We start from the raw sequence: 72,089 nt of genomic DNA on the forward strand, positions 1-72,089 counted from the left end.
CACAATTACACATAAAACTTGACACAATATAAGAACAGATAGTTCTACGGGCACATACAAATTTTTTACCTGAGGCGCGAGCTGATCGTATATTGCAATCCCGAAAACTATCCCCAAGACCCGACCCTGAGCGGTAAAACCTAGTCACAACGCAATAAGGGATAACCATTAAGACCTAAACCAATTTAAAAGCTTCAGAATATCATACTAGCCTTCGGAATCCCGAATTCTACGGAACCAGGTAGTAGAACCCTTCCCTAGCCTTTAGATTTGAGTTCCTAAGCTCAAAACCCTCAATTGGACAATATTCTCTATTCGATCTGCAACCCTGCCCCTTAGGGCTGTGACACGCTACAAGTCAGAAAGCCCCGAGGCTCTCTTCTTGGGGACACAAGCACAAGAGAGCACCGCAGCGCTAGGAAGCATCAAGAACCCCCAAGGCCCTCTGGGCTCATGCGGGCCGCAACTCGGGCTTGCGAACCCATGTTTTCCCAGCATTTTCAAATTCCTAAACTCCTAAAAATCAATCCCAAACATGCTCTAAGGCCATAATTAAGTCCAAAAATATCTTTACTACACCTAGAGCAGTACATACCCCGAAAACCTGACGAAAATCTCACCACAACTTAAGGTTAATCACTTGAGTTCAAAACCCAAAACACTCAAAGTAAACAAGAGAAATTCAAAAAGAAAACTTGTTCTAAACCTTACCTCAGTGTGATTTTGACCCTAAGCTAGATTCCCAACACTTCATGCTTCAAATCCTCAGCTCCCAGCCCAAAATTCTTAGCTTTCCCTTCAAATTTTCCTAAAACTGTCTAAGCAACCAATAGAGGGAGAGAGTGTCGAGTAGAGAGAGAGAGAGAGAGAGAAATGTTGAGTGTTGGTTCTAGAGTTGTCTGAAGGTTTCCTACATGTTCTAAGTGTAACGCCCTGGATAACCAAGACCGCTACACTGTGTACTTATAAAGGTGCAAGACTTGCTAATCAAATCATTAATTTAAAAACGTGTCACTAAACAATTATGAGCTAGGGTTAAAAAGGTTTTGGTCTCACAAGTTTCATTTTATATAATTTAATTGTTATATACATGGGATCCCAAAAGGAACAGAGTTACAACCAAGCATGCTCCTCAAGCACGATCCATTCCCGAGCCTATGCTTTTATCACCTAGTCACAACCAAGGTATAGGGTTTCATTAATATTCAAATTAGGGTTTTCGGTTACAAAACTAACTTCCGAGAATTCGAATTCCACCAAGCACGGTGGTGAAATCGATCCCGAGCATTCTAGAACACATTCCCATGCCTAAAATCCCCAAATGTTCAAGTGTGCACCCAAGGGCTGCGACCCGTGAAGCTTAGCCGCGGCCCAGCCCTCAAAACAGAACCAAGGGCTTGCTTGGAAGGAGACACGTGCCGTGGCCCTTGCATTGGTTGCCACGACGCTCACCCTTGTCCGAGCCTCCTTGGCTCATCCTCATCCTAGGGCCGCAGCGATCTAGAATAGAACCGCGACCCTTCCCTTCGAGCCCAGAAATTTTACCATTTCAATCCTTAAAACCTTACCCAAAATCACCCCAAAGCTTCCTAATTCAAAAACAAACATTCCCAAAACTTTTAGGATGACTTTAGCAAAATAATTCAACAGAAAACTCAGCCTAAAACTCATAGAAATCCATGTTTCAATCTCTGAAACTCAAGAACCTTAAAACACCGAACTAGCCATGCAAAACTCGAATTTACACCTCTAATCATGAATTAGAGCTTACCTCTTTAGTTGAACTCCTTCTCTAAGCAAACTCCCAGCTAAGTCTCAAGTTTATCATCTCAAATTCAACCTTAAACATTAACAATACAATCATCTCAGTACCCAGCTAAGAACTCAAAGCTTCTAACTTCAAAACACAGTTTAATTCTTACCTTAGCCTTGATTAAGCATTCCCTGAATAATGTCTGAGCTAAGCTTCAAAATCCCCCACTGAATTCCCAGCAATTCCCAGCTCAAAGTCCAGCAAAATTCCCAGTTTTCCCCCTTGTGGTTTGCCTAATTTCCTTGAGAGAGAAAAGAGCTGAGGAGGAAAAGAGAAAGGTCGGTCTATTTTTAGTTCTACTGTTTTCCTTAAGTTTATCTTATCCCGTTAAGTTAAACCCGAGGCTCGGGTGTCGGAACCGTCCCTGAGGGCAAAACGGTACATTTCCCCAATATTCCTGCCTAGAATTCCTAACCTCAAATATATCTATTTTCATATCTCGATAGTCTAAATAGCTACTCGATTCATAAAACACCCCTGACTTATTCAAAGTCAACTGCTAAGCCCTGTTGTGACTTTTCCCCGCTATCTAGCCCTAGGATCGCCTCGAGTCGTGCTCTGGAGACCTCCCCACATAATAATGTGGTTCTCAAAATACCATATATATATCACATTAATACCAATATAGTCATACAAGCATTACTAATCATATAATTATGCATTTAAATCTATAAAATCATTCAAATCACATTAAACTCGATAATGCCCTCCTGGCACACTAATCAATGCCCTTAAGCCTCATTAGCGAATTTGGGGTCGTTACACTAAGTCTGTCTAAGGTTATGGAAAAAGACTAAAACATCCCTAGCCTCAATCTTAGTTCTTTAATGCCTCCAAGGGAAAAATCATCATTTGCCATGTAACGTCTCGAATTTGATAATTAAGGCTGAGTGTCTTGACTACAATGTCTGGAGGGCCTGATTTGGATTATATGCGTGATGATATATTATAAATGAATTATGTGGTAATGTGATTATACATGCATGATTGTGTGTTTTAATTATGCATGCGGGCCCATTTCTATGAATAGGGGCGTGTTTGTAGTTTTGGCCCGTTGAGGGCATAAATGTAAATATGTCTGTGCTATGAGCAAGACCCCAGTGTTACGGGGATATACTTGAGATGTGTGGTTTGAGACGATTCTAGGCAGTAGATTTGCGGAATAGTTACAACGGGGTCTGATACCTGGTTCGGGGTGAGCCTAAGCGTATTTTGAGAACTTGGCATGTGCCTGGGGTTTACTGGGTAACGGGAAATTATGAGTAATGATTTGGGTATATCGGGATTAAATGAGGATTTGTAGGAACACTCGAGGAACTAGCAGGACATGGAAAATGATGATTTTTCCCTTGGGGTTGTTAAAAGATAGGGTTATGTCTAAAGAGCATTTTGGACTTTTCACTTAGGGGATAAACTTGGATGACCTTAGACACTAGATCCCACCAGAAGTAGAACTCTCTCTCTCTCTCTCTCTCTCCCTACACATTTCTCTCATTTCTTTTGGTGTGCATAGAAGCTAGTGGGGGTTCTTGGGGAATTGATGCAAAAACTGAAGGTTTGGAAGCTTAGAGACTGAGGAATCAAGCTAGGATCAGTTGAGGATTTATTCAGGGTCATCATTTGTAGAAGGGGTAAGTGAGTTTGATATTGATGTTCTTGAGTTTCAAACTCAAGGTTTGATTTTTGGGCTGTGATGGAGTTTTGGTTTAGTTATTAGTGTGGTTGTGTTGTCTATGGTATTTGGGAATGCTTGAGAGATTTAATTCTTGCTTTAGTTTATGTGTAGGGTGGATTTTTGTTGAATTGAGTTGAAGAAAACGCAATGAAAATGGTGGAGCTTTTGGGTTTTGGGGTTCGCGTCACGACGCTCTTCTTCAGGCACCACGACCCGTGTGTTCGAAGAGGCTGGGAAGCCTCTGTTTTGCCTAGGCACACCGCAGCGCAAGGTATAGTGCACCGCGGCTTGTGTCCCTCAGCAGAGAGGCATTTCTCTTCTGACTTGGGTGCGCTGCAGCCCTTAAGGGGTTGGGCCGCGACTCAAATGTGAGATGTTGGCCATTTGAGGGTTTTAAGTGCGGGAAGGATTTTTCTACCCGGTTTGGTAGAATCCAAGGTCCTAGAGGCTAGTATGTTATTCCAGAGGCTTTTAATTGATTTATATCATGATGGATATTCATTAATACGTTGTGACTAGGTCTTACCGCTCATGCTTGGGATTAGGAGTTGTGCTTGGGATTGCTTTGGGTTGTCAGCTCGGGACACCAGGTAAGAGAATTATTCGCGCTGACCGTTCGCTTTCTCAGTAGCAAAAGCGCTTCTCTTTTCCCCTTAAGTAGAAGGAAAAGAAAGAGATTTTTGGTTTTATTGCTCCCGCTTCCTCACTTTGTACTTGTCGAGCAGGGCATGGCCCTATTCTTTGTATTATAGGGCGCGACCCTAATGCTTATGTTAAATATGTGTTTAAATATATGTGAATATTATGCTAGGTGATGCATGTTTTTGAGTGACCGGCGAAGGCCGTGAATGGCAAGAAGCCGAGTACGGCAAGGGGCTGGGATTGGCGTTAAGCATGCTGAATGCAGGCTGCCAAGGCGAGACCCTCAAGGGTGCTATACACACTCGTTCAGCTGGGAGTGTGGACTTGGTGCTTAGTAATGCACCCTGATTGGCGAAGGCCGTTGTTGTAGTATTCAACTGCTGTGTTATTATACTGTTGTATTATCATGTTGCTATGCTATCTTACTATATTGGGTTATTGTTTTGTCATTATGATACTGCTATATTAATGTATTACTATACTAGTAGGCTGTTATGCCATAGTGCTTTTGAGCTGTTTTTCTGCTGTGTCAGTGTGCATTCTAGTAGGATCTCGTAGTTCTCTGTTGTTTTGATTAAGTATGTTTTGTTAAGGTATATTATTATTTTATGTTGTGCTTGAAGTTATCTTGGTGGGCCTCGACTCACGAGTGCTCTGTGGTGCAGGTAAGAGCAAGGAAAATGGGTCGAACAACCATGAGTTGGAGGGCAGGGAGCAGTGTGTACATGTTTGGCCTACCTGGCCCCCACGACTAGGGTTATCTTAAGGAACACGTGGTGAACGTTCGGTTTTGTCGCTTAGGGCGATTGTACTGTACCTTCAGATTGTAAATGTATTTCAAAACAGTGTTTTGGGGGTCCCAATGTAGCATTTTTACGAGTTTCAATGAAAATCAACCTTTTGTACTTAATATTTATTAAATGAGTCTTTATTTTTATTTAACCACACTTTTTAACCTATAATCTTGATTAGCGAGTTAATGGCACATTTATAATCACATGGTAATAACTCTAAGGAAGTAGGGCGTTACATGCCACCTATACAAGAAAAATGGGCTACGACTTCAGTTTTTAAGGTGGAACTACTTCGGTTTTCGCATCAATTCGCAATAGAAGTAGTTCAGGGCGAAGTAAAAGGTGGTGAAAAATCGAAGTGGAAAATGGACTTTCTACTTCGATTTTTATGTATAAATCGAAGAAGAAAGCAGGGTTTCTACTTCCGTTTATACAAAAAAAAGCGAAGTAGAAAGGTTTGAACATTTAAGTGCGTGACCTATATAAACCTTTCTACTTCGCTTTTACTTTCTACTTCAGTTTATACATAAAAACTGAAGTAGAAAGTCTCCTTATTTTTTTTAACCAAATTTAATAAAATTGGATATTAATTATGATTTTTTTAATGGCCTAATTTTAAATTTATATATATTTGCAATTGAAATTAATTATATATTTTTTAATGAAATTAAGTTAACTTTCATTCATTAGAAATGTCATCCATAAGGATGGACACAAGTTAAAAAGAGACATCAAAACAAAAAACTCTAGCATTTATACAATGTTATAAGTATTTAGTTACAATAGACATTTATACATTGATAAAGTAAGATAGCCTAAGCATTAATACATTGACATAAAACTAAACTTAGAACTAAACGAACTTATAAACAAAATAGGCTTACTACTAACTTTGGCAAGATATCATCCCGATCCTTAGCGACGATTTGGCTACTACTAACTTTCTCTTTTAGTTCATTATGCAAAACAAATCAATGATTGATTAATTTAGTAACTTATAACAACACTTACTTTTCTTTACTTTAAAACACTTACAAATTTTCTACTCCTAGTTCTTTTTCTAAGACATCCAACATAATAGAAGTTTAATTATTAAATTTTCCTAAGTCTAAAAAATGTCGGCAGCATAACAATTCCTTTTAACATATCCCAAAATTTCAAAACCTGTAAATAACACATAGAATATCCCAACATGATGTGCAAATCTAAAAAGGAAAACAATTCATAAAATCCAAAAAAAAAAAAGGCATAGTTTCCTTGGTTTTTATAGCATATCCCAATTTCATAATTACCTATAAATTCAATACAAACAAACACAAAAATTAACACAAATAATTCTATTCTTATATCACCGCCAACATGCAAATTTCCCATAACCTACTTTACTAAATTCAATATGCATGATTTAACTCTAATTTTATAAATAAATGTTGCAATAGTAATATATAAAATTTAAAGATTACTCACCTCCAATATTACTCTTGAAGTCACCCGAAATCAACACCAAATTGGCCACTAAATCAACAATCCTAATAAAAAGCTTAAACAAAAATAAATAAAAATTAGTTATGTAATTAATCAAACTAATTACATAATCATCAAACAACATATCAAGCTAGCTAGTTATAGAAAATAAGATCTAATGTCACTAATAATCCAAACATTCTAATTTCTAACTTTGGCAACAACACTACCTATTGAAGCTATATTTAAAGATTGAAATAAGAAGTCATATGCCTTCAAATTAAACACCTCTTTCTTAAAATAATCATATCCCTCAACACCAGCTCACCACTAAATCAACAAGACTATAAAAAAGATTAAAAAAAAAAATAGTTACATAATTATCAAACAACATGTCAAACAAGTTAAAGAAAAAAAAAAAAGTCACTAATAATCTAAGCATTTCATGTTCTCTAAGTTCTAACATTAGCAACAACACTACCTAATTAAAATCAAAATAATATAAAAAAATAATACAAACAACTCATTCAACACATTATATATAAAAAGCTACAACAAAAAATATATTATATATAAAAATAAAAAGTTTGATAATACTATAGAAAATTAAAAACGAAATCATACAACCAAAGATTGAATGATCCATACCTATTTTGAAGCTCAAGAACATATTTGAACCCTAAAAATCCACTCAAAATCATGTAGGAAACCCCATTTTCGAAGTCCAAATAGACCCATTGCCAAAGCCTTTCTTTTTTCCTAAAAAATGAAAATATATCAATTGTTAGCCATTAATTAAGTTTTTTAGCAAGAAAACTAGTCAAGAATGGTGGGAAAACAAAATAAAAAAGGCTAGAAAACCAAACCCTAGTCAGTGGCACGGCCAATAACAACATTTTTGGCTTCTGGGTTTCTTCTCCAGAGAGAGAAGCGGAAAATGATGTCGAAGTGAAAGAGAATAGGGTTATAAAACCCTTTTACTTCAGTTTATATGTAAAAAGAAAAGTTGAAAGTCCACTTTTCACTTCGCTTTTTATATATAAACTAAAGTAAAAGGGTTTCACAATAATTAAGGGCCTTGTTTGGTATGTACACTTTTCTACTTTGGTTCTTTCATCAAAGTTAAAGTGGAAACCCCACCTCTCCCCCCCATGGTGTGCCAACCAAACACGACCCTTAATTATTCCCATTTTACTTCGTTTTTCTTTTATAAAAGCGAAGTAGTAGTCAATTTTTTTCAAGAACCATTCCTATAAGCGAAGTAAAAAGGTATTTAGAAGATTTTACTTCGATTTTTTAATTATTGTTTGTGTAAAAAAATGAAGTAGAAGCCTATATTTCAAGTAGTGCACATTCCCACTTAATCCTCAAGTAGTCCTATAAATTCTTGATTAATCCCGACATACCCAAATAATCGTTACATAGCTATCTGTTACCCGGTAACCCCGAACACGTGCTACATTCCCAAAATACCCCTAGGCTTACCCCGAGTTGAGTATTCGACCTCGTTGTGACTATTCCACTAATCTGCTCCATAGGACCATCTCAGACCACACATCTCAAATATATCCCCATAACACTGGGGTCTCACTCCTAACACATACATAATTACATTTATGCCGTCAACGGGCCAAAATTAGAAACGTGCCCCAATTTACAGAAATGGGCCCACATGCATATTTAATACACATAAACATGCATGTCTAGTCACATTACCACACAAATAATTTATATCACATAATCACACGCATAATCCATTAATCACTCATATAATCCCAATTAGGCCCTCCAGGCACTGTATTCAAGGCACTCAACCTTAATAACAAATTCGGGACGTTACATCCTCTATCCGGGGATCCAATTCATCATCTTCCTGGATCACCCTCCGTGCTGGCTGTGGTGGTGGGATTAGATCAACGTTTTCCTCTTCGAGAGGTTCTTCGCAGACCATGAAGATTTGTCGGGCAAAGACATGATAACATTTGTGGGCGCGCTTCTGATCTCCCCGTACTGTCCCCACTTTGTCGTTATCACACCGGAACATCACGCATAGATGGAAGATGGAGGTGATGGCACCAAAGTTGACTACAGCAGGGCATCCAAAAATTACATTATTCGCAGTGGGGCAATCCACCACTACGAAGGTTCAATATTTGAACGAGCTCTGAATATCATTCCCCAACGTGACAGGGAGTTGAACCTTTCCCATTGGGAGCAATGAATCCCCATTGAAGCCGTAGATCTGCGTTGGACATGAGGCTAGGTCTGCCTCTGTTATGCTAATCGCCGTGAAGGCTGGCTTAGATAGGACATTGACAGAACTCCTATTTTCTACCAATACTCGGAATACTATTTTTTTGGTGATTTGGGCGTCAATGACCAATGGGTTCATGATGCGGAAAATGGACATTCCAGGCATCTTCCTCCGTGAACGTTTTGGGCAGATTAATCAGCTTTGGTTGCTGGCCGGAGTCTGGACCAACGCACACACCTCAGGTTCCTCCCATGTCATTCCTGGATGGTCGAGCTCACTAAGGTACCTCTTCTGGTCATTCCGGGATGGTCCTCCCAGCTGCGGGCTTCCTGATACGGTGGCTACGTGACCATCTACTCAATGAGGCGTGGTTTCACGGGGATACGACATCCCGGGCCTGAAAGCCATAGGTCCTCCAGGTGATTACACTATTGGGGCCCCCTGTGGGGCCTGTGCTCCCGATCCTAGAGCGTACCCACGTTGAGGAGTTCGGTACGGTACCTGTGATCCCTGGGCCAAAGGTTTGCTAGGAAGCATGGGCAGTTGGCATCCTGACCCATTGGTGGAGGTACCCTGACTTGATCAAATTCTCGATCTCATCTTTTAGTTGTTGACATTCTTCAGTTGTGTGGCCTACGTCCTTGTGATAGGCACACCTTTTGCTCGCGTCCCTCGGGTTCTTTTCCCCTTTAAAATTGAGGCTTGGTTTTCGGTAATGGACTATGTTGCCCGTTGCAAGGTAGATGTTCTCGCAGGTATCCAACAAGTTTGTATACTCTGTGTATTGGGGCTCGTACCCCCTCTTTCCCTTCTCCGTGGGCTCAGACAGGTTCTAAATTTTGCAAGATCTTTTTCCCCAGGAAAGGTTTATGCTCGCCTTAGCCATTTCAGTCTTGGATGGTTGGGCACCTCCGGGAGCAGCACTATATTCGGTTGGTGCCACTCCGTATCCAGGGAAAGGGGCTAAAGGACCTGGAGTATATCCCGATAAAGTGGGCCCATAAAGATTTGCGCCGGATAAAGATTTAGGCGTCGGGTAAAGATTTGCATGGTATTGTGCTCCGTACCCGGAAAGGGTTTGTGCTGTTGGTTGGGGTACCGACTGCCATCCAAAGGCTTGGATACGTGCCTCTTCCCAATTGATGAAGCCTTGTGCGCTCCTTATAAATTCTTCAAGAGTGGCTGCCTTGCTGCGTTGCATGTCATCCCAGAGAGGGGATCAAGCTCTGATTCTGAACTGGAGGGCTACTAGGCGCTTCCCATCATCAACCTTAGTCTTTGAAGCTTCTTTAGTGAAGCGTTGGATGTAGGCCCTAAGGGTTTCAGTGGGGTGTTGCTTAATGTTGGCCAGCGCACTCACCTCCATGTCTAGTTTCTGGGCGGCCACAAATTGTTTACGAAAATTTGACTGTAATCCGGACCAAGACTGGATTGACCCTGTCTTGAGCCTTTTTCACCACACTTCGGTGTGTCTGGCCAAAGTGATCAAGAAGCACAGGTACTTGCCATTGTCGTAGACATGAGCTACACTCATTAGGTGATTGCAGCGGGATAGATGGTGTTTAGGGTCAGTGCTTCCGGTATAGGCAGGTATGTCCGTAATCTTGAACCCGTTGGGTAACACGAATTCCAGGATGTGCTTGGCGCATGGTTTCTTTTCTTCGTCTTCAGAATCAGAACCTCTGCCTTCTTGTTTCTAGACCAAGCGATCCATGACCTTTTTGAGAGCAGGCAGCTGTTCCATGAACTACCTGGCCATGCCATCATCAAGGGGAACTCTTTTGTTCCTCCTATCATTGAGGTTATTCCTCAAGTTGCCTCCTCGAGGGAAAATATTTTCTTTTCAGGACTTCTCCTTCCGAGCATTGATGCTGTCACGCAAATCCACACGGGAAGTGTCGTCTCCCGAGCTGGCCACTTATGGATCCTCTTCGCATCTACGTCCTTCGTGATCCTTGTTCACCAAGGTGCTGGGATAAAAGCACCTTCCCTGGTTGTTCTATCTGGGGATGTTCTTGGGCTTAGTAACCTGCGGGCCTTTCCCCTACACATTGTTAAGATGATTTCGCCCTAGGACATGATTCATCCATTCTTCACTGGTTTTTGGAGCTGGAGGAGATTTCTTGTGGGGGTTTGCTTTTTTGATGGGATCAACCACTTTGGCTTTCCATTTTTCTTGAGGTGGATTCGATGGGCTGGCTCCGGGATGAAGGGATCATCCTAGAGGAGGAATAGGGGTTGTAGCGTTGTTGGGTACGCTAGTCCTTGTGGGTTGGACAGGTGGCTGTGTTCCTGGGGGAGGAACGACTGTAAGTCTCTAAGCAGCGATAAAAGCTTGAAGAGCCAAGAGGGACTCTTGCATCTCACGGGTGGTCTCTTGCTGTTCTGCCATCCTTGCTTCTTGGTCAAGAACCTGTTGCCTCAGACGAACCACTTTTGGACCCTCCTGTTCAGGTTCCACATCATTCTCGCTAGGGTCAACAGGATTCTTGGCCTCATGGTCTTCATACCCCTCCCCATCTTCTTCATAATAGTCTTCATCGTATTCACCCCCTTCTTCGACGTTCTAGGAGTCATCAGGTAAAGGCCCATGATAAGGCACATCCTCTGGTAGATCTTGAGGAAGTTGTTGGTTTTGAAATGGTTCTCGACTGTCTTATTGTTTCTGGTGAGCAAGATCGAACAAGGTATGTCTGGCGTTCACCCTCTTCGTAGATGACATAGATTGATTCAAGCATTCTTCAAGTTCTCAATTAAAGCACCAAAATGTTTACCGAGATTTTTGGAAACTATAAATTTATTGAAAAATAAGAGCATGAAAGAAAGACTAGGAAATGAATAAGATCACAAATTTTACGTGGTTGGGGCGTTAATGAGTCTTAGTCCACGTGTCACTAGTATTAGGCTTTAGAGAGTTTAACAGTGGACGTTTTCTACAAGTCAACAACGTTTTGCTTATAAGAGAAAATTTAAATCCTTGCTACAGTGCATGAATGACCCTATTTATAGGCAGTCATGTGACTTGGGCCAGTCTAATCTGGGCCCAATAAGGATATAATTATAAATATTCACTAACGGAGCCATAATACTAGAATGTAACAAGATTAAAGGTTGTTAATCTAGGCTCGTTGGGCCGATCTAGGTGTGGTAGAGCCTTACAGCTCGGCCTCCGCCTGCGTCAGGGTGAACACTCGAGCTGGAATCAAGCTGTCCACCTTTCCTGCATCTCCCTTCTGCACTGTCGGGAAATCTTTCCTAAGGTGTCCCACCACCCCGCACACATAATTGGCCTTAGCCCGACACTCACCCGGATGGAGTCTCCTGCACCTCGTGCACTCCGGATAGGTCCTCCATGAATCACCGCCTCCCTGACTGCCACCCTGGGTACCCCGACCTCTCCTATCAGGACCAAGAGTGATTGAAACCTTAGGGGTCTTCCTCTTCAAATCGCTAGGGCCTCCGTCCCTTCCTGAACCAGATTATGGAGGCACCGCCCTGCGGCCCTCCCTCCTCACTGCACTCTTTCTCCATATCTTGTTCTCCGCTTCCTCAGCGGTAAGAGCCTTCTCCACAGCCTGGGCATAAGATGTCCCTCCAGAAACTGTGGTAATTCTCACATCTTGGGCTATCATAGCATTTAGCCCTCTAATGAATCTGTCCTGCCTAGCTGCATCTGTAGGCACAAGATCTGGTGCAAATTTTGCAAGTTTGTCAAACGTCAAGGCATATTCTGTAACTGTCATACTGCCCTAAACCTTCCCCACAAACTCATTTACTTTCGCTGCCCTAATGGCAACATTATAATACTTCTGACTGAACAAGTCCTTAAACCCTTCTCAAGTCAATGAAGTAACATCTCTGGTCTGTGATGCCACTTCCCACCAGATTCGGGCATCCTCCCTCAGCATATAAGTGGCACAGGCCACTCTGTCATGTCCTTCTACCCTCATGAAATCAAGAATGGTAGTGATCATAGTCATCCACTGTTCAACCTTCAGTGGATCAGGTCCTCCCTCAAAGATCGGGGGCTGTTGCTTCCTGAACCGCTCATACAACGGTTCCCATTTGTTCCCAACCTCAACTGGCTACACTACAGGTATCACTGCTGGTGGCACAACATGGGCAACACTCCCACATGGAGCCTGCTGCCGCAAAATTCGGATCTGTTCATCTTGGCTCTGTAGCCGAGCCTGCATGTCTGCCATTAACTGTTGCTAGTTCTCAGGGACTGGTGGAGGGGTCTGGCCCTGATCATCATCTCTAGCCCCATACCTGCCGGCTAGTCGTGTAGATTTTCTTGGATGCTTACCTATCCAAGTCAATCTATAATCAACGACTCAGCAATCAGGCTATAATGACAGGGTAATAATCCTTTCATGATCCATCACTGGAACTCCAATCATTTACAGGCAATCAAGATATAACAATTTATCTAGATATTCATCCACATGCACAACAGTGCTGATAAGCACGCCTCAATAACATCATGCAATAATCACGGGCCAGGCCCTATCAGTTTCTCATGCTCCCTATTCATCAAACAGATATCAACAGTCATATATCATTCAAATCATTTAAACACATAATCTTGTATACACAATTACCAAACCCTGAGCCGAGCATGTCTATCGCGGAGAATGTACATGTCCAGCCAATCTTCAGGAACCCATAAACCTAGGACGCTCTGATACCAAGTTGTAATGCCCTGGATAGCCAAGACCGTTACACTATGTGTTTATAAAAGTGCTAGACTTGCTAATCAAGTCGTTTAATTATGAACCTGTTACTGAAACCATAAAGGAACTAGGGTTAAAATGTTTTGGTCTCAAAAGTCACGATTCCCATAAAGAAACATTTCCTGTTTACACGAGATCCCAAAAATGTTAAGATTAAAACCATTTACAAAAGATTCAAGAACTAAATACAGTATTAGCCATATTAAGGCAAAACTGACAATTAAGCAATCTCAGTCCTGATCCACTCCTCGACCATGGCGACCGAACAGCTGGCTATGTACATTCAACCCCGCAGCTCTCCTTCTCAGGATTGGTGCAACTTGCCTTTGCCTTTACCTGCACCATGTAGCACCCGTGAACCAAGGCCCAGCAAGAAAACACAACAATAGAGCATAAGCAATCAACAGACAATCCAATTTCTCATATTGCATAACATATTCTCAACCATATAAACATTTAGAATAATCAAGTATTCAGCATACTAAACACATCAACTCATATCATACATTAATTCACAAATGATAACTAGGGTTAGTGCCCTCAGGCTCACCCTCTGTTATCCCACTGACTCCGGTCCACTTAAACCGAGCTCAGTGAATATTAAGCTGTCCTCGGCTACCAGTGGCCAAGCCGTGCCCTGTGCACAAATATTGTGTACGGCACCCTTAGGCTGCTATCACATGTCCCATGGAATAATACCATCATTGCCATTATACAGATATCGGGAGCACTTAGTCCCATCACAAACTTATAACCGGGTGCAGTTTTCTTACCTTTAGATTCGCTAGCTTTGTTCACTTGATTCCTTGAGCACGATCCCTCTCGAGCCTTAGCGCTCACCTAATCACAACCATAGATCAAAGTCATCACCAAACCTCAAATCCAAAACCTAGCCTCAGAACCAATTCCTAGCCCCCGGGAAGTCCTAGTTCCACCAAACAAGGTGGTGGAATCAAACCCCGAACCCTTGGTCAAAAACCCTTGAAAATAACCCTAAAACCCCTTTCTGGAAATAGGGCAGCGCTACAGCGCTCTAAGGAGGGCGCTACAGCACTACAAGCAGAGCCAAAATCCCCCAGAAAGCATGGCCTAGCGCTACAGCGCCCAAAGGCTAGCGCTAGTCACAGACAGGCAACACCTCATTTTCCCTTCCTGCGATTTCCTCAAGCCAAACTTAACCAAAACTTCTCCAAATCTTCACCAAACTCAAAAACAAGCTTATTAATACACTCCACTCATCCCAAGCATCTCAAATACTCAAAACCCAAGCACATGCATCCCTAATCTCAAAATTCACCATAGCTGACACTAAATTCAGAAACTCAGCAGAAACTAGTCGAAACATCAAAGTTTAAAGCCCAGAATTTATACCTATGATGGAAATTAAATTTCAAGTTAGCCTCTAGACCTCCTTATCTTGTTCTTCCTCAATTCCTTGGCTTGAGTTCCCCTAAAATTCCCATCAACTTAGGTTAGATTCCATAAATCAAACTAGCCAAACCAGAAACTGAAAACTCCAAAGGCTTACCTCAAGTATTGGTGTGTTCCTGCTAACCCCTTGCCAACCCTTCAAGCTTAGCTTAGTATTCTTGTTACTCAGCTTAACCTAGCTCCCTTCTGAGTTTTTCTCCCAGAAGAATGAAGAGAAATGGTGAGAGAACCACAAACCGACCCTAAGAAAACTACTCTGTTTTCCATCCTTTTCTTTTTCTTTCTTCCTTCTTTTCTTTCTTTATCCATCCTTCTACCTTTTTCTACAATTCCCACTAAGTATAAAGCCTCAGCATACCTATCCCTTGCAAGACAAATGACCATAATGCCCTCCCTTTTAATTTTAAACCTTTAAGTGCATCTATGGCGTTTTGGTCATTTCACCCCAATTCCCACTAATTCCTTGAGTGTCTCTAATATTTTCCGCTTACCTCCCGATACCTAATTAATCACCAAATATATTCCTCACTATCAAAATTAACCTTAATATATTCTCTAAATTCCCACTTGTACCCCCAGGCTCGCCCCGAGCCGGGTATAAATCCCCGCCGTGACTTTTTTGCTATTCTGCTCACTAGGATCGTCTCGAATCACAGCTCACAGATATATCCAGATAATAATGTGGTCTCAACAATTATCACATATATATACAGTTATGCCCGCGACGGGCCAAAATTACAATTATGCCCTTCTAACCTAATCAGGGCCTACATGCATACTAATACACATAGTCATGCATCTCAAATATTCAAATAGTCATATAACATGCTTTAAATCATTAAATCACATATATTCCAATTATGCCCTCCTGGCACACTAATCTACGCCCTTAAGCCTCATTAGTAAATTTGGGTCGTTACACGTACGTACCCCATTCTATAAGTTTGTCAGGGAGACCAGATGCCGGATTTCTTGGGGACACGTCAGTTGTAGAAAAGACTGGGATTGTTCTACCCGGATCTGTGGTCCAAGTTCATTTACCGATATCCAGGTTCATTTACCAAGACTCGAGTTCACTTACCAAGGCGGACATCTTGATGGTGAATTTGAGCATTCGCAATGGACCCGGAGACCTCACATGGATCCTACTCGATGGGATTCGTCTCTCAGAATAGATCGTCCGCCACCATAATTTAAATCCCGATGGATAGAGGTTAGGTGTGCCCGGGAAGGTGGTTCGGGCTTGCATCTCCATTCCGGCCCCTTTACTATGCTCGTGCTACTCGCCAGGTATTGGACACGGCAAGATTTGGGTCGACAGGGTTTGGTTGCTCATTGTTCATTGGGCCCTAGTTAGGCCTAGACCTCTCATGGGAGCCCATGGAAACCATTTGGCCATGCTATCTGTGCAAGGTAGAAAATATGGAAAATAGTAGTGATTTTTTTTTGTTTGTAAAAATCTCACATTGTTTATAAACCATTATGGGTGTTATACTTGTAGGGTATAAATAATGTATTAATTCATTCACTTTGATTTGTCCAATAATTAGTATTTTTTTTATTACATGGGTGATTGATTAATACATTCTTGCCTAATTACTTACAATATGCAGAGTTCATCAAATCTATATCAATATTAATATTTTTTTTCATATATGGGTGATTTATTTATATTTATATATTTAACTTTTGTATTTTATATCATTTAAATATGTAAATATTATATTATGAATTGAAAAAAATGGTATAATATATATAGTGTAACGAGAAGACATATATATATTGTGTCACTTTTTTTTATAATGTCATGTTCATAATTTTTGAAGAGGCATATAAAAGATTATATGTTGTTGTGATATTGATTTCGTTTGAAGAAAAAAAATATTGATGCTCTAACACGTTAATAATTCATGATAATAAAGAAAATTAAGATTATATAATATTAATTTTTTTTATCATGTAATGATTTATTTTTGTGCTGATTATATAAGATAAAAAAGAAAAAAAATGAAATTATAATATTATAAATAGTTTCTCTTATTTTGCCGATAACAATTAGAAAAAATATTAGTACATTGAAAAATAATTTAAATAATTGATTTATGGGATAATTTTAAGTGTTAAAGTAATACATGTGTGTGTTTATATATATAAATATATATATAATTTTAAGTGAATTATACATACATAACATTGAAGAAAATCTATGTAATGTGACATTTCCAAAACTTAATATATAAGTGTAAGTTTTGAAGAGGTGATGTGACATTTCCAAATCTTTTAGAGTTGTATTGTCTATTTTATTTAAATATTTTAAAAAATATGAGTTTTATTTTATGTATTTATTTGTATATGTTGAGAAATGATTTTTTTGTAAAAATCTCACATGGTTTGTAAACCATTGTGAACATTGTACTTGTAGTTTATAAATAAGGTATTTTTTTTATTCACTTTAATTTGTATAAATATTAGTATTTTTTTCTTATATGGATGACTGATTAACTTATCAATATTGCTGAATTAGTTATAATTTTTTAGTTCATCAAATTCATATTAATAATTAATATATTACACAGATTTATGATACTTTTTGTAGCATACATTTTAAAATATTTAAATGTGTTTATTCTATATTATAGATTGAAAAAAATGATATAATATATAGTATAAAAAAAGGGAAATATAAAAAAAAATGCACTAAAAGTTTTAAAAAATATGAAAAATACGGAATTTTCGGTTAAAATCACGGAGGGGCAAAAGTGTAAATACAAAATGGAAAAATCGTAAATAAAAGTGGTAAAATACCCAGCGTTTACAAACCTGTTAATATCTTTTACAAAATTGTAAACATCCGTTACATGTTTTTAAATAATATTTACAAAAATCAGTTTTAGAATTGTATTTTTTTCTGTACATAAAACTTACGACCAAATTCGTAACTATTTTTTTTTTATATTTGTCACAATAGTTTACAAATTTAGTATGAAAGGAATTTTATGTGAGCTGAGGAAATAAAACTTACGGGGGCGGTTGAAGTATCCGTGCTCGCAGTTACAGAACCCATTCGACATGAAGAATTGGTCTTTGAAGTCATTAGGGTGACTGGGAAGCTCGATGAATGCAGGTGAGTTCGGGTAGCGAGTCAAGTAATAGAACCCGTCCCCTCAACCCCTCTGGTCCGGGCTGGCTTTGAGGCAGAAGAAGTAGAGGATGTCTGCCGGAGAGGGGACCTCCCACTCATACTTCAGAAAAAGGTATTTCAACCCCGCCAACAGTGGGTACGAGTTGGGGGGGGGGGGGGGGGGGGAGCTGGAACAGCGCCAACCTCACATAATGAGGAAGTCCGCAAAATACTGATCGAGGGGAAGAAAGGCCCCAACCTTCAGATGTTCATCACTCCAGGCCGCGAAATCATCCTGGAGCGGTGAACAGCTCCACTCCTCCTCGTAGGGAGGTCGAGCGATTAAGGCACCTTTCCTAGCCTCGATGTTGTGGGACAAAAGGATTTTGTTGACCCTTCCTAGGGTCGTTATCTTGGAGATGATCCTCTTGGCCTTGAAAAAGGCGTCAAGGGCAACTGTGACCTCCGCCTCCACCACGTGACCAAACTCAGGAAGGGGGGAGTCGGGGACGACCTCCTTCCCCTTGCGAGGCAGCTGGGATGATGAGCCAGCCACGTTCTTTTTAGATGCTCCTTTCTTTGGTGCCATCAGATCACCTATCGAATAAAAACGATGGGGTTTTAATGGGCGACGTAGAATTTTTTAATAGGAGAAATAACAAAAGCGAGATGTCCTAACACTTGAGGTGATGCAATATCAGCTCGCGTGATGCCACGCGTTGCCTGTACCACATGCCTAGGTTTTCTAACAGACCCCTGATATTCAGGGATCCGTGTGTCAGCGAGTCAGGTCACTACTTGCCTTGGGAAGAGGGTTTTAAAGAAAAACCGCCCAAGAAACGTGACCCTTAAGCTACCCAGCTTTATACCCTAAAAACCTCTCACCTTCCATACCTCAAATGGGTATTTCCTAAATTTACCCAGAAACTTATCCCATAAATTTACCTAGAAATTACCCAGTTATGAACATCACAATCCTAGACATGTTTTAGGGTATACTCAATACGCTTAAAATCTAAACCTGTGCACCAAAGTGATTCCGGAACAACCTACTGTTTATGACTACGAAATGTAGATTTGCATGACAAAGAAAAAAGGAAATCAAAACACAAGAAAAATAGAAAACTTACAGTATGTTTTCCAAGCAAAGGTTGCAAATTAGTTGTAGTTAATAAAATTAATTAATATTTAATTATTATATAATTTTTGAAATTATATTAAATAATTAAATTAATTTCGAAATTTAATTAAATAATTAATTAATTATTATTTTCAAAATTATAATAAATTAAATATTTATTTTTGAAAATTTTGGATTTAATTAATTAGTAGAATTAATTAAATATCTTTATTTGAGTGGGAGAAAATAATCTGATAAGTTCAAATTGGATTTGAATTTAAAAGATTAATATTTATTCAAATAATTAATTATATTTGATAATTAATTAAAGAGATAATTAATTTGAATTCAAATTTGAATTAGTTATCAGGTTGTTAGATCTTATCTGACAAAGTAATTTGAATAAATAATTAAATAAAATTTGAAAAACCAAAATCCCTAGAAATTAGGAAGCTACACGTTCACACACAGTCCATGGACTGTGTGTGGCGTGTAGGGCCAGCATTTTCAGGGATGTAATTTTCATTTTTATTTATTTAATTAATTAATTAATGGATAATTCAAAATTTGATTTTTGGATTTTTTCATTAATAGAATAATTAATTAATTAAAAAGTAAATAGTAAAATGGTTACAGATTTATAAGTTAAAACTTAAATCAATATTTCTCTTTTGACTTATAAACAACTACTTGTTTGGTCAAGAATACACTAGTCCGCTCGAAAGACTAATGTACCTTGTGAGTGTAACCCATTATTTTAGATCAATGACTTAACTCAAGAGTGTGCCTTAGGGTCAGTCAAACTTGAAATACATCATTAAATCCTATTCTTGAAAAAGAAGTTTGCCTTGAGAATAACACAGCCGGAAGCCTTCCTTAGGGGGACACAAGCAATGGTGTTGCGAGGCCCTCTCCATTTTACCTCGGTGCTAACTAATAATGGAGACCATGGGACTTATTGTCATAACTCCCTCTCCCATTCACTATTTTAGAACATGTGTTTTCTCAAAACATCCTATGCTTTTTAATTGGTTGTAAAAATAAAGTGATCTATTTTTACCAAATGATATTCTAATAATTACTAATCAAATTAAGCAAAATTAAAAATATAGAACTATGCCCTAATTAGTTCAATTTTATTTTTCCATAATTACTAAGAATATCATTTATAATTTAATAAAACAATTTTATTAAATACTAGAAATTAAAAAACTTTTAAAATTTGTTTCCGCTCTTGAACTAGTTAAAAACTAGATTTTTTATTATATGGACCAGCATATAATCACATAGGACAATCCTAAGGCATGTTTCTACTCTTATGAGATGCATGCACAATTTTAAATACTATGTGGGTTATATGTATGGCATGTCAAAAAATGCATGATAAAGTATTAAACAATTTAATCACACTCAAATATTTAAATAAATAATAGCTAAATAAATAAATAAATGCGGGCCGGGTGTCTTGGGTATTTCTAGAAAAATTACAACACTTGCAAAAATATACACACAAATGTAAGAAACTAAATAAGACCTAAATAGATCTCTATCTATTACTTAGGGCCTTCACAAGTAGTCTTGATCCACTAAGCCACTTATCCATTTATTTTGAATTAAAATAACTTTTAATTATCTTAAACAAATTTTAAGAATAATTAACTTAGGTTTAATGCCCGATAAGTTATTAGGCCCAGATTTGAATTTGGGCTCATACAATTAATTCAAAATAAAACAATTTTTTAATTATGGGTTAACTTAATTAAGCCCATAATTTAAATGGACAATTTTTGGATGCAAGCCCTAGGGTTTAGAAACCCTAGGGGCGGCTGCATATGGTGGCTCGGCATGGGGCATGCGACTGGGGTGCACAGGCTGCTAGGGTGTGGCAGACGCAGGGGCGCACGCTGGGCAGGGGTGCGGGCTGGGGAGCAGCTGGGCGAGGCGCTGGGCAGGTGCGCAGGGCCGCCGGGCGCCCGGGCTGGTAGCTCGCAGGGGCTGGGCACGCAGCAGTCTGACTGGGTGAGGCTCAGGCTTCGGAGATCGGAACCCGGGGCTCGGGCCTTATAGAATTTTTTTAAATAATTTTAACACAGAAAATTAAAATTACAAAAATTCTTATGCCCCAAAATGGCTTACATTTTTCATCTAGAATTTTAACAACAATTCCTAAACCCAAAACACCATATAATTAACGACCCTTAAGAATAAACTATCATCATACATACATCCATCCATTCACATATATTACAATAACATAAGAATGCATATTATGCCCACACAGTAATGAATGTATGCAGAGATTAATGACCGCTCTGGTACCAATTGTTAGAAACGAGTTTCCTAATACGCAGCGGAATGGTGGTGTGGTTGGCCCAGTGTACAACAAAAATTTTGTAACATATTTAAACTACCTATAAATATGCGGATCCATTAATATACATACATTAATCATAAACAAGATAAGGATAGAATTCATACATCTTGAAGCCTATCAAGTATCGTTGCCATCTTTTCGTATTTAGAACGATCTTCCTATCCAAGCCGCTCCCACGTACTCACACCAAGATCTTCCAAAGCGTTCTCTACACATCAAGAAATGTGTGGGCACTTAGAGAATGAATGATAGTTTATTTGTGATTCTACTTGATGTACTCAACACATGAGATCAAGAGAATAGGCCTGAGAATTGGTTCTTTATTTTCAGGGAGAGAAAACTGTCGTTCTATTTTTCACAGAACGAATGTACAGAGTTGTCTCACATAACTTATCTGAATAATTTTCTGATTAGTTATACTTAAAAGAAAATATTCAAATTTAAAAAAAAAAGATTTGTAACCATTTTACAATTTACTTTTTAATTAATTAATTATTCTATTAATGAAAAAATCCAAAAACCAAAATTTGAATTATCCATTAATTAATTAATTAAATAAATAAAAATGAAAATCCCATCCCTAAAAATGCTGGCACTACACGCCACACACAGTCCATGAACTGTGTGTGAATGTGTAGCTTCCTAATTTCTAGGGATTTTGGTTTATCAAATTTTATTTAATTATTTATTCAAATTACTTTGTCAGATAAGATCTAACAACCTAATAACTAATTCAAATTTGAATTCAAATTAATTATCTCTTTAATTAATTATTTGAATAAATATTAATCTTTTAAATTCAAATCCAATTTGAACTTATCAGATTATTTTCTCCCACTCAAATAAAGATATTTAATTAATTCTACCAATTAATTAAATCCAAAATTTTCAAAAATAAATATTTAATTTATTATAATTTCGAAAATTATAATTAATTAATTATTTAATTAAATTTCGAAATTAATTTAATTATTTAATAAAATTTTGAAAATTATACAATAATTAAATATTAATTAATTTTATTAACTACAACTAATTTGTAATTAATTAATTAATCACTATTATCATATAATTCCATATTTGGCCTGAAGAACAAATTTCTTCTTAAATATGTCTTCAAACTATTTTCCCTTCATATCATCTCTTACCTTGAACAGTGTTGATAGAGCCGCTATGGGGACCTATGGACCTATAATTCCAAGCTCCAATAAATTTGAGATTATTAATTAAACTCTTTAATTAAATAATCTTAATTTATTAATCTCATGATTATTCCACTATAAATATGAGACTGCACTCTTGTAATTATAGACATTTCATTTACTGAGTACTTTATAATCATAAAGCGTCCATTGATATAATCATTGCATACAACTTGACCCTTTAATAATGGTTCATAATTAATCGGGAATTAAATTACCGTCTTACCCTTTTAATTATCTCTTGTTTCCTTAAGTACCATTGACTCTACTAGTGAAGTTAATTCATAACTAAATTATGAATTTGAGCTCAATAACCTTTCAGTCCCAAAAGTCAACCCTTAAGAGAACCATCATTCATTCTCTTGCGAGAAGGCATAGATTCCATATCTGTATACTATGTCCCCAGCCATCTATATTAATGAGTTCCCAAAACAAAAGTTTCTAGCCTGATCATTCTGACAGACCCTAACAAGTGAATCAAAGAACTCATATAACATATACAGGAGTTCATAGTAACTTCAGGATTAAGATTTATTTGTATATGATCATCAGTTGATATATTTGATTAATACTTCGAAACGATATTTAACTAAGTATTAATAAACATATCTGGTCCAGTTCTATATATTCTCTAATATATAAAGCACCTCCACTAAAGTGTCCTACCACACTAGTGATCCGGATCTAGGTCACATGTATTCATAATACTAGTGGACCGTACTTGCAGTAATTAATCTAAAGATTCCATAACTTTATTTTACTGCGAACTATTCAAGTTCATTTATCTCAAACACAATCCTCTCGTACCAATACGTGTTTGAGATCACATATATGAACTTAGGAATTTTCCTGATATTTACATAATATTATCATAGAATAATATAGTCCATAAAATATATGCATAACAAATTCAATTCATTTATTTATTTCATAAAAACAATGTCTACTACATATGCTTTTAGGGCACATTTCCAACAGTAGGAGTCCTGGAGAAATCCTCAAGACTGGGCTTCTAAAGGGTTTTTGTGGCAAGAATACGGGGATTTTTGGGATTTTAATAAGAAGAGGAAGAAGAGTTTTTGAGACTCAGAAGAGAGAAAATGAAGAAAAATTTCAAATGAAAGGTGATGAGTACTGAAAATGCCCAGCCCTATTTATACGTAAAAGGCAATAGGAAACGAGGACCGTCCGATCAAACTAATTTTAGATATGAGGGTCATAACTCAAAAGATGAAACGATGACAAAAAGGTGGCAGACCATTTAATACAATCCTCGAAACCTGAACAGAAGCCAATAACGACGTTCCACGTGTCCGATACTCAAGTAATGGACAGGGTCCGAATGATCGCAATAGGAATTTAAAAGTTCCTACTGTGCAAGTCTGAAGTGACGTTATGGAGCACAGACAGGGACTTGGGGGGCAAATGTACGCCCTGAAAATCAGCACGTACCTTGTTGAGACAGCTCGGGTACGACGAGCTAATAAAGAGCCGTAATCTATGCACCACGTGTTCACCTCTCATCCAAGGACATTCAGTACCATCCCCTATACAAATAGCTTGAGCTGATGAGACACTTAGCAACCTATCTCCTGGAATCATTTCGTGAAATATGGCATCAAAAGGCACGAGCTAACATTACGTTAAGCTCATGGTACGCCAAAGGTCTGACATACCTCAGGGTCTTTATAAAGTTGACCTTGCAATATAAACGTGTAAAACAGACATCACGTGTCTGTTTTATTCCCGAATTCCCAGATACGCAAAATATAAACGTGCATGATCAGACACCACACGCCTGATTTATGCCATGCGGGCCATTACGATTTTTATCTGTTGATTAGACCACACTTCAATGTAAAATTTAGATATCAATCATCAATGTCGCATAAATGATGTGAAGGATCAAGAGATCACGGGATGATCCCACTACCTACCCAGGGATCATTCTCCTATAAATACCAGGATCTTGGGTAGTGCAGGGGGTTGGATTCTTTTGGTAATGCAAATACTCTGTAAAAATAGAGAGAAGATTATAGCAATAATATCGACTCGTGGACTAGGGGGATTTTAACCTCCGAACCACGTAAAAAGGAGTGATCATTTTTTTTTGGCAGCTAATTGCAAACATCCTTGAGCATTATCGTTATCATTTTCTTAGTACGATTTATTATTAAGCACTAATCCATCCTAGTTATTCATATAATTCACTATTGGCGAAAAACCGCGTCAACAAAGATAATCAAGAAAATTAAGACCTTATATTGTTAATTTATTTTTTTTTATGTTATTATCTATCTTTTGTGCTAATCCTATAAGATAAAAAGAGAAAAAGATTGCGAGACTATATATTGTTTCGCATATTTTCTATATAAGAATTAGAAAAAAGTATTAGCAATCATGAAATAATAGAAATTGATATTTGAGAAAGTTTTAAGAGATATGCTATTATAGCATTAAAAAATAGAAGAATTATGAAATGTATACAAAAATTATAACAATCTATTATTATAAAAAAAATATAATTTCCCTATTCTTTATATAAAAGTTCTTTAAATACATATAATAATCTGTTAATATAAAACCGCGCGAAGCATGACATGAGTTTATTTTACTATTACTTATATAAATGAGAGCTATATGGATGGAGGTGATGTGACTTCCTAAAATCAATAATATATGATTTATCTATTTTCTCACAATTTGTGGGTTTTCTGATTATTTTTTTATTTAACAAAATAATTAATTAACAATTTAAAAAATCCCTATAGTCCCACATGGTTTACAAATTATTGTGGGGTTATGCTTGAAGGCTATAAATAAACCCTTCACTCACTTAGCTTTGTATTTTGTCCAAATATTAATATTTTTTTTATGATGATTGAATTAACTCAATCTTGCCCAGTAGTTATATTTTTTTTAGTTTATTAAATTTTTATTAATAGTTAACATATTATTTATATTTATAAAATTAATTTTGTAGTATATATTTTTATATATTATATATTAAAAAAATGATAAATACATATACTTATATAAAGTCTATATGCTTATAAAAATGAGAGCTATATGGAGGTGATGGGCTTCCTAGAATCAATAATATATGATTTTTCTATTTTATCATAATTTGTGATTTTTAAATTTTTTTTATTTAACAAAATAATTAATTAACAATTTAATCCCTATAGTCCCACAATGTTTACAAACCATTGTGGGGTTATACATTTAGGCTAAAAATAAACCATTCATTGACTTTGATTTGTAATGGGAAATTTCATGTTATAAGCAGATATATGACAATTTCTAATTTTTGGATAAAAATACCCCTAACATTCAAACACCTATTTTCTCTCTCATTCCGAACTCTCTCTCTCTCTCTCTAACATCTTTCATTGCTTCTCTTTGTCACTCTCCCTCTCTGATTCTAATCTTGTAGATCTCGAAAAAAATACCAAAATTTAACAAAAAAATCGTCTCAAATGGACATTTTAGTGAAAAAATATGAATCTCCAAAGTTTTCGTCAAATTTCAATACAGAGCATAAAAAAAGCATTGTTTTGGCCAAAAATCAAGTTTTCATGATTGCATCGCAAAAGCATCGAAACACCATCGATTTTGCATTGAAAAAACATTGATTTTGCATCGAAAAGGCATCGATTTTGCATAAAAAAAACATCATTTTGGCAACAACAAAAAAACAAGTTTTCATGATTGCATCGCAAAAGCATCGAAACACCATTTATTTTGCATCGAAACACCATCGATTTTCCATCGAAAGTGCATAAAAAAGCATCATTTTGGCCAAAAAACAAGTTTGCATGATTGCATCGCAAGAGCATCGAAACACTATCAATTTTGCATGGAAACACCATCAAATTTGCATCGAAATTGCATCGATTTTGCATAGAAAAAACATCGTTTCGCCCAAAAATCAAGTTTCATGATTGCATCGCAAGAGCATTGAAACACTATCGATGATCTTGCGATGCAATCATGAAACTTGTTTTTTGGCCAAAACGATATGTTTTCGATGAAAAATCGATGGTGTTTCGATGTTGTTGCGATACAATCATGAAAACTTGATTTTTGGAAAAAACGATGCGTTTTCGATGCAATTTTGATGCTCTCCACTGAAATCTGACCAAAACTTTAGATGCTCATATTTTTTCACTCAAATGTCCGTTTCAGATGATTTTTTTAAAAACTTTTTGGTATTTTTTCGAGATCTACAAGATTAGAATAAGAGAGAGAGAGAGAGTGAGAGAATGAGAGATGTTAGAGAGAGATAAAGAGAGTTCAATCTGAGAGAGAAAGGCGGTGTTTGAATGTTAGGGGTATTTTTGTCCAAAAAATTAAAATTGTCATATATTTATGATTGTAACTTATGTTGGCATATTAAAAAATTTCACTAAGTTATCATGCATATAACTTGAAATTTCCCTAATTTGTCCAAATATTAATATTTTTTCTTATGATGATGGATTTAACTCAATCTTGCCCAATAGTTATATTTTTTTTTTTGAATTTATTAAATTTATATTAATAGTTAACATATTCTTTATATTTATATATTTAATTTTGTAGAATATATTTTTATATATTATATATTGAAAAAAATGATAATTATATATACTTATATAAAGTCTATATGCTTATATAAAAGAGAGCTATATGGGGTGATCTGGCTTCCTAGAATAAATAATATATCATTTATCTATTTTATCTTTGTGAATTTTCTAATTTATTTATTTAACAAAATTAACAATTTAAAAAATCCTTATAATCTCATATGATTTATAAACCATTGTGGCGTTATACTTTTAGGCTATAAATAAACCCTTCATTGACCTTGATTTGTAATTTGTCCAATTATTAATGTTTTTTTTCTTCATATGATTGATTTAACTCAATGTTTCCCTATAGTTATATATATTTTTTGAGTTTATCCAATTTATATTAATAGTTAAAATAATTTTTATATTTTTATATTTAATTTTGTAGTATATGTATTTATATATTATATATTGAAAAGAATAATAAATCTATATACCTATATAAAGTCTATATACTTATATAAATGAGAGCTATATGGAAGTGATGTGACTTTCTAGAATCAATAATATATGATTTATCTATTTTCTCATAATTTGTGGTTTTTCTAATTTTTTTTTATTTAACAATTGAATTAATTAACAATTTAAAGTTCCCTATAGTCCCACATGGTTTATGTTGTACCATGATTTTAGCACGAGTCCATACACTCAGCTCGGGTATAGCTGGTAGAAAAATATATGGAGAAATAGCTGAGAATGATATCTGCTTTTATCCACGTGGACAACTCGAGATTCATAGTGGTCATACGTGGTGTAAGGCGTCCTGAGTTTATCCCGAACTAAGGATGCAATGGCTGTGAAGCGCAATCTCATACGTTTAATAACTATCGAAGCACGAGCTTGGAGGAGATATCTAGCTCGTGGTAATTCTAGCATATTGCATCCCCGTGGATCCCCAGAGACTCGGGATCCCTTTAAACGTTTATTTATGACAAGGTTGTCATATTAATTATCAGAGATAGCAGGAACATGTTTATTCTATTATCAAATCATATCCCAATATAAATGAGAATTATTTGTATTAAATGTAATCATTATGTAAATGTGTGATTGACTCACGTGGTTACCCGAACCTCTGCATGGAATTCCTTTATAAATACTGGGAATATTGGACAAGAAAATTGACCATTATTCTATAATACCAAAACTCTGCCAAAATAGAGAGAGAAATATTAATAATATTGACTCGTGAACTAGGTGAATATTAACCACCGAACCATGTTAAGGTTGTGTTCTTGAGTGAATCCATATCATTATTCATTATTGTTTACTATTAAGCACTAATCTGCCTTATTATTTCTTAATAAACTATTGGCGAAAAACCGCGTCTACAATTTGGTGCTTTCATTTAGAGAAAATTATTGCTTCATCAAAATCCCAGTCGATTCTCATCATGGTGATCACTCATTCAATGCACGATAATAAGATAGAACAGTCTGGTGGGTAGGAGGCCCATCATACAGCTGTTCTGAATGAACATGGCCCTGAGATTCAACAGCGTCCGGGAAAACAACCTGCGGGCCATGGCGACACTGGGAGTTCGGCATCATTGCCAACAAATCCAAATCCATACTACCTAACTACAGTCGAATTGGAAAACATGCAATTGAGAAGCCATCTCGCTAAGGAAAACATGCAGATTGAGGAAGTTTTGGCTCGGTTACCCCCTCTTCCAACCGATGTTAATGTCAAAAAGAGGCAAAGTGAGTCTCACAAGTCCCACAAGAGTATTCTATCCAAACCAATTCGATCAGTCAGAACTGCCACCCGAAGTTCTGTACCTATAGGAAGAGATCGCCATAATGCTCAACCTAGTGGCCTTCATAGGGGTCATCAACATGTAAGTCGTTTGGTTATAACCGCAACCCAAAGTTTGGTGCCTCCTTCACATGTCCCTAGAATACCCATGGAAATCCACGAGGAGGGGCTGGGACAGGCTCACAAAGACAAAATGTTATAACAAACCTTCCTACGTCGCGATCGGGTCGTCAGGTGCAGAGAGCTAGAGACAATGGAGTAGAACATAGGTGGGCTAATTTAGTTCACCCTGATGGAACAAGGATTGCCTCACCAATAAGGTATCCCCTATCACCTATAAGACATCTGACACCACTTCATCCTACACGGGACATTCCAGCTTATGGAGACAGTAGGAGAAATCCTCCTACATCAACCAATACTTACATCCCACAGACATGTGTTGAAAATCCAGATCCTCGACCCCAACCGCGATCTGTAAGCCTCGCAAACGGGACATACTGGACTGAAAACCATCGTAGTGGTAGGTCCGAGGGCGATCTAAGAAATCAGTTGAGTTCAGCACAGAGCCCTCGGTACGGTCCACAACCCGATTTGCTTTATTGTCTGAATTCGCAGAGGAGGAATCCATCTCGGAATGAAGATGTTTGTTATACTTGACAAGAGGGAGGTCCATCAATAGTACGTGATAGTGAGAATAATGCTCCTAAAATACAAGCTTGATCTTGGAGGGACAATAACCCATCAAGCACATACGATAGGATGGGAGCAGTTGAACAGACCCCAGGTAACCTAGGGACCGAGACTAAATCCTCGAGAGAATAACTCTGATGGAAGAGCAAATGAAGAGGCTTCTATCTGGAAAAGACAAAGACGATTGTGACTCAGAGGATGAGCTTGATCCTTTCACCCCAAATATTTCGGCAGCCACATATCCGGTAGGCTTAAGGATGTCGTACTTGTCAAAATTTGATGGAGATGGAGATCTGTCAGACCAACTCAGAATGTTTAACACCATGATGATGGCCCACAATGTCGGACTTGATCCAAGGTGTATTTTATTCCCTACAACTTTGGTCGGGCCAGCCAGACAGTGGTTTAAGAAATATAAGAGGCATTCCATAAGCTTGTGGAAGAAGTTTTCTTCTGAGTTCAAAAAAGCATTTCGAGCTTCACAGCCAGCTCAGGTTGATACTAATTCCCTGGCCAACGTAAAGCAGCAACCTGGTGAGACGTTGAAGGCATATCTCAGTAGGTTCACCAATGTCGATGCACGGGCTAGGGATATTGATGACAGCTCTAAGCTAATGGCACTGCGGACATGAATTCTCGTCGGGGGCGACATGTGGCAAGAACTGCAAAGAAAAGGAGTTAAGAGTGTGGATGAATTCTTGGCTCGAGCTTAAGAGTGGATTAATCTAGAGGAGGCGCGAGCTTCCGTTGTAGGAACCAGCTAGACCACCATCCAACCCGTTGGAGCGATAACGGACGGTGTAGCTAAGGCTCAAATCTTTACCTAGAATAATCAAGGGGGAAATAACAAAAGGAAGGGAAATGGAGAGGGCGACCAGAGCGGGACGAAGAAAAATAAGTCTGCGGAGAAATTCAAACGTGTCTACACTACTTACACCGTCCTAACGGACAGTAGGGAGCGCATCTTCCTGGCAAATTCTACTCCCTTTCCATGGAAGAAGCCAGAGCCATTGAAGAACCAGAGGGCGAAGAAAGATTCTTCAAAGTTCTGTCAATTCCATAAGGAGATCAAGCATAATACTGATGAGTGTCAATAGCTGAAGGATGAGATTGAAACTCTCATTAGAGCCGGAACTTTGGCCCAGTACGCCCGAAATTAGGTGGTCCCTAATCAGCCCACTAGATCAAACCCTCCATCAGTCCCTGAAGCTTCAGTAAGTCAAACTGGAGCTCAAGCAAATTAGGTCGACCCTCCTCCAATAGTAGGGGGAGATATAACTACCATTTTGTGAGGGCCTCATTTGGCAGGCACGAGCAGTGGGGCCTAGAAGAGAAACATTAACGAATTGAAGTCCCATAACAGAGTGGAGTTCATCTCGGAGCAGCGGTTATCGAAACAGCAACAATTGGAAAAGCAACCAATCATTTTCACAAAAGAGGATGCTAGCCACGTCCAATTTCCACATAATGATCCCTTGGTCATAACCGTTCAGCTCGCCAACCGGAGGGTCCGGAAGACACTGGTAGATAATGGAAGTTCTGTGAATTTACTTTTTAGATCCACCATGGAAAAAATGGGGTTGTCTGTAATAGATTTGAAGGCGACCTCAATGACTCTGTACGAGTTTTTTGGTGAAGGGTCGGTAGCCATCGATTGTCCAGCTGCATACAATGCGATTTTGGGCCGACCTGTACTGATGGCGTTTGAAGCCATAACCTCTATCTGCTACCTTGCAATAAAATTCCCCTCAGTTGTGGGAATATGCACCGCTAGAGGTGAACAACTCAACGTCAGAGAATGCTATAACATTTCTATGAAGGGAAAATAAAAACTGAGGCAACAACTATGGTCATAAATGACGGAGGTGAGGAGTCCCAGGAAGTAGAAGTTACTTGTGGGACGGAGGAACCTCAACAAAAATGGATAGTGACGTTGCCAATGCGATAACATTGACCTAAGGATGGGTGAAGATAGGTCCGAATTCTAAGGCATAGAGGAGTTTGAGAAAGTAAACATTGACCCTGAAGAAGCTTCAAGAGTGGTAAAGGTTGGGAAGAATATTGATGATAAAAGGGCGAAGGTGCTGGTCAGTTTCTTACAGGAGAATCTGGACGTTTTCACCTGGTCACATGAAGATATGGTGGGAATAAGTCCTAGTGTAATTATGCAAAACTTAAATTTGGACAAGAACGTGCCTGCAAAATCCCAAAAATGGAGACACTTGGGAACGGTCCGAGCTTAAGCTCTTGAGGAAGAAGTAGCTTGACTATTAAAGTGCGGGTTTATTCGTGAGGGAAAATACCCGATCTGGGTCGCCAATCCCGTACTGGTCCCAAAGCTAAATGGGAAATGGAGGACCTGTATCGACTTCTCCTATTTGAATAAAACTTGTCCCGAGGATTATTTCCCACTGCCAAGGATTGATGGGTTGGTAGATGCCACTGTAGGTCACGAGCTCATGTCCTTCATTGATGCGTATTCTAGATATAACCAGATCGCGATGAATCCTGGGGACCAAGAACATTCTAGCTTCATGACCCGAAATAACGTATATTGTTATAAAGTTATGCCATCTGGGCTGAAGAATGCCAGAGCAACATATCAGCGCTTGGTCAACAAGATGTTCGCTAATCAGATCGGGAGAAATATGGAAGTGTATGTCGACGATATGCTTGTTAAATCAAAGACTACCGATAACCATGTAGCTGATCTAAAAGAATGTTTTGGAATCTTAAGGAGATATGGCATGAAGAAAAATCCTCAGAAGTGCACTTTCGGAGTGGCATCTGGAAAATTTCTAGGTTTCATAGTCAACACGAGGGGCATAGAGGAAAATTTTGAGAAAATCAGATCGTTGTTAGAAATGCCCTCGCCCAGGTCACGTAAAGAAATTCAATGCTTGATTGGATGGGTAGCAGCTTTGAATAATTTCATTTCGAAATCTAATGAATAGTGCCTATCATTCTACAACTTGCTCAGAGGAAACAAAAATTTGAGTGGACTGAGGAGTGCAAACAGGCGTTCCTCGACCTAAAAATACACCTGGCCGAGCCCCCAGTGTTATCTATGTCTATAGTTGTAGAACCTCTATTCCTTTATCTGGCTGTGACAGAAAATGCAATCAGTGCCATGTTAGTTCAAGAAGAAGACCGTTCTCAAAAACCAATATATTATATACGCAAGAGACTTCTCAAAGATGAATCACAATATCCACTGATAGAGAAACTCGCATTCTGTCTGATATTGGCTTCCAGGAAGCTTCGACCATATTTCTAGTCCCATTCAATCAACATCATGACTGACCAACCTTTAAGGTGGGTTTTGCAAAAACTTGAAACGTCGGGACGTCTGTTAAAATGGGTTATCAAACGTAGCCAGTTTGAGATATTGTACGTGCCATGGACATCGATCAAAAGTCAGGCCCTTGCTGATTTAATGGCTGAATGCACTGGGTTTCAAGAGGAGCTCTTGAAGGCGCCGGTGCAGTAGTTGTGGAAAATATTCGTGGATGGTTCCTCAAACGAGAATGAATCAAGAGCTAGGATCATTTTAATCTCACCAGAAGGGAATCTATTTCATACAACTCTGAGATTCAGATTCTAAGCATCCAACATTGAAGTTGAATATGAGGCCTTACTAGCTGGGCTGAGAGTGGCAAGGGTGCTTAAGGCGAAAGTTGTCCAATGCTATAATGATTCTCAGCTCGTGATCAATCAGGTATTGGGAGAATATCAAGCTCGAGGTACCAAGATGGTGGCCTACCTAGCTAAGGTGAAGAGAGAACTGTTTGAATTTGAGTACTGTTGAACAGATACCTCACAAGAAAAATTCAAATGCTAACGCCTTGGCACGACTTTCCACCACAAAAGAAGCTGTGACATTGAATGTAGTGCCAGTGGAGTCCTTGAAGAGTTAGAGTGTAATCGAAATGATAGAAGTCCAAATGATCACAAGACCAACCTGGATGACTCCCATAATGGAATACCTAACAACAGGAAAGCTACCTGACGACTGAAAATGCGCAAGAAAACTACTTTATCAAGCTCCGCCGTACGTAATGGTGGATGGAACCTTGTATCGAGATGATCATTCATTACCTCTCCTACGATGCGTTTTTCCTGAGGAAGCCAAAACCATTTTACAAGAAATTCACGAAGGCTTTTGTGGAGATCATGCTGGGGGGCAAAACCTAGCACTAAATATAGAGAGGCATGGTTATTTTTGGCCCACTTTGATGAAAGAATCGATCTAGAAAGTTTATAAGTGTGACAAATGCTAGCGTTATGCTACGCTACGATTGCCCAAGCTCCTATGGTCGAGCTAACAATGATGTCTTCCCCATGGCCATTTACGGTATGGGGAATCGACCTAATAGGTGTTGTATTATTTTAAATAATATAATGTTAGATTAAATAATGTGACATAATGTGATTTGTCACACAAATGTGATTTTTCAAAACTTGTAACATATTATTGAGAGTCACAAAATTGGACACATGTATGTGCCCAAATGTGACATATTTTGGAGTTACAAGTTGTAACTCCCAAATATTACCCAATAATGTGTAGATTTGACATTACACATTTTGATTTGAATTTCTTAAAGCGATATGTGAAATATGGCTGTTAGAGATGTGATTTTAACTCCCATAATGTGTATGGAAGTTACAAAATCAAGTGGGAATGAATTTGGAACGTTTTGGCAATTTTGGAAAATTGGTTGCTGAAAAAACGACTTGGGTCGCTGCCTATGTTTTTCAGGCCGCGGCCCAAGAGGCAAAAATAGGCAAAAAAAACTCACCGTGGGCCACGGCTCGTGTTTTTCAGGCCGCGGCCTGAGCGGCTGACAACATTTTCCAACTTCGGTTTTATCCAATTTTGAATGTTTCCAACAACCAAGTAACTCCCAAATCTCTATTTTAATTCCATAAACATCCAATTAATCATTGGTCACATCCATGGGGGTTGGTGGAATTTGAAATTCAAAGGGTGTCTCAAAACTCTATAAATAGGAGCCTAATGCTCACTTGTAAGACACACAATTTTCCATCCACAAAGCACTTGGCTAGAAAATACACCATAGAGGCTTGATAATTCCAGAGAGCTGTTTCCTAGAGAGATCCCTTAGTGCTTATAGAGTAGGGGAAATAAGCTTTTGGACAAAGGTTTTGAACCTTGTTCGAGTTGGTGATCCTCACTACTCTACACTTTGGTTGTGTGAGAGTTTGTTATCTTTATTGATTTTATTTTCATTCTTTTGATCTTGTTGATCTTATTTACTTGTATTATTATTATTTTGAGTTTGTAATCTTCTTCTTCTTCTTCTACCTCTTTATATTTACTTGTATTTTGAGCAATTGAGTTGTAATGTTTATTTAATCAATTACCTTGTCTATTGATTTTTTGCATAGAGTTGTATTTTGGTTTTTCCATGTTTCCATTTAGTATAAAAATATGTTCTCTAACAATCAAAAGCTTATGTTCCTTTTCAATGGAGGGAGAAACCATAGAGATCTTGTGAGGATCCAACCTTGAAAAGATGGTAAGACAAGGTAATGTTCTTTTGTTTCCTTTGAAGATCTAATAGTTTTAATATAGTGATAGAAATGAGAAGAAGAAAATTTTATAAATGAGGTTCATTGTTTTCTAATCTCCTTAGTTGTTTAAATATAGTGGTTAGATTAGAGGATAATTCAATATGTTGAGTTTTTGTTATATGTGATTAATGTGTAAATAATCTAGTAGATTATTGGGTAATATGATAGCATGTTATAGAATTGTCTTATTATGAGATAATGATAAATTATTGAGATGACAATTTTATGAGTTTTATATGACATGCCTATATATTGATTTTGTGAATCAATAGAATATATCAATATGTGGATATGTGAATTATTGTATGATATTTGTGACATATTTACAATATTATTATGAGATTAACAATGCATGCTAATATGTTGGATATATGATGACAAATTGTGTGAAATTTCTTTGAGACATAATTATATTAATATATAAATGTATATTGATTTATACAATTATTATGATATGCCATATAATATGATTATTAAGGTGATAATAATGTAAATACGTTTATCATATATTATTGAAATGTGATGAGTTACCATTTATTTGAGAAATAAAGAGAATTATTTGAGAAATTAAATTTCTCATTTAAGTGTTGACCATATCATTTTATGAGATAAGAAAAGATGAACCTAAGGAGGTTACATCTTGTAATGGTTGTGTCTTGCCATTGCAAGAAAAATGGATCAAGGTGGATTAAAAAATTGTGGGATGACATATTGACTCAATAGACTTATCGTCTAGAGTGTGGTCAAATGAAATATATTTGAGAATTATTTAGTGACAATAATTCTTGAATATTCAATGAGGAGACATTTCAAAATTGGAGAAGCAATTTTTACACCAATGATGAGTTAAAGAGAACTTTATTCATTTTGGTAAAAGATGGTGATATGTTTAAATTAATCTCAATGAGGAGATAATTTTAAACAAAAGAAATCAAAGTGTTTAAATAAATCAATGAGGGTTTTTTTTCTTTGATTTAAAGTGTTTTAAAATTGACATCTTCATTTTGATTTTGATGAGAAAAACAATGGATGTCCAATTGGTGTTTTCAAAAGAATCTCAAAGAGACTCTTAAGAAATACACAAAAGTTGTTTAAGTGATTTTGAGATTATTTAGACAACTAAAATTGAAAATTTGTGATTATTTGTTTGAGAAATTCTCACATTACATTTGTGTTCACATTTTTATTTTGTGAAATACATAAAAGAAAGAAACTAAGTGAAAGTTGCATTGAAAGAAATGTTCATTGCTTTAGAAAGCAAATAAATCAAGATAAAACATTGAGGTTTTTATCTGGATCTATTGAGAGTTTATCATGTGTCTTAGAGGACTCGTGATGAACTTTGAGAATCATAGGTCTAGATTTATCTTGGAGGATAAATGCCTTAATAGAAATGAAGAGATTGCTATTTTAAAGTGATATTTTATTGTCACTATGTGAGAAATGTGGGGGTGATGCTCCAAAATTAGTCAATTTATTTTGTTGACAATAATTGATTAATTTGGTTATCATATCAAATAGGTGATTTGGAATTTCACATTCTAAATCACATTGGCTATATGTGTATAGAACGGACAAATCTAGACATATTTGGTGTCTAAAGTCATTGTTTGTAATATTTTGATTCAAGAAGGAATCAATTTAAAACATAAAGGAGAATTTTAGAAACAAAGAGGTTTCTAGAATTAAAATTCAAGGAAAATGTTTATCTTGGATATTAAACTATAAAATAGTGGGGGTGTTGACTATGGTCAAAATCACTATTTTAAAGAGGTAACTATTTTAATCAAACTATGGCTAGCAACAAAGTTTGAATAAAATAAAGAGAGTGTTTAAAGTATGCATACTTGAGAAAAGAAATGATTCAAATGGAATCGTTTCAACACCTCAAGGGGTGGGACTTAGACTCCCTAAAGAGATCCACAGTTGATGGTAACCTATCTTAATACTAGTCCCCAAACTAGTATTAGGTTCAATAGGTAATAACAAGTCAATCAAGTGAATAGTAGTAGTACTCAAATTTTGTCCCATCTAAGATATGACTACTAGTGTGTTACCAAATTGAGGGTTAAAACTGAAAAGTTTTTTAATAGAACTCAGTCTTGAAAAGACAAGTATTTTAGGGTAACAAAATACTGTAAAAGTTCTACCTATATAGACCTAGGGGTGGTACCGCCCCTCATGAGAATTGGGAGTCATTCTCAAGAAAAGTCTATGAATGGAATGTGCACATGAGCATTAACGGTGCAAAAGTGAGACAATGAGGTCTCAAGTGAACATAGCAAAGGTGTGTGTGTTATCACTGGTTTGTTATCAACGGATAGTAGTTCAATGCTTCAGCAACCAAAATATCAACAAACTTTGTGATAATTACACTAAGGTAAAATTCAAGTCGAAAGCCATTTTACTATATGCACCAATGCAAAGGTTTCTATAGAGAGTCATTATTTAATCAAGTGGGGGAATATTATATTTTCATATAATGTTTTGGTTGATTAACTAAGTGTTACAAAAAGTGATTATTTAATATAAGTGGGGGAATGTTATATTATTTTAAATAAAATAATGTTAGATTAAATAATGTGACAAAATGTGATTTGTCACACCTTGTAACATATTATTGAGAGTCACAAAATTGGACACATGTATGTGCCCAAATGTGACATATTTTGGAGTTACAAGTTGTAACTCCCAAATATTACCCATTAATGTGTAGATTTGATATTACGCATTTTGATTTGAATTTCTTAAAGCCATAAGTGAAATATGGCTATTAGAGATGTGATTTTAACTCCCATAATGTGTATGGAAGTTACAAAATCAAGTGGGAATGAATTGGAACGTTTTGGCAATTTTGGAAAATTGGTTGCGGAAAAAATGACTTGGGCCGCTGTCTATGTTTTTCAGGTCGCGGCCCAAGAGGCAAAAATAGGCAAAAAAACACACCGTGGCCCGCGGCTCGTGTTTTTCAGGCCGTGGCCTGAGCGGCTGACAGCATTTTCCAACTTCAGTTTTATCCAATTTTGAACGTTTCCAACAACTAAGTAACTCCCAAATCTCTATTTTAATTCCATAAACATCCAATTAATCATTGGTAACAACCATGGGGGTTGGTGGAATTTGAAATTCAAAGGGTGGCTCAAAACTCTATAAATAGGAGCCTAATGCTCACTTGCAAGACACACCATTTTCCATCCACAAAGCACTTGGCTGGAAAATACACCATAGAGGCTTGATAATTCCAGAGAGCTATTTCCTAGAGAGATCCCTTAGTGCTTAGAGAATAGGGGGACATAAGCTTTTGGACAAAGGTTTTGAACCTTGTTCAAGTTGTTGATCCCCACTACTCTACACTTTGGTTGTGTGAGAGTTTGTTCTCTTTATTGATTTTATTTTCATTCTTTTGATCTTGTTGATCTTATTTACTTGTATTATTATTATTTTGAGTTTGTAATCTTCTTCTTCTACCTCTTTATATTTACTTGTATTTTGAGCAATTGAGTTGTAATGTTTATTTAATCAATTACCTTGTCTATTGATTTTTTTACAGAGAGTTGTATTTTGGTTTTTCCATGTTTCCATTGAGTATAAAAATATATTTTCTAACAATCGGTTCCCTACCTATGGGAAAGGGAGGAGTTCGTTTCGCGGTGGGGGTGATCGACTATTTCACGAAGTGGGTGGAAGCCGAACCTCTGGCAACCATCACTTCAAAAAGATTCCTAGACTTTGTGGTTAAGAGTATTAAATGTCGGTTTGGGCTTCCTAAAAATATCGTGTCAGAAAATGGGACACAATTCGACAGCAATCTCTTTATTGACTTCTGTGAAAAATATGGCAACATTAAGAGTTTCTCTTCAGTAGCATATCCGCAGGCCAACAGGCAGGTCGAGGATGTGAACAAAACCCTTAAGGAGAGCCTGAAGAAGAGGTTAGATGAAGCCAAAGGAATATGGCCCGAGTAGCTTCCACAAGTACTTTGGGCCTACTGAACTTCTCACAGAACCTCCACAGAACATACTCCTTTTTCCTTAACTTTCGGAAGCGAGGCTGTGCTTCCGATCGAAGCCATGGTAGCCACCCACTGTCAAATGTCATTTAGTCAAGAATAGAATGATGGAATACTTAATGTATCTCTCAATCTGATTTAAGAAAAATGAGAAGAGTCGCAGTTACAGCTCACCCATTATCAACAAAAAATCATTCGCTATTTTAATTCTAAAGTTGAGAAGCGAAGACTCGGACTGGGCGACTTGGTTCTCTGAAGGGTCTTTTTAGCAAATAAAGATCACAAGGATGGTGTATTAGGCCTAAACTGGGAGGGACCATATCAGGTCATTGAGGTTTTGTGAGAATGAACTTTCAAGATAGCTCGGCTGAATGGGGAAGTAGTCCCGCGAACCTGGAATACCCTACAATTGAAAAAGTATTATCAGTAGTACAACCATCAATGGAAGGTTTATTTATAAAAGCCATTTGATTAAATAATAGATGGATTATTAAATAATATTTTTTAGGGTGTATTAGTTCGTGTTCTAATATTTGTAAATTCAACCAAGAAAGTTTATATTTTCTGGTTACTTGGGGGACACATAACCCGAGATTGGAAAAATTAAGCTTGCTTGATAAGATTAAAAAACTTAGAAGCTTGGAAAAATTGATTATTTATCGACTTTTTAAAGCTCGAGTTTTCAATAAACCTATCACGAACTAAGTTTAAAGTCATTTAAAACCCTAGACGTAACTAGGTCCAAAACTTAGAAGCTTGGAGAAATTGAGTATTCAACGGCTTTTTAAAGCTCGATTGTTCAATAAACCTAGCGCGAAGTAAGGTTGAATCATTTAAAACCCTGGACATAACTAGGTAAAAAAAACTTGGAAATTTAAGAAAATCGATTATTGAAGGGCTTTTTTAAGCTCGAGTTTTCAATGAACCTAAACTGAACCAAGTTTAAATCATTAAAGAAACCCATGGATATAACTAGGTTCGAGACCTGATTCTTAACATGTATGATGCAAATAATCAAACAAAAACTTGGATATAACCAAGCTCGATAAAATATATCTCGATCTAAAAATTGAGAGATAATAAAGGAAAGATAAGTGGATCAAAAGATAGATATATATCAAAATAAAGCCAATAAATTACACGAGGAGAAAAAACCTCAAACTGAGACCGAAGGCAATTGTTTAATATAAAGAAATTATTAAATAATTAAAAAGAAAAACAAACACAAAGGAGATCATTGGGCTCCTTCAGCTTACCCCAAAAAGGTGACCTCCTCGCCATCTCCATCTGCTGCTCTACAGACATCACCCATCTCCGAGGGCTCTTGCAGAAGGCAAACCTTGAATTTAGTTAAGTGCGGGTCCCACAACCCGGGCTCCATAAAAGAGAAGTTCCCGTCCTAGTTGAAAGCCTAGCACTGGTATAGCATCTCCTCCATGGATGATGGTGATGCCACCCTTTCCTCCTTGACTTTGATCTCGGCCTCGGGTAGTCTTGATTTATGCTCACCAATCTTGACCTGAGCTTCAGCGGCCTGAGCTTGTGAGGAAGATATTGCTGTTTTTTCTGCCTACTCATTTTCTTCAGAGGTGGTGAGAGCAGCCTTGGTAGCTTGCTCATTCTTTTGAGCAGCTGTAAGGGCAGCTTTGACGGCCTCCTCACTTTCCTTGGCAGCATTCAAGGTGGCTCTAGTAGCGTCCAGCTCGGCCCGAAGCTCATCGTTCCTGGTCCGAGCCTGCGTTATACTGTGGTATTGGGCCAGGACGGACTTCAAAATAACAAAACAAGTCAAAACTCAGCAAAAATTTTTTAAAAAAATTCATCACCAGACTTGGGAAAACTTACATTAAGATTCATCCCCATAGGAGACTCGAAGACATTCTCCAGGCTGCGCTCCTTAATAGTCCTCAGGTTCCTCACGCTGGCTTTGTACGCATGGCCCACCATATGAGATGCGGTCTCATATATTATTCCCCAAAAGGCCTCAGGGATCCTCTCCATGTCCTTAGGATCCACTAGTATTCAGACACTGGGAGCTTCGGCCTGAATGACTTGAGGAGGTGGGAGCATCTCTCGAGAAGGGGGAGGGGGAAATGGCTATGTAGCAACATTCATCGTAGCTGGCTGATGAGTTGAGCTCGTGTCCTTGCTCTTAGCCGGGGACTTTGAGGTATTCCCTGCCGTAGGAGTGGTCTCTTTTGCCACCCTGAGCCTTTTCAATACAGGGCCTGCACCAACCTTCCTAGCGTGAAAGGTAGTTCGTAGGTCGGGAGATCCTGGTTCATCCATCTTTTCGCCTAAAAACAATAAAAGGAGTTAGTTCACAAAAATAATGTTTCAAAAATCATTTATAAAGAAATAAAACAAAGATCCTACCCTCCGGGCTGCGGGAGGAGTCTATTATCACCAGCTAGGGTGTTTTGACTGGGATAGGAACCACCTTCGGCCTCAGAACTAATGGAGGAGAAGGGGAATCTACAGTGAAGCCTTCTTGGTTCCTAAGGGGTTCAGGTTCTTCCTCGGGGCTGGACTCATCTACATATTGTCTGAACCCAGGGGCATATTCACCCTGAAGCAAAGAAGGCCAGGACCTACGGTTTGTCTCGTATTCTTCAAAAATGGCGGAACTAAAAGTTAGGGTGTTGTCAACTATGATTGTGCCCCTAGGGTAACTATTGTCATGGCGTACCACTAGGTGGTCTACGCACTAGAGCAGGGTTATATTTAGATTCGGGTTGGAAGGATGACGATGGACGAGTTGGTTCATATTATAAAGAACTAACCTAAAATCGACAACAACCCTATCTAATTTACTAAAGGGGTATGAGTTACCTTGGCCAGAAGGGCCGACTACTGCCCCTGACGCAACTCGATCTGGATCGGGTTCTCGGACAGCCTCGGGAGCCCATCTATTTTGCACAAGAGGCACCTCGACCTCTATCTCCTCGCTGTCCTCACAGACCGGTAAGGACTCCCAATGAGCGGGACGCTCGGGGATGGTTGGGAGTGGAGCCCGGGTCCTCAGAGCTAATGTATGCCCCTCTCCGATCTGCTTGCATGTCAACATGGTGGCATCACTCACGACCTAGCGATAGTCCTTTTCGCCAGGGTGAAGTCTGGATAATTTTTCCTACTGACCCCTGAAGGTCGCAAACTTTTTCGTCCCCACAAACGTGGCTGCATGAGAAAAAAATTTAATCAAGACATGTATAAAAAGAAAAGAAATATCTTAAAAGGAACAAAAATTCACGAGCTGAATTTACAAGGATAGAAGACGTACGAGGTCGTTCGAAGTAATAGTGTTCGCAGTTTCTAAAGCCATTTGACATAAAGATAAATCTTTATAATCATTTGGATGGCTGGGGGGCTCAATGATAGAGGCGGAGTTAGGGAATCACATGAGGTAGTAGAATCTGTCATCGCGTCCCCTCTGGTCGGAGCTTTCCTTGAGGCAGAAGAAGTACAATATGTCTGCCGAGGTGGGGACCTCCCACTCGGGTTTTAGGAACAAGGACTTCAGCCCCGCCAAAAGTCTATACGAATTTGGGGGGAGCTAGAATGGAGCCAGCTTCACATAATTCAAGAAATCCACGAAGTATTGGTCCAGGGGAAGGAAGGCCCTAGCCTTCAGGTGCTCATCACTCCAAGCTGTGTAGTTGTCTTGGAGAGGGGAACAACTCCTTTCCCCTTCGAACGCAGGTAGGGGGAGGAGAGTTCCAGCTCTGACCTCTGTGTTGTGGCTCAACATAATTTTATTCACTCTTCCCTTGTTCGTGATCTTGGAGATGATGCGCTTAACCTCGAAGTATGCGTTGGGATCGACCACGAGCTCCTTCTCCACCACTGGACCAAAGTGGGCGATGGGAGATTCGTGGGCGCCTGCATCCCCTTGTTCTTCTGTTGGGAGGACGAACTCGAGGCATTCTTCTTCGGAACGTTCTTCTTTTGAGGAGCTATCAGATCGCCTAATGACCAAACGACCTAGTAAGTAGGCGACCTAAGATGATCTAAGACTATGATGCGATAGCATGAAGAATGAAACATGTTATTTTGGTTATATGGGCTAAAGTTAGCCTCGACCCCTTAGTGTGATGCCACGCGATGTCCTAGGCCACGCGCCTCGGTTTCTTAACAGTCCCCTGAAATTTAGGGATCCGTGTGTCAGAAACGGCAAGTCACTACTTTCCTCTGAAAACTGTTTTGTGCAAAACCGCTTAAGGAATCATAGCCCTTAAGCTACCTGATTTTTTAACCTAGAAATCTTAGGATTTTTTATGCCACAAACAAGTGTTGATGCGGTTTTTCGCCAACAGTGAATTGTATGAATAACTAGGATGGATTAGTGCTTAATGATAAACTATAATAAGAAAATGATAATACTCAAGGATGCTGGCAATGAATTATCAAGATAAGAAAAGTGATCACTCCTTTTTTATGTGGTCCGGAGGTTAAAATCTCCCTAGTCCACGAGTCAATATTATTATTGTTTCTCTTTTCTTGCTATTTTTACAAAGTATTTGCCTTACAAGAAGAATCCAACCCTTTGCACTACCCAGGATCTTGGTATTTATAGGAGAATGATCTTTGAGTAGGCATTGGGGTCATCCCATGATCTCTTTATCCCTCACGTCATCTCTGTGACACTAATGATTAATATCTAAACCTTACACTGAAGTGTGGTCTAATTAGTAGGTAAAAATGGATGATGGGATGCATGACCTAAATCTGGTGTGGGATGTCTGATCACGCAAGTTTATATTGCGTATCCGGGAATAAAACAGACACGTGATGTCTGTTATACGCACGTTTATATTGCGTGGTTGACTTTATAAAAACCCTGGGATATGTTTGGCCTCTGTTGTACCATGAGCTCAATGTAGTGCTAGCTCGTGTCTTTTGATGCCATGTTGACAATGGTTCCAAGTGATAAATTGCTAAACGATCCGCCAACTCGAGCTATTTTTTTAGGGGATCGTACTAAATTTCTCCGGATGAATGGTGAACAAATGGCACCTCGGTTATGGCTCTTTATTAGTTCGCTTCTCCCGAGCTGCCTCAACAAGGTACGTGTTGATACTTAGGGCATACATTTTTCCCCCAAGCCCCTGCCCGTGATCTATGACGTCACTTTCATCTTTCACGGTGGGGGCGTTTAAATTTCCTTTTCGATTATCCAGACCCTGTGCGTTACTTGAGTATCAGACACATGGTACGCCGTGATTGGCATCTATTCAGGTTTTGAGGATCGTATTAAATGACCTGGCCACCTTTTTTTTGCCGTTTCTTATTTCGAGTTATGACCCTCATATCTCGCATTAATTTAATCGGATGGTCCTCGTTTCCTCATACCTCTTACGTATAAATAAGGCCGGCAGTTTTCCGTACTTATCACCCTTCATTCGAAATTTTCCTTTATTTTGTCTCTTTCGAAATTTAAAAATCTCTTCTTCTTCTGCTGCATATAATCTCATAAATCCCCATATTATTGCCACAAGAACCTTTCAGAAGTCCAGCCTTAAGGAATCTTGCAGGACTCCTACTTCTACGCTGTCAGCAACCTTCGTTTGGAAAATACATTGTAAGTTTCCTACTCGTTGTATGTTTTGATTTCCCTTTTTCTTTGTTATGCAAGCCTACATCTCATAGTTGTAAACAGTAGGTTGTTTCTGATTTGCTTTTGGAGCATAAGTTTCGATTCTAGGCATATTGAGTAGACCCAAAACATGTCTAGGATCGTGATGTTCACAACTAGGTAATTTATGGATAAATTTTTGGGTGCTATTTCTAGATAATGTTTCTGGGTAATATTTTTGGGTAATTTTTGGAAATACCCCGTTGGGATATGGAAGACGAGAGGTTTGTAGGGTGTAAAATCGGGTTGCTTAGGGATCATGCTTCCTAGGTGGTTTTTCTCTCAAAACCTCTCCCTTAAGGCAAGTAATAACCTGATCCTCCTGACACAAGGATCCCTGACATTGGAAAGTTGGGCGCGTGGCCACGGCAGTGCGTGGCTTCACACTGCGGGCTGAGATTACCTCGGCTCGTGCACAAAATGCCCTTGTTCTTCTCACACTGTTTGTCCTTTCATAGCTTTTAGGTCGCCTACTAAGTTTTTCATCATTCTTGTTTGCTAGGCGATCAGATGGGGCCCAAAACAAATGTGTCTAAGAAAAGCGCGGCCAGCTCGTCGTCCCAGCAATCCAGCAGAGGGAAGGATGTCGTGGCGGAGTCTCCCATCCCCTAGTTTGGTCCCACGGTGGAGAAAGAGATCGAAGTGGGACCTGATGCTATCTTTGAGGCGGAGAGGATAGCCTCGAAGATCGCTAACAAAGGGAGGGTCAGTAAGATAATATTGTCCCATAACATCGAGGTTGGGATCGGTGTCCTTAATTCCCGACCTCCCTTGGAAGGTGAGAGGAGCTGTGCACCCCTCGATGAAGACTTCGCGGCCTGGAGTGATGAGCATCTTAGGGCTAGGGCCTTCCTCCCTCTGGATCAGTACTTCGTCGATTTTCTCAACTACGTAAAGTTGGCACCATTTCAACTACCTCCAAATTCCTACCGTCTGCTAGCGGGGCTGAGGTATCTCTTTCTGAAGCACGAGTGGGAAGTCCCTACCTCGACCGACATCCTCTACTTCTTCTGCCTCAAGGCCAGCCCGTATCAAAGGGGAGTAGGTGATGGGTTCTTCTACCTGAATCGCTTCCCGAACTCATCTGCGGGGATCGAACTTCCCAGCCATCCCAACGATTTCAAAGATCAATTCTTTATGTTGAATGGGTTTCGCAATTGCGAGTACCACTCCTTCAACCCTCCTCGTAAGCTTTCTATTTTCAGCTCGCGTAATTTTTTTTCTTTTCTTTACGCACGTATACTGACTGGAGCATCATCATGCATCCATTTGCACGAGGACGGCCAAATCCGTGACCCTTGGGGGTCAATACGATACCCTGGTGGGGCTCCCGCCCAGTGAGAAGGACTACCGCTAGCTTGTGTCTGATGACACGATGTTGGTGTGTAAGTTAATCTCTGTAGGCCAGACTCTGGCCTTGAGGAGGACGCGGGCCACTCATCCCGTAGGCCGCGTGTTGCCACCAATTCGTAAGAGCGATGCTGCGGACGATGGTGGCGACGAGCAGGAAGAGGAGGCCGATGTGCCGCTCATGCAGAAGAGACGAGCTCCGGAGGCTGCTCGGGATCCTAATTTGGACCGAGCTCAGTCAGGGGCAGCAGCCGGGCCCTCTGGCCAAGGTAACCCATACCCCTTTTGGGACATTGATAGGGTAGGCGCAGACCTTAGGCTGGTTAGGTTTAACCCAAACCAAATCGTGCTTCGCCACCAAAACGATCCAGACCGAGACATAACCTTGCTCCAATGCGTAGATCAATTAGTGCTGCATCATGACATGGGTTATCCTAGGGGTACTATAGTAGTGGACAACACTTTGTATTTTAGGTCAGCCTTTCAGGAGTATGGGACCAACCTTAGGTCGTGGCCCTCTCTTCTCGAGGGCATAGTCGCTCCCGGACTTAGGCAATACGTGGAGGAATCCAGTCCCGAGGTAGAGCCTGACCCGGAACCTCCCCTAATCCAAGAAGTGTTTGATTTAGACTCTCCTTCCCCTATAGCAGCTCTGAGGGTGGAGGTCGTGGAAATAGACTCTTCCTCTAGTTCGGAGGGTAGGATTTTTGCTACTTCGTTTGTATTTATTATTATTTTTTTGTTGAAGAACGTACATGCATTCTTAACGCATTTCCCATTCCCTCTTTTTTTTAGGCGAGGAGATGGCATAGAGAGGGGAACCTGACATCCGCTTGATGTTCCAATAAAGAGGTCTAGCGAGGGCCCCCTTGTCAAGAGGCTTTGGCCTACTTCAAAGAAAACGCCACCCCCAGCTGCGACTCCCTCCCAATCCCCGGTTAAGGGGAAAGGCTCAGGCTCAGGAGCTCCGCCAGCTGTAGCCCCGGGGAAGAAAGGTCTGACTACGCCCCTTCCTCGCCTTCCTCCACCTCCCGATCGGGAACCGGTAGCACCGGTTGGTCCTCAAGCTCTAGTGGTCCCTATCGCCACTGTTCACATCCCCGTCAACCCCCAGGATCTGGAGCTGATTCCAGACACTTTTTGGGGGACCGTCTACGAGATGGCGAACTACTCGGTGGAGCATTTTTACAAGGCCAAGCCCCACGACCTGAGGGCGATTGAGGAGAGGAGCCCAGAGAATGTCATGGAGTCTGCCTTGAGGATGAACCTCATAGTATGCATTTTCCCTGACATTGCTTTTATTATATGTATTTTATTTTTCTGGTATTTGCCTAACTGTTTCTTTGCTTTTTGTAGGAAGTCTTGGCCCAACAACGTAGCATATCTCGGGCTAGGGCTAGGAAAAAAGAACTCAAGGCAAGGCTGAATGCGGCCTAAGCTGCTCTCGCCGCCTCTCAACAAAGCGATTAGACGACCAAGGCTGCTTGGGCGGCGGCCCATGCGAGTGAACAGGCGGCGGAGGCCACTTTAACCACTGCCCAGGAAGGCGAGCAGGAGGCGAAGGTGGCCTCGGTAGCCCATCAGGCCGAGCGCGAGGGGGCGAAGGTAAAACTACTGGAGGTCGAGGCGGCCATTCTAGAGGAGAAGAAGGCATCTGCATCCTCCATGAAGAGTATGTTGTACCACTGATGGGCCTTCAACTAGGACGACAACTTCTCCTTCATGGCCTCCGACACATGGGGGCACTACCTCAAGAAGTTCAAAGTTTGGCTGCAACAGGAGCTGCAGGCGCCGACTGAGACCGGGGAGACTTCTACTGTGGGCGAGCAGGAGATTGAGGAGGTGACGTCTTCAGAGCAGCCTGGGGGAGCCTAGAAATATATTTTTTTATATATTTTCACTTTTATTTACTTTTGTTTGTAAATACTGAGTACGAGGTTATTCTCCTCGAGACAATTTATGTATATATATTAATTTTAGATATTTCAAGTTTTACTTGTTCTTCAATCTTTTTCTCATATTTTATCGACACCTCGTGTTTTTTAGACAACACTGGTTAATCAATTTAACCAACTTCTAAGTTTTGGAACCTGGTCATATCCAGGATACTTAATTTTAAATACTTAGTTCGCGTTAGTTTTATCGACACCTCATGTTTTTTTAGGAAAAATACTGGTTAATCAATTTAACCAACTTCTAAGTTTTGGAACCTGGTCGTGTCCAGGGTACTCAATTTTAAAAAAACCTAGTTCGCGTTAGTTTTATTGACACCTCGTGTTTTTTTTTTAGAAAAAACACTGGTTAATAAATTTAACCAACTTCTATGTTTTGGAACCTGGTCGTGTCCAGGATACTTAATTTTTAAAAACTTAGTTCGCGTTAGTTTTATCAACACCTCGTGTTTTTTAGAAAAAATACTGGTTAATCAATTTAACCAACTTCTAAGTTTTGGAACCTGGTCAGGTGATCTGCCCCCCAAGTAATCAGAAAGTGGACTTCCTTGGTTACTTTGAACTAGCCATACAAACCAAATCGTACATAGACACAAATGAAACCATAAACCATTTTTTTTTATAGTAAATTGGCCTTTATATGAAAGCCTTACATACAGGAGTAAATTGATCACTGATAATACTTTCTCAAATGCACAGTATTCCAGGTCTGTGGCACTATTTCTCCATTAAGCCAGGCCAATTTGAAAGTACCCTCCTGTATGATTTCGATGAACTGATAGGGCCCTTCCCAGCTCAAGCTTAAGGCACCATCTTTGGGGTCCTTTCCCGTCAGAAACCCCCTTCTGAGTACCGAGTCTCCTAATCCAAAGGCACGCCTCTTAACCTTTGAATTAAAATAACGAGTGATCTTTTGCTGATAATGTGCGAGCCATAGTTGTGAATCTTCTCTCCTATCATCAATCAGGTCGAGGGATGCACTAAGAGATTTGTCATTCTGCTCTTTGCTGAAAGCCTAGACCCTATGCGAGGCTCTCTTTGTTTCGACAGGAAGGACGCCCTCACTCCCGAAAGTCAGGGAAAAAGGGGTGTGCCCCGTCGAGGTTCGGTGCGAGGACCAGTACGCCAATAACACCTGCGGTAGCTGCTCGGGCCAAACTCCCTTATCCTCGCCCAGCCTCTTTTTAAGGCTTGCCTTGAGTATCTTATTCACAGCCTCGACCTGCCCATTAGCCTGGGGGTAGGCCACTGAGGAAAAACTCTTAATTATGTCGTGTCTTTCAAAAAATTTGGTGAAGAGGTCGCTATCGAACTGGGTTCCATTGTCCGACACGATCTTCCTTGGCAGCCCGAACCGGCATACAATATTCTTAACTACAAAATCGAGGGCTCTCTTTGACGATATCGTTGCAAGATGTTCTGGTTCTGACCACTTTGTGAAGTAGTCAATGGCCACTACTGCATAGTGAACTCCTATTTTTCACGTGGGTAGGGCTCCAACTAAGTCAATCCCCCAGACCGCAAACGACCACGGGGACGAGATCATCTTCAGCTCAACTGGTGGAGCTCGGGCAATCGTGGCGAACCGTTGGCACTTGTCACATTTTCGGACGTAAGAGATTGAGTCCTTTGATAGGGTGGGCCAATAATATCCTTGCCTTAATATCTTTAAGGCTAGTTTTTCCCCCCAGCGTGATCTCCACAAAAACCTTCATGCACGTCCCGCAAAATAGTTTTAGCATCCTCCTGCAAAACACATCGCAGAAGAGGCAGAGACAGGCCACTTCGGTACAACGTCCCGTCTATGATTGTATACCTCAGAGATTGATAGAGTATCTTCCTTGCGTTATTTTGCTCATCGGGTAACTTCCCTGTTGTAAGGTACTCGACTATGGGCGTCATCCAGGTTGGCCTGACATCGATCATCTCGATCTCCTTGTATTCTCTACCACGCTTGGTCTTTCCAAGAATTCCACCGGTATCAGGCTTAAGGTCTCGGCTTCCCTGGAGGTGGCGAGTTTTTCCAGAGCGTCAACATTGGTGTTTTGCTCACGTGGGATCTGCCCGATTTGGCTGTATTCAAATTCGGATAGCTCCTTCTTTACCTTGGCCAGGTAGGCTGCCATCTTGGTTCCCCGCGCTTGATATTTCCCAAATACTTGGTTTACCATTAGCTGGGAATCACTGTAGCATTGGATTGCCCTGGCCTTTAGCTCCTTGGCTACCCTAAGCCCAGCCAATAGAGCTTCGTACTCGGCCTCGTTGTTGGACGCCTCGAATCCAAATCGTAATGCAGAGTGGAAATGATGTCCCTCTAGGGATATCAAAATGATTCTAACTCCAGACCCATTTTTGTTAGACAAACCATCCACAAAGATTCTCCATAACGCCTGTACTGGCTCTTCCCCCGATTCCCCTTGGAATCCAGTGCATTCAGCCATGAAATCAGCCAGGGCTTGGCTTTTGATTGGAGTTTGTGGTACATACAGAATTTTGATTGTAGTTCGTGGCTTTTGATTGCAGTTCGTGGTACATACAGAATTTCAGGTTTCTGTAGCACTTGCCTTAAAGGTTGATCGGTTATGACGTGGATTGAATGGGACTGGAAATACGGCCTAAGCTTTCTGGAGGCTGTGATAAGGCAGAAGGCCATTTTTTCCATCAGCAGATATCGAGATTCAACTCCGAGGAGCCTTTTGCTAATGTAATAGCTTGGATTTTGAGCCCGGTCCTCTTCCCGGACCAGCACGACACTAGCCGCATCTTTTCTAACACGGGCAGCTCGGCTAAATGTGCTTTTAGGTCGAGGAAGGCATGCTCACACTCTTCGGTCCACTTAAACTTTGTATTCCCCCGGAGCAGGTTATAGAACTGCAAACACTTGTCGGTAGATTTGGAAATGAACCGATTAAGGGCTGCCACCCTTCCTGTCAGACTCTGGACGTCTTTTCGCGACTAGGGCGATGGAATTTCGAGTAGCGATCTGATTTTGTCTGGGTTCGCCTCTATTCCTCTAGTGTTGACTATAAAACCCATAAATTTTCCTAACGCCACCCCGAAGGTACATTTTTGGGGGTTCAACCTCATACCGTACTTCCTTAGGATCTTAAAACATTCCCTCAGATTGGGGACATGGTCATTGTTAGTTTTTGACTTGACCAACATGTCGTCAACATACACTTCCATGTTTTTCCCGATCTGATTAATGAACATTTTGTTGACCAATCTCTGATATGTAGCTTCGACATTTTTCAGCCCGAAGGGCATGCCTTTGTAACAATAAACATTGGTTGGGGTCATGAAGCTGGTTTGCTCCTGATCCGCAGGATTCATAGCGATCTGGTTGTAACCAGAGTATGCATCCATGAACTGGTGGATCCTTGGTAGGGGAAGCAATCCTTGGGACATGCTTTATTCAGGTCAGAAAAGTCGATACAGGTCCGCCATTTTTCGTTGGGCTTCAGGACCAGAACAGGATTGGCGACCCAGATCGGGTATTTTGCCTCGTGGATAAAACTGTACTTTAAAAAGCCGGGCAACTTCCTCTTCCAAGGCTGCAGCTCGGGTCGTGCCCAGACGCCTTTGGTTCTGTGACTTCGCATGCATGCTTTTGTCCAAGCTGAGGGTATGCATGATGATGCTAGGGCTGATCCCCACCATGTCTTCATGAGACCAGGGGAAAACATCCAGATTGTCTTGCAGGAATTTCAGGAGCTCTGCCTTTTTCTCATCCTCAAGGTTTTTTGCGAGCCTAACGATCCTCGAAGGGTCTTCAGGGTTGATATTTACTCTTCGAGCTCTTCGATAGCCTGGAGCTCGAACCTAAGTTCACCAATTCTAGGGTCAATATCGACACTCAGGGTGGTGCCTATGCCGTTGCCCGGCCGAGATTCCTCTATCCCAGAGCTACTTCTCGTTTCCTGGGGTTCCTCGCTTCCGCCCTGAATGGTCCTCGTCTGATGCCCAGGTTGTGATTTTCCCTTCTTGGAAATGCTATAGCACTCCTTGGCAGCGAGCTGATCACCTCGAAACGTACATATTCCTGTAGAGGAGGGGAATTTGACTGTGAGGTGGCAGATAGAAGTTATGGCTTCAAATGCCATCAACGTAGGTCGGCCCAAAATTACGTTGTATGCGGTGGGACAGTCGATGACCACAAACTTGAGAAGTTTGGAGACAATTCGGGGTCCCTCTCCCAAGGTTATTACTAATTCAATTGTACCTATAGCTGTCGATCCTTCGCCAGAGAACCCATACAACATGATGGAAGTGGCCTTCAGCTCGGTCACCGACAGCCCCATTTTTTCTAACGTGGACCGAAACAACAAGTTCACCGAACTCCCATTATCAACTAACACCCTCCTAACTCTCTGGTTGGTGAGCTGGGCAGTTACAACTAGAGGATCATTATGTGGGAACTGGACATGACTAGCATCTTCTTCGGTGAAACTGATTGGCTGTCTCTCCAATCGCTATTGTTTGGGTATGGGCTGTTCTGGGAAAAATTTGGTTCCGTTATGAGAGTGCAATTCGTTGATATATCTTTTCTGAGCACCTATGCTCGAGCCTACCAGATGGGGGCCCCAAGAAATGGTGGTTATCTCTCCTCATATTATTGGAGGAGGGAGGTCCTGTCCCCATGGGCTCCAGTCGGATTTGCTGGGGCTTCTGGAGATGATTGAACATTTTTCCTGGCGAGTTGATTCAGATTGACCTGATTCCGGGCATACTGAGCCAAGGGTCCGGCCCGGAAGAGTGTCTCGATCCCATCCTTCAGATGCCTGCAATCATCAGTGTTGTGACCGATGTCGTTGTGGAATCGACAGAATTTTGAAGGGTCTCTCTTAGCCTTCTGATTTTTCAAGGGCTCTGGATTTTTCCAGGGAAGGCGGACAGAATTTGCTAGGAAAATATGTTCCCTAGTGTTTGTGAGGTTGGTGTAAATCGCGTAGATCGGTTTGAACTTTTCAATGGGCATGTTCTTCTTTGGCCCATGCTGGCCACCCTCGCTGTTTCCCTTTCTCTTGCTTCCACCCCCTTGGTTATTCTGGGTAACAGTCTGAGTCGTATTCGCGACGTCCGTTTCTGCTCCAATGGGCTGATCAGGGACTTGGCTAGTTCCTGCAACTGATGATCTCGATTCTTCCAAATTTATCAATACCTGGGCCTTGTTCAAGAATTCATCCACAATGCTGATACCTTTCCTTTTGATTTCTTTCCACAGCCCGCCCCAAACAAGGATTCCAGTTCTCATAGCCATGAGTCTGAAACTTTTGTCCACGTCCCTAGCTTCGGCTGCAACGTTGGTGAACCTGGTCAGATAAGCTTTTAAGGGTTCCCCGGGTTGTTGCTTCACGTTTTCCAGGGTATATGCTTTGACGCGAACTGCTTGAGAGGCTCGGAATGCCCTCTTGAAATCAACAGAGAAATTCTTCCACGAGCTGATCTATTGTTTCTTACATTGCTTGAACCATTGCCTGCCTGGCCCGATCAGAGTCGAAGGGAAGACCAGGCACCTCAGCTCGGGGCCGATATTATGGGCCATCATTAGGGTGTTGAACATCCCCAAGTGATCCGACAGATCTTCGTCTCCATCGAATTTGGATAAATGGGGCATCCTGAAACCCGACGGGTATGCCGTTCCTGCGATGTTGGGGGCAAAAAGCTCGAGCTCATCCCCCGTGTCGTATTCGTCTTTTCCCTTCTCTGACAGGAGCCTCTTCATTAGCTCCTCCATCTGAGCTAACCTTTCGAGGGTTTGGTCTTTTATCCCTGGTTGTTCTGGGGTTGTTCAACAGGTCCTGTCCCATTGTACGCGTTAGGCGGGTTATTGTCCCTCCAAGCTTGAGCATGGTTTGGTGAGACATTCACGTTGTCACGTATTTCGGAAGGACCATCCTCTCGGCGAGCATGACTTTTATTTCGGGACGGCTCTCCCCTTTGCGAGTTGAGGTGATCTCGAAGGTCGGTCCGCGAGGCAGCCCAAGGGCTTTGTGCCAAACTTAGATGATTTCGTAGGTCTCCACCAAATCTGCCACTTCGGTGGCTTTCGGTCCAATAGCTCCCATTGGAAAAGCTCAGAGCCTGCTGCCGAGGGAGAGGATCTGGGACATTTCCATGAGCTCGTGGGTGATGAGCAGGAACGGCGGGAGGAGGATTCCTCCTTCTGTTCCTATATGTAGGAATATCTCGAGCAAGACAAGGAGGGGATGGATATTGTTGACGGTAAGAACTCGTCAACGATTGATGGTTAGAAAACTTCAATCTCAATACTATAGGAAGCTTTGAATCAGATAGAAACAACTCTAATCAACAGAAGAAAACTCAGGCAACAATGAAAACCAGAAACGTATATTTCTTAAGTCTTTTTCATACACTCAGTTTTCCAACCCCTTGGCCTGAGGGGTTGGAGTCTATTTATAGGGGGGGGGGGGGGGGGGCTCTATTGGCCCAGGATACAAACAAGTCCCAGACCACAGGGACGTACATAGGTACTCTGATAATGTAGTGGCTCAGGGCGTAGTGGTGTCTACCCTGATGGTGTCAGAGTCGTGGCCTAGGACATAGCACTATCGGCTCTGGCGTATAGTCGGGGGTGTCCAAGTGGTACCACTAATCTTCGTACAGGTCCGTACCGCCACTACTCCTCAGACGCAAACCATAGGGTCGTGCCTCTGTTCCTTTCATAACCGTACACCCCATGTCAGCGCACGTGTTCCGTACTCGGTCGTCCTCATCACTTCCTGTTCAATGCTCCATGTTCGTTTGGCATATCAACAAGGTTCCCCCAAGTGATCCCGTGTCTATGTCAAGGAGGCTTCAACCTATGCATGTCCTGAGAAGTCAAGGTGCCAAGGGTCAGGGCCGGCTTATGCGGATCGCATAGACACGAGGCTAGCAGCAAGAGCGCCGTGGCAAGGCCACACCCTCGCACAACGAGGCTAGCCCCTTTTTCCTCAAGTATGGGCATGGCTCGGGTGTTGCAACAAGGTAGCACCCTCGCATAGCGAGGCTTCCATTCTTCCTCCGAGTGTAGGCGAGGCTTGATGCCTGATGGAACGGGGCGCACGCGGACGACCAGTTTGGGGTCCCTTGCAAAGCGAGGGTGAAGTTCGGATGGGCAAGTGGCCGAGGGCCCTCGCCTAGTGAAGGTATCTCGTAGTATAGAGCTTCACCCATGAATAGAATTCTCAAGGAGAAATTTCCACATTTACAGATATCTTATCGGCAAAGGTGGGTGCCTAACTGGTGAAGCAATTCTAGTCCTGTTTGGCCGAACCAAACTAGCTCACGGTCGCTCTATCCCACCGCCTCTAGCTCTCTGCGTCGGGCGATCTGACCGCAGCATGGGAGGGCTGGCCGGAGCAGGTTGTTGGCGTAAGCTCTCCTTGGACCTTCTCTGCAAGTTGCCACGAGCTCTCTTGGGTGCGTTCGATGGTGGAGCCGAACTTGGAGTCGAAGTTCTGACTGACTGGCTGACTTGTTGATGGGCCCTGGGAAAATCATCAAACATAGCTTCCCAGTGATGGCGCAACACGGGCGCAGAACTCGGGGTTGAGGTTCTAACCGATCGACTGAGTCTGGCCCGACTATCCCGGCTGGACTTGTGAGTCCTTCTTTCCCTTTTTCTGACGTTAACATCGGTTTCAAGAGGGGGTAGCCGGGCTAAGACTTCCTTGATTTGCTTATTTTCCTAGGCTAGAATACTCCTCAACTGCATGTTCTCCATTTCCACCGCCATTAGGTAACCTGGGTTCAGATTTGGAGGTAGGGGCGTTGTACTCCCAATGTCGTCATGGCCCATCGGTTGTTTCCCTGATCATTGCTGGATCTCTGGGTCTTGTTCGTCGGATACAGCAGTATGGTGAGCCTCCTGCCCACCATGTTGATCCGCCTCGTTACCATGCCTCGAAAGAGTGACCACCATGATCAAGTTTTTGCGATAACACTAATCTAAATCCTCTCAATGAAAGCACCAAACTGTTGACGTAGTTTTTCACCAACAGTGAATTGTATGAATAACTAGGATGGATTGGTGCTTAATGATAAACCATAATAATAAAATGATAATACTCAAGGATGCTGGCAATGTATTATCAAGAGAAGAAAAGTGATCACTCCTTTTTTACGTGGTTCGGAGGTTAAAACCCCCTAGTCCACGAGTCAATATTATTATTGTTTCTCTTTTCTTGCTATTTTACAGAGTATTTTCCTTACAAGAAGAATCCAACCCTTTGCACTACCCAGGGTCTTGGTATTTATAGGAGAATGATCTCTGAGTATGCATTGGGGTCATCCTGTGATCTTTTTATCCCTCACGTCATCTTTGTGACACTGATGATTAATATCTAAACCTTACACTGAAGTGTGGTCTAATCAGTAGGTAAAAATGGATGATGGGCCACATGGCCTAATTCAGGTGTGGGATGTCTGATCACGCACGTTTATATTGCGTATCTGGGAATTCGAGGATAAAACAAACACGTGATGTCTGTTATACGCACGTATATATTGCGTGGTTGACTTTATAAAGATCCTAGGATATGTCAGGCCTCTGATGTACCACGAGCTTAATGTAGTGCTAGCTCGTGTCTTTTGATGCCATGTTGACAATGCTCCCAAGTGATAAACAGCTAAACGATCCGCCAGCACGAGCTATTGTTTAGGGGATCGTACAAAATTTCTCCGGATGAACGGTGAAGACGTGGCACCTTGGTTATGGCTCTTTATTAGTTTGCTTCTCCCGAGCTGCCTCAACAAGGTACGTGCTGATACTTAGGGCGTACTACAGGTATTTCCTAAAACTATTTGAGATTAGAATTACCCTAGATTGACCAAAAAAATTACCCAGTTTTATGAATACCTTCATATTCGGTTTCACTTATGGAGTTTAAAATCGAAACCTATTCCCTATGAAGATTTAGAAGTAGCCTACTATTAACTACAATAAGAGTTGCGAATGAACATGGTTAATAACAGAAATTCCATATTAAAAAAAAAAAAGTGGAAAAAAAACTCTTCAAACCAAAGAATGAGATACTTACAGGAAGTGTGTTCATCGATGGTAAGATGTAGACTCGACAAAAAGAAGCTCCGGGAAGGCTTCTAAATGTATTGGAACGATGAATGGTTTTGGGGATTCTGGGAAAGAAGGGAAGTTTGGAAGTTCAGAAAAAGGAAATTTTTAAATACAAAGGAGGTGAAGTTTGAAATTTGGCCATCCTATTTATATGTAAATTGTGGAAATTAATCTGGGCCATCCAATTAGGTTAGTTCAAGATCCAAGGGCCAAGATTAAATTGACCAAATGGCAGTAAAAAGTTGATAAGACAATTATTGCAGTCCTCGAAACCCGAACAGACGCCAATTGCAGTACACCAATTGTGTCTAGTACTCAAGTAGTGGGCAGGCGTGGTTTTATGTGACGGAATTCTAAAAGCCCCATCAGAAATTGACGACATCATACACGGGCATGAGCTTGGGGGGAAAATGTTGTACCATGATTTTAGCACGAGTCCATGCACTCAGATCAGGTACAACTAGCAGAAAAATATACGAAGAAATAGCCGAGAATGATATCTGCTTTTATTCGCATGGAAAACTCGAGATTCATAGGATCATACGTGGTGTAAGGCATCCTGAGTTTATCCCGAACTAAGGATGAAATGGTTGTGAAGCGCGAGCTCATAAGTTTAATTGTTGTCGAAGCACGAGCTTGGAGGAGATATCTAGCTCGTGGTAATTCTAGCATATTGCATACCCGCGGATCCCCAGAGACAGGAAAGGGGACCATTATTCTGTAATACCAAAACTCTGCCAAAATAGAGAGAGAAACAACAATAATATTTACTCGTGGACAATGTGGACTTTAACCATTGAACCACGTAAAAGTTATGTGTTCATGAGTGAATTCATATTATTATTCATTACGGTTTACTATTAAGCACTAATCTGCCGTATTATTTCTTAATACACTGTTGGCGAAAAACTGCATCAACAGTTTACATACCACTGTAGCGTCTTTTAGGCAATAAATAAACCCTTTATTGACTTTGATTTGTAATTTTTCCAAACATTAATATTTTTTTCTTATGATGATTGATTTAACTCAACCTTGCCCGATAGTTATATATATATATTTTTTCAGTTTATCAAGTTTATATTATTGTTTATCATATTATTTATATTTCTATATTTAATTTTGTAGTATATATTTTTATATATTATATATTGAAAATAATGATAAATATATTGTAACAAAAATGTATATATATATATATTTATATATTTTGTCACCTATTTTTTTTAAAAAGTGACGTTCACAATCTTTGAAGTAGTATATAAAAGATTATATGATGTGGTTATATTGAGTTTGTTGACTGTTCTTTTCGCTATCAACCTAATCTAAGAACTTGACAGAAAATAGAAGAATATAACACAGGTTTTACGTGATTCAGGCTATAAAGGAGCCATAGTACACAAGTCTTTGGTATTAGTGACTTTGAAGCTTGCTCAAGCAAGCTTCAATGAGTTCGCAAGTAGCGTATATATTGCTCGGGATTTACAATACTTAATTAGCCAAAGTTTTGAACCCTTTACAAGGAGATACCCCAGCCATATTTATAGAGGCTTTTGTCATTATTGTCCTCAATAGAAAATTAATACAATATTCCCCAATTATTTGGGGGCATAAATGCAAATTAATTACATTGGGATGTACTAAGAAAGATCAAGGTCCTAGGCGGATTGCACGGGGCCCAATTGCAGAAAGCTGTCCACCAACCTTACGACGAACATGTACATAACAGTGTCAGGATACAGCTACACGTTCGTCATATCAAGCATTGCTCTGGGGAATGCTAATTTTCGAGTGTACGAACTCGAGATTATTAGTCGAGGCTCACCAAAAGTTGTTAGATGATCTCCAAGTGGGCCACAACTGCATTGATTAACGCATGACACTTACTCCAGGTCCCGAGGAAAAATCCTAGACTTGGAGGATTAATGAATGAAGATCACCTGACCGATCCTCAGGCCATGACCTTACTTGGAAATATCCACGCCTTGGAAACAGACCACGGGATGCTGCCTCACTTGGAGATATCCACGCCTCAAGGACGGACTCGAGGTGTGGCCTCACTTGGAGACATCCACGTTTGGCCGTATCATAGTACTCGGAGGAGTTTTACACTTCGAGGAGCTCTACGCAAGCTCTACAATACCATATTAGTACTCAAGGAGCTCAATTACTCCTATAATGACTGTCACGTGTCTAGTGGTGAAATACGGTCAACATTTGTCCTCGAACAGTGGAGACTTAGAATGAGATGAGTAATTCGAAAGGCCTTGAGGGGAGACACTTGGGCTCTTCATGATGTCACACTTCCAAAAAGGTAATTCCACGTGTCGACTCCCTATTGTTGGGCCCATCAATCTGTGCCATTTATGAGGAGCCCACTCCACGAACCAAATCATCTAATCCGTACTCTTGGTGTCCTTTCGCTCCGTACCCAAGGTGCTCTTTTCCCATGCTAATGATCACGATCCACACCTCTTGAATCCTGACTGTTGGATTACTCTCAAGTGCCTATGTCATAGGTAATAAACAGTCGAGGTGGAGTTACTTCCACCCCAAGCACTTCAAGTATAAAACTTGAGAATCGCCTCTAAGAAACCATTTTAGCCTTCTAAATTCAAATCCTCAGAACCTTCAAACTTTTTCTTCTCCTTCGCTCTCTAGCTTTCCAAATTTTTCCCAATTTCTAAGTTCTCGATGCTCTGAATGGTTGGTGAGAATCATCTTACTTCTGGTCAGACAGAGAACAATTTTTTAAAGTCCGGACTCACTTCAGCACATACAAGTGCGTCATCTCGAGTAAGTCTTCACTTATCTGTTTCTTGTTTAGATTTGAGTTTATTTTGGAATTCTGTTGAGGGTTTTAGGTGCATGGCTATAATTTTGAATTTATTGCACTTCAGAGGTCATTTTGACCTCTTTAAGACCTTTATCGGCACATTTAGACGTTAAAAACGGTAAAAATGTCACTTTACACTCTTTATGCGACTTTTCACATTTCTGGGCATTCGACTGGAATCTGGAATGTTTTGGAGATGTTTATAATTCCTGGAAGTGTTCTTCGACGACCATCCTTTGGCTTTGAAGACACTCCAGTCCCTTAGAAATTCTTTCTTCTCCATTCCCCAAGTAGTAGTCTTAGGGGTTCTCGTCTTGGCCTATCTTTCTACGGGTCATGGTGCTAATTGCTTGGTTTCTTGCCTCAGATTTCTGAGGAGCTTCAACAACTACACTAGTAAGGACTCTACCTATTCGACTTTGAGAAAATAGAGATGGCTCAAGAAGTAGGAAGACTTCCTCAGAAGGGAAAACAAGCGGCATAGAGTAGTTAGGCAGTCGTGGTAAGCGAAGACCACCCCCCGGCGACTGAGAGACCCCTCCACATGGAATCTTGGAGGAAGAGGCAAACATGGGTCGTATGCTGACAGACAAAACCAAAACTGCCGAGGGATTCAAGGGGGAGGTGACCCACAACAAGCTCAAACATCGGGGAGCTCTGGAGAAGAATATGGCCCACTACGGGGTGGACACCCGTGACACGTGGGTGTTCTTGTCTTGGGAGAACGAGAGAGAACATGAGAGTTTCCACGACCTCGAGGCCTGGAGCGCATCTCATCTCCAGGCTGGTGCAACCTTGCCACTGCACCAGTACTGTAGCGACCCAAAATTGCTAACAGGGCTTGGTGTCTTGGTTAGCGTGCCAGGAGGGTATAATTGGATATATGTATATTTAATTGGTTAAATTCATGATTATGGGTCAGGCATGATTAAAATGATTATATGGTTATGTGATATGCATGTTTATGAGTATTAAATATGGATGTGGGCCCTTTTATGCTTATAAGGGCATATTAGTAATTTTGGCTTGTTAAGGGCATAAATGTGATTTTATGTGATATATGGTTGAGACTACATTATTATGTGGATAAATTTGTAGTATATGGCTCGAGACGGTCCTAGTGAGCGGATTAGCAATATAGTCATAGTGGGGTTTAAATACCCGGCTCGGGGGAGCCTGGGGGTATTTTTGGGAATTTAGAGAATATTTTGGGATCTATTGGGTATTGAATAAATATTTGGTAACTAAATAGACGTGATGGGGTTAATTGGTTAACAGTAGGAACATTTGAGGAATTAGTGGGAACCGGGGGAGAATGACTGTTCTACCCTTAGAAACCATTAGAGGGTGAATAAACTGGAAGGGAAAAAGGGTCTTTTGGGTTAAAGATATACTCAGGAGTGAAGGGAAATATCAGGAATCTTAAGAAATTTTCTCAGCACCCTCTCTCACCCTCTCACTCATGATTTTCTCTCTCTCACCCTCTCTAACACTGAAGTTTTCTACCCTAATTCATTAGCCAAGTTAGAACTAACCAAGCACCCAAACTCTATCTAAATCCAACCAAAACTCAAAGATGAAGGTTCAGAATTTTACCTCAATTATGACTAACTTCATCACAAGCTTCAACTTCAAAACCTGAGCTTAAGTCTCAGCTGACCCCTGGTTCCAGAGCTTTAATTCACCCAAACTCCTTCAATGATTCCAGCTGAAGATTTCAACTCCTTCAAGAGCGAGAGAGAGAGAGAGAGAGAGAGAGAGAGAGCTGAGAGTGTGAGATGTTTCTACCCCTTCTGCCTTAGTCCCAAATTATGATTATATCCTTTGATAACTAAAAAGAGTATTTTACCCTTCTAGGTTTATTAATCCTCAAGTGTCCCTAGGGGTAAAATGGTAATTTTCCCCCAATTCCCACTAACTCCACAAATGTTCCTAATGTTTACCCATTAATCCCATCATCTAATTAATTACCAATTATTTATTCAACGTCCAATAATTTCTAATTATTCTCTAAATTCCCATAAATACCCCTAGCCCCCTACCGAGCTGGGTATTAATCCTCGCTGTGTCTATTTTGCCAATCCGCTCACAAGGACTCTCTCGAGCCATATGCTGCAAATATATCCACATAATAATGTGGTCTCAAAGCTTTATTACATATAACCACATTTATGCCCTCAACGGGCCAAAATTACAAATATGCCCTTATAAGCTAAACAGGGCCCACATGCATAATTAATACTCATAAACATGCATTTCACATATCCATTTAATCATATTAATCATGCATTCCACATAATCATGAATTAAACCATTAGATAACACATATGCCAATTATGCCCTCTCAACACGCTAATCAAGGCCTTTATGCCTTATTAGCAATTTTGGGTTGCTACACCGCATACCCATGATATCAGCATTGAGAGCTAGAGACCTATTATAGGGAGGTTGTATAGATTTCCTAGCTAGTGCGGTAGATACCACCAGAGCTATGACAGTAGGGCCAGGAGAGAACAGATTGGAATATGAGTTCTTGGACGTGTTTCTTGAGGATCTACCAGGCCTGCCGCTGCACAGGGAGATTTAGTTCGTCATCAAGTTAGTGCCAGGTACAGAGCTAGTAACGAGGGCACCATATAGGATGGCTCCGGTGGAACTGAAGGAGTTGAAGATACAGTTGCAAGAGCTTCTTGATTTGGGGTTTATTAGACCTTGTTTCTTGCCATGGGGCGCTCCAGTTTTGTTTGTGAAGAAGAAGGACGGGACTCTAAGAATGTGTATAGAATATAGGGAATTTAACAAGTTGACCATCAAGAATAAATACCCTTTACCAAGGATCAATGACCTGTTCGATTAGTTTTAGGGAAAGACGGTATTCTCGAAGATTGATCTTCGATCTGGTATCACCAGTTGATGATCAAGGACGAGGATATACCGAAGGCGGCCTTCCAAACGAGGTATGGGCAATATGAGTTCTTGGTCATGTCATTTGGTCTAAAAAATGCCCCAACACCATTCATGGATCTGATGAATAGGGTGTTCAAGGACTTCTTGGATCAGTTTGTGATTGTCTTCATTGACGACATTTTGGTTTACTCAAGGTCAAAGGCAGAGTATGAGCAGCATCGGTTGTATGCCAAGTTTAAGAGGTGCGAGTTTTGTCTACCAGAAGTGACATTCCATGGACACATTGTCGTTGGAGATGGGATTAAGGTGGACCCAGCTAAGGTAGGGGCAGTGAGAGATTTTTCGAGGCCAAGGAATGCCTTGGAGGTTAGGAGCTTCCTTGGGTTAGCAGGATATTACAGACGGGTTATGGAAGGGTTTTCAAAGATTACTGCACCGGTGACAGAATTGACACGAAAGAATCTGAAGTGTATCTGGTTAGACAAGTGTGAGAATAGTTTTCAGGAACAAAAACGACGACTGATGACTACTCCTGTGTTAAGTCTTCCTTCGGAGGGAAGGAAGTTTGTGGTATACTGTGATGCATCAAGAATGGGGTTGGGATGCGTGTTGATGCAGAATGAGAAGGTTACTACTTATGCATCACGACAGTTGAAGGAGTCTAAGCAGCGGTACCCTACCCATGCTCTGGAATTTGCATCGATGGTATTCGCACTAAAAGTTTGGCAACATTATTTATATGGAGAGAAGTTTGAGATATACACCGATAATAAGAGGTTGTTGTATTTCTTCACCCAGAAGGACTTGAATATGAGGCAGAGATGTGAGGGAATGTCCTAGCTGGAGTGGCTAAGGACTATTCCATTTCAGAGACAGGTTTGCTATGGTATAAGGATTGGATTTGTGTCCCAACAGATGTGGGTATTAGACAAAAGATACTTGATGAATCTCATACAATGCCATACTCACTCCATCCGGGCACTACAAAGATGTATCAGGATCTACGGACATTATATTGGTGGCCTGGAATGAAGAAAGATGTAATGGAGTATGTGGCCTATTGTTTAACCTGTCAACAGGTGAAGGTTGAGCATCGGCCACCAGCAAGGTTGCTACAGCCTTTGGTTATTACCAAATGGAAGTGGGAGGATATTACTATGGATTTTGTAGGGAGTTTACCTAGGACAGTGAGGTTACATGACTCGGCGTGGATGATAGTAGATAGATAAACCAAGTAAGCTCATTTTTTCCAGTAAGGACGACCTCTACTGTGGATCAGTACGCAGACTTATACGCGAGGGAGATTGTACGTCTTCGTGGGGTTCCCAAGTCTATAGTATCGGATCGAGATCCCATATTTACCTCCACGTTTTGGGGTGATTTGCAAAAGGCTATGAGGACTCAGTTGAAGTTCAGTAAGGCCTTTCATCCTCAAACAGATGGACAGTCTGAGAGGACAATCCAGGTATTGGAAGACATGCTTAGATCTTATGTGCCAGACTTTGAAAGGTCTTGGACTAAGTACCTCCCGTTGATTGAGTTATCATACAACAATAGTTATCAATCAATGATTGGAGTAGCTCCATACGAGAAGTTATATGGAAGAAGGTGTAGATCGCCCATTCATTGGGATGAGATGGGTGAGAGGAAGTATTTGGGACCGAAGATGGTTCAGAAGACTAATGAGGCTATCGAGAAGATCCAATCTCGAATGCTCGCTTTGCAGAGCAGACAAAAAAGGCTATGCTAATCCTAAGCATATAGATGTGGAGTTCCAGGTAGGGGACCACGTGTTTCTGCGAGTGTCACCACTGCGATCGGTGAAGAGATTTGGGAAAAAAGGCAAGTTGATCCCTAGATTCATAGGACCTTTTGAGATCCTTGGGAGGATCGGGCGAGTGGCCTAAACATTGGCACTACCACCATGATTATCAGGGGTTCACGACGTATTCCACATTTCTATGCTTCGGAAGTACGTCTCAGACACGACTCATGTATTGAAGTATGAGGATTTGGAGTTACAGACAGATTTAACATATGAGGAACAACCAATTCAGGTCCTAGATAGGAAAGACAAGTTGTAGGAAATAAGACAATTCCTCTAGCCAAAGTATTATGGAGGAATAGCAAGGTCGAAGAAGCAACTTGGGAGATGGAGTCAGCAATGCGGGATCAGTATCCTAAGTTATTCAGGTAAATTTTGAGGTCGAAATTCATAGCAGGAGGGGATAGTTGTAGCGACCGAAAATTGCTAACATGGCTTAGTTCCTTGGTTAGCATGCTAGGAGGGCATAATTGTATATATGTATGTTTAATTGGTTAAATGCATGATTATGTGGCATGCATGATTAAAATGATTATATGGTTATGTGATATGCATGTTTATGAGTATTAAATATGGATGTGGGCCCTTTTCTGCTTATTAGGGTATATTTGTAATTTTGGTCTGTTAAGGGAATAAATGTGATTTTATGTGATATATGGTGGAGACCACATTATTATGTGGATATATTTGTAGTACATGGCTTCAGATGGTCCTAGGGAGCGGATTAGCGAGATAGTCACAGCGGGCTTTAAATACCGGACTTGGGGGAGCCTGGGGGTAATTTTGGGAATTTAGAGAATATTTTGGGATCTATTGGGAAATGAATAAATATTTGGTAAGTAAATAGACGTGACAGGGTTAGTTGGTTAACAGTAGGAACATTTGAGGAATTAGTGAGAACCGTGGAAAATGAGTGTTCTACCCTTAGAAACCATTAGAAGGTGAATAAACTTGAAGGGAAAAAGGGTCTTTTGGGCTAAAGATATACTCAGGTGTGAAGGGAAAGATCTGAAACCTTCAGGAATTTTCTCAACACCCTCTCTCACCCTCTCACTCATAATTTTTTCTCTCCCTCCCTCTCATGCTTGAGGAATTTTTGATGAATTAAAGATTTGAACCATGGAATTCAGCTGTGGGAACCAAAGGATTAAGCTGTGTTCATTCGAATATACTGCTGGGAAAACTAGGCTGCAATTTGAGGTAAAAATTCAAGTCAAATTCTCTTATTCTGCTAAGTTTATGTTTAATGGGTTGAGCTTAAATGAGTGTGAATTTGATAATTGATTTTCGGTGTTAGGAAGAATAAGAATATCTTATAAGATTAGATATGTTGATTAGGTTGTGGGGATAAGAATTATGGGATTAGTTTTGAGTTTGGTTGAAGATTTGTGGTTTTTGGTTGGGAAGGATGAGGAGAAAACCTAGAAAATTCTGGGTTCGTGGGGAGCGCAGTGGTCCGCATGCCCAGTATGCTCGGGGAGGGCTCTCTGTTTTGAGGGAGCGCTGCGACCTTAGGGGGCTAGTGGCAGCCCGTATCCCCCATATGAGTGGGGGCCGTGTCTCTATCTTGAGGGCGCACCGCAACCCCTAGGGCTAGATCGCAGCACGCCTAGGGAGTTTTGTTCTAGGTTGATTTTTAGGATTAGGAAGGCTCGGGGGTTCGAACCTAAGCGCTCGGGACGATTTCTACTACCCGGTTTGGTGGAATTAGAGGTTCCGGAGGCTAGCTTTTATCTCCTAAGTATTTATTTGGATTAGAAATTGATGATTACCCATTGACATAGTGACTAGGTTTATCGCTAACGCTCAGAACTGAGGGTCGTGCTCGGGACCGCTCTTAATTCTCCTCTCATAATTCAAAGTAAGAAAACTGCACCCATGTAGTTATGTTTAGGACTAAGGTTCCCTGTATCCGAATATATGTGTTATGTGACTTCATTATTATTATGTGAAATGTTAAAGTACAGCCTAAGGGAGCCGGGGCTGATGCTTAGGGCATTGGACGCGGCTTGGCCACTGTGAAATGGGGTCAGCTAAATAAACAATAGACTCGCCCTAAGTGAGTCGGGGTCAGCTATGTTAACATAGGACTCGGCCTAAGAGCGCCGACTCTGAGTATTTGTATCATTGGTTAAAATATGTTTTGAAAATATGTGTTTACTATTATTAACTTGTGTTGGGGTTTTATTGTAATGACCCACTAATCTAGACTTTTGGACCATTAACGAAACTATACATACAATCCTTAATAGAACTTACATTTTGCGAAAATACCATAATTTTATTAGTAACTTGTAAAAATAAGAGTTACTTACAAAATAAATACCAAGAAGGATATGGGATCCCATTGTCTTTAAAAAAAAAACATGATTTAAGATAAAAAGACATTACATAAATAGTGCGAAAAATACATGTAAAAAGACATAAAACAAAACTACATCCTCGAATCGAATAACGCTCGGCTCCTTGACTCCATTCACCATCGATACACATTCTCTAAGCGTCCACGAATCTTACCGCCTCTTAAAGCTATTTTCCTGCACATAAAACAAAAAGTAATGAGCCTAATGCCCAGCAAAGAAAATCTAACACATAGTCATAAACATAAATTTCGTAATAAACGTAAAGACATATCATAACACTTAATACATACACTTATTATAATGGCCATTATTACTTGGGGTCCCATAGACTAAACAAGCATATGCCCATGAGATTAGTGGGGTCCTACTAGCTAAGTAGGTCATATGCCCATAATCTATTTGGGGTCTTGTTAGTCATATGGGTCATATGCCCAAGCCTACAAACATACATACATACATATCATAACACATTTAATAACATAAAACATAAGATAACATAAACATATAACATATTGATTCTAGCCTATTCTCCTTACCAAAGTTACCGGGATAAGAGGACAGCGTTGGGACTTTTTGGAACACTCCTAAAACCATATATAACAGGGTGAGTCTAATGAAGAAAAAGAGATGAAATGAAAGGAATGGAAAGACTAAACCATTGAAAGTCACACTTACCAAAACTTATGTGCTCAAGAGCTTAGATTTCCTAACCAAAATAAGAATGAGGTTAGAAGACTGAGTAGAAGACTAAGAGAAAGGAAATAACATAAAACAAATGAACTAGAGTATTGGTTTACCTCAAAGACTTGTAAGATCAATCTACACCACAACCGAAATACTATAGAACCTTACTTCCCAAAGTGTTTGATAAGCTTATGATTTACCCACCCAAGTGTTTAACTCTCACACTCTCCTAGCACTTGCAGCTTCTGAACTTAGAGTAAAAGGTGAATAATGGCTGGGTACTAGGTCCTATTTATAGATTTTGGGAATGAAGGAATCTTAATTTTACTTGAATAAAAATAATAGCTTTTTAGGTGAAAATAATTTGAATAATCGTTCAGCAGAGGCTGAAGACTCGTTCAAAAGATGCTGGACTTATGAAGAAGTTGAATGGCTGAAAGGAAAAAGAATTCAAAAACATTTGAATTATACTGAAGGGGGCGATATATCGCCCCCTGTAGGCGATATATCGCCTGGGCCAGTATGCCTGAGGCGACCGTGCATCGTTTCGTGTTTTCCGTATTTACGTGCTGCGATATATCGCCCCCTATAGCTGCGATATATCGGCACACGCTGAATATTTAAACATGAAATTACACATTTTTAGCTAAGTTTGAATGGAGTAATCAGCCTTGACTAAGCCCTCAACGTATTCAAAGCTGCTGACTGACCTATAACATTCAAACTTTACCCTTATTTAATTTAATCCTCAAAAATACTTAATCCTTAATCACCCATTCATAACATGTGCTTAAAATCCTATTGGTTGATATCTAAACCTTATAGTATAACAAATATTATCCTTAATATCAGTCATATAATCAAACCTTAGGTTATACTTAATATTCTTAAACTATAGGTTAAACTTAGAAAATCTATAAGTACTATTATGAGTGTCCAAATAATACCCGGTCTGAACCAAAAATCCACAGTTACAAAGATAATACTAAACATACTATAATACTACTAAATAATTAGCTAAGTAAAGTTCTTGGACTCTACATTTATGCCCCAATTAAAAATTAAATTCTTTGTAATCTCATTTTATTATGAATAAAAGAATAGAAATCATTTTTTGACTTGGTCAATCCCTTTGCTCACATGTTTTATTTTCATGATTAATTGTTTAATATAAACTTCTATTAAATCCCAAGCATATAGCTAATCTTCTTTATAGTGGCATAATCACAGTGGAATTTAAATATGATTATATGTTCAAAATATGTTAGTACTAAGATTAGTCAGTACACAGGATTTACATTGACTTGCTAATCTTCGATATGATCTACTTACACATTACAGTGTTCTGTTCTTTCCAGAACATTAGCAAAGTAGATAAGATCGGATGTATTCGTTACATCGGACAGGACATATATTGACAGTTGATAAGATAAGTAAACATACTGTTATTATCTATTCTAGTCATATCATACAATTGACCATAGGTCAATTCAATCTCAATTCTGAGTGGTTCGTATTCTAACTGATTGTATTATTTGAGTTCTTTGACTTGTTCGTTACCAGCTTACCCTACGGACTAGCCCACACTTACATCTTGGGAGCTTGGTAGTATAATTTATTGGGAGTGTTAATCATAGATATGAACATCTATAACTTCTGATGAAGAAGTGAAACGATGGTTTCCTTTTAGTTTGGTTGAAGGTGTTAAATGATAGAGATCTCATTTCAGTAATTAAATTAGTTTACTGAAATATAATTTACAAGGAACGAAGTGTTTTAAGGATAAAATACAATGAGGGGTAAAATAATATTTTAGTCCTCTCTCATTGTAGAACGTCTATAGAGGATTGAGTGACACTTATGGTTGTAATGCTGGATAATTAATAGTGTATCTATATTTGTTATAGAGCATTCTTTGAATTCAAGAGTGAAATTTTGAGTCTATAGTGTAGTCACGAGGAATTAATAAGTTAGTAAATTTATTTGTTAGATTTAGGATAATTTATTGGAGCTTGATTTCATAGGCCGATGGTCCCCATTGTACCTTGGATAAAATCATCTAGATAGTCTCAATAAATTGATTTAATTATCAATTAGAATTATCAAAGTTGACCAGATCAATTTTGGATAATTTCACAGAGTTATGTAATTTAGAGAATAAAAGAGAGATTATGGCATATTTATTAATTAAGATAAATTGGTATCTAAATTAATAAATAAGTTTAAATCAATGTTCAAATTATAAATAATTAATTTGATAAAGTATTTAAATGATTATCTAATTAATTAAACCAATAGAAAATAATACATGCCTTGTTTTTAATTACAATGGGCTTATAATCAAATGGGAAATTTCACCGGCCTAAAGCCCATGATAATTTCAACCTAGGGCTTTCAAATGGCTATTATTTTATTGATTTTTTTAATTAAATTAAATGGCCTAATTGAGTTTATAAAAGGAGTACTTAGAGAGAAGTCATATGTTAAGATTTCTGAGACGAAAGATAAGTTTAATCACTGGTTTTCTGATAGTTTTAGATTATCTCTAAACACAAGTCATTTTCTAAGCCTCTTTGTTATTTTATCTTCTTCTCTCTATATCTATCTCATGTGTTGAGAATTGCCAATACTAGTCTAGGTGATTCTATGGATACATTGGAAGGCTGTGAAGAAAATAGAAGACCGGTTCAGTTTCTCTATAATACTCTACGACATAGAGGATACAAGAGTTAGAGAAACTGAAAGAATGCCGCTTTCATTCTGTTGCGTATACTGTAAGTATTCTTGTCTTTTTTTCTCTTTGAGTTCAATTTTAGAAACATGTTCTAGGTTATCTCATATTAATTTGTTTAATATTAGATCTACATGAAAATAAATAAAGCTCTTGTATAAGTTTTCCCAACAACTGGCCTCAAAGCTTTTGGTAATCTATATTTTCATGCATGAACATGTTTAGAATTGGATTATTTGATATGTTTGAATAATTTGATGGTCTTCATGTTTTTATTAAGCATATTGATTTTATATAAATTTTAGCAAATTTTAAGGTTATTTTGTTGTGTTTTCTATGATATTAATTTTTTATATATGCTTTATTTTGTCTAAAACATGTTAAAAATGGTTTTTTGAATTTTTTTTTGCACTGGTTGCCATGCGCGCACGCCTCCTGTGCGCATCTCCCGCACCCCTGCAGCCGCGCCCGCACGCCCACCCACTAGCACGCGATGAACAGTAAACCCGTGGTACACTTCATCCAATTTTTTTTTTAATTTAAAGAAAAATAAGATTTGTGGAAACTTATTATTTATAATCAAAGCCAAAAATATCAATTTTGATTTTGTATTTAAAATTGTTTTTTTTTTAAATAAGATATTTTTGTTAGTTGAGATTTAAATAATTAAATATTTTCTACAAAGATTCATATTCAAATTTAAAAATAGAATAACAACTTAATTTTAAATCTTTTAATATATTAAAATATTAGAATTAATATATGAGAAATTTTCTTTTAAATTCTTGATATTTTTATTAAATATTTATTTAAAAATATAAATATCTTTTTATTCTATAATTTTTAGTATTTAAATTATTTAAATTTTGAATATTGTTAGTTAGATATTTTTATGGAAATTTGAATTTGATTAATTGTTTGGAGATATTTTAGGGTTGCTATAACTATTTATATATATATATATATTTTTAAAAATGGTTAAAATATTAGCTAATAGTTGTAACAACACAAGATATTTTTGGAAAATAGTTAAGATATTGATTTTTAAATTTAAAATTGGTTAAATTTTAAAAAATATCATTTTTTCAGCCAATTAATAAAATATTTTTTAATAAATGGGATTTAAATTAACTTTGGTTAATTGTTGATAAATCCTATTTAAATTAAATTAATATTTTTTTTTCATATTAACCTAAAACCAAATTGATTGTTGATAAGTGAAATTTAAATTAACTATTGTTAATTGTTGATAAATTTAATTTAAATTGACTTATTTTTGTAAAAATTTAATTAATTAAATTTTTTTGATAAATTCTAGATAATTAATTGTGGTATTTTTGCATAAATTCATAGAATTGCTCATATAGTAACATGATTAGGCCCATCCAATTATAACATGTGTGTTTGCACTATGTGTGGTATTTTTGTAATTG

The sequence above is a fragment of the Humulus lupulus genome, chromosome 6 (genome assembly GCF_963169125.1).
Source record: "Humulus lupulus chromosome 6, drHumLupu1.1, whole genome shotgun sequence".
NCBI classification, from domain to species: domain Eukaryota; kingdom Viridiplantae; phylum Streptophyta; class Magnoliopsida; order Rosales; family Cannabaceae; genus Humulus; species Humulus lupulus.